General features: G+C 38.5%; 4 protein-coding genes and 1 long non-coding RNA gene across 5 annotated transcripts in view; 2 read left to right on the top strand and 3 right to left on the bottom strand.

Moving 5' to 3' along the window:
* LOC140242696 (uncharacterized) overlaps positions 1–10,549 on the top strand; it is a 17,227-nt gene extending 6,678 nt beyond the window's left edge. Inside the window, exons 3-8 of the mRNA XM_072322458.1 lie at positions 697–749; positions 1,460–1,585; positions 2,908–3,104; positions 5,654–5,731; positions 6,347–6,560; positions 9,271–10,549. Coding sequence (XP_072178559.1) covers positions 697–749; positions 1,460–1,585; positions 2,908–3,104; positions 5,654–5,731; positions 6,347–6,560; positions 9,271–9,311 — 709 coding nt within the window. The 3' untranslated portion in view covers positions 9,312–10,549. The remainder of the gene's footprint in view (positions 1–696; positions 750–1,459; positions 1,586–2,907; positions 3,105–5,653; positions 5,732–6,346; positions 6,561–9,270) is intronic.
* A 2,859-nt stretch (positions 10,550–13,408) lies between these two features.
* Positions 13,409–15,285, bottom strand: LOC140243054 (uncharacterized). Its single transcript, XR_011902164.1, has 2 exons — positions 15,055–15,285; positions 13,409–14,061 (listed from the first exon to the last, which is right to left on the bottom strand). It is a non-coding gene; the product is annotated as an uncharacterized lncRNA (long non-coding RNA).
* A 1,921-nt stretch (positions 15,286–17,206) lies between these two features.
* Positions 17,207–29,587, bottom strand: LOC140242980 (uncharacterized). Its single transcript, XM_072322722.1, has 13 exons — positions 29,530–29,587; positions 28,746–28,881; positions 28,075–28,182; positions 27,287–27,351; positions 26,481–26,656; positions 25,809–25,870; positions 23,759–24,779; positions 22,830–22,940; positions 20,861–20,959; positions 19,971–20,157; positions 19,296–19,568; positions 18,075–18,203; positions 17,207–17,350 (listed from the first exon to the last, which is right to left on the bottom strand). The coding sequence occupies exons 1-13, from the start codon at positions 29,585–29,587 to the stop codon at positions 17,253–17,255; spliced, it is 2,523 nt and encodes an 840-aa protein (XP_072178823.1). The 3' UTR covers positions 17,207–17,252.
* A 385-nt stretch (positions 29,588–29,972) lies between these two features.
* Positions 29,973–45,112, top strand: LOC140243158 (acetyl-CoA acetyltransferase, mitochondrial-like). The gene is made up of 13 exons (XM_072322888.1): positions 29,973–30,125; positions 31,440–31,487; positions 32,368–32,485; positions 33,284–33,379; positions 34,079–34,179; positions 35,340–35,432; positions 35,959–36,111; positions 37,568–37,619; positions 38,079–38,171; positions 39,788–39,901; positions 40,643–40,707; positions 41,349–41,506; positions 42,340–45,112. The coding sequence occupies exons 1-13, from the start codon at positions 30,087–30,089 to the stop codon at positions 42,458–42,460; spliced, it is 1,251 nt and encodes a 416-aa protein (XP_072178989.1). The 5' UTR covers positions 29,973–30,086; the 3' UTR covers positions 42,461–45,112.
* A 4,108-nt stretch (positions 45,113–49,220) lies between these two features.
* LOC140242979 (centrosomal protein of 85 kDa-like) lies at positions 49,221–67,054 on the bottom strand. The gene is given in 12 exon segments (XM_072322721.1): positions 49,221–49,556; positions 50,996–51,215; positions 52,007–52,177; positions 52,821–52,971; positions 53,635–53,789; positions 54,646–54,798; positions 55,623–55,670; positions 56,642–56,746; positions 58,047–58,164; positions 58,849–59,587; positions 61,102–61,227; positions 66,768–67,054. Coding segments are annotated over 12 exon segments (2,448 nt in total). The 5' UTR covers position 67,054; the 3' UTR covers positions 49,221–49,380.
* Between the last annotated feature and the right edge of the window lie 5,035 nt (positions 67,055–72,089).

The raw sequence follows: 72,089 nt of genomic DNA, 5'->3' as shown, positions 1-72,089 counted from the left end.
AGGCCAATATACAATATTTGTCGGACTTCAATTCTACAAACCGATGAAGAACTATACAATAACTCTTATCGCTCTATCGCACATGCAGGTCTGTCATGATAACATGCGACCGTTATGACCCTTGACCCATTATATCACTGAGTTTTGTACCAGGAAAAAAAAAACGGACGCATACTCTTTGTCACACGGAATTTGATCGTAAGACCAGAAAGAGCGATTCTGTGTTTAATGACGTCAAAGGCATGCACTTGACCAAGAGGGCTCGGTCATTGTGTTAACGGAGTTCCATAGCAGCTAAGATAAAAAATGTAGACATTTTGTCTCTTGCTTTGACATGATTATGAAGAGCATTTAAATACATCATTTTTATCATTATTATTGCCGCTCCCTCTTTAATACTGCTCAAAATTCCACTAAGCTGTTCGTTCTTTTCATTACATTGCACTCGAGACATTTGAATCATCCTTAGAATTGGCGTAGATCTATAATTATTCCCTTCTTAACACGGATTCAAAAAAAAAAAAAAAATCTCGACCCTGGCGAGAAGTATAAACCTCGTGTGAGCATGGTCTGAGCGACTACTGTAGACAAAACGATAACGAAACGCAACGTATACACTCTGTCCATGTTCAATAAAACTTTTACAAAGTTTGATTTGGTACTTCGGCTTTGTTTATCTTTTGTTTGTACAAAAAGGGACGAGGCAAGTGGAACCATTAAGGGCTACAACATTGATATTGTGAATGCAGGTAAGAATATCCCTTCATACTTAAAACAATACAGTAGACTCCCGTTATAACGAAGTCTCGGGACCGGCAGATTTCTTTCGTTGCATCAAAATTTCGTCATAACCGAACAAATAAACAATAAAAACACATATAGAATGGATAATGTTGCGGCCTAGATTTCAAATTCGTTGTAAGTGGTATTTCGTTATAACCGTGTTCGTTATAACGGGAGTGCACTGTACCATATATTGCCGATATTGTTGCTCACCGAGACTCCCACTTTATGTTGCAGACAGGTTTCGAATCGTAATCAGCTATATACTTTGTTCTACCAAGTGAGCCTTTTTCTATGTGATCGACAAGCAGAGCAAAGAATTAAAATACGCTAGCTATATTCATTTAATAGCTTTTAATCTCAATTCAGTACAGTGTACTTATAGCTTGCTTTCACTGTGGTTATTTAGCTTCTTTTGTTTGTTATCAAGTTACACATTTGCCGTTAAATACATTGTTGTTCACTAGGACTCCCACTTTAAGGTTACAGCCAGGTTTCGAATCGAAATCGGCCACTTTGTTCTATACGAACTGAGCATTTTCCTATGTGATCGACAAGCAGAGCAAAGAATTGAAATATTGTACGCTATATTTAATCAATCTCTATTTAGTACAGTTTACTACGCGTCAGTCACCCTATTATTTAATAGCATTATTGATTGCCATTGTCTCCCCAGTGTGCAAAATAGCCAACAAGAACTGCGTTATAATTGAAGATTCAAGTCGCTGTGTGTCCACGAAGTCGGACGGGACAACACTAGGCGGAGAGGGCCTGCTCGGAAGGTGGTACGACGCATGCGCAGGTACGGTGCGCAATCTTGATTTTATTAGAAGGATCCTGTGGCACAATAACTTGGAAATTATTCATCCTCCTAGCAGCGATGTGTTTTTCGAATCATTAAAGTGATAGCGGGAAAGCGCTAAACACAAAAATGCAGATAACTGGCAAAAAAAGTGCAGGATGTTAATTATTTAGCAACATGAGCAATATCATCATCGGGTGCTGTTCGTTATTCCGAAGGTTTGTTATTCTAAAGGTTCGTTAATCCGAAACACACAAATTCGTTATGTATACCTAGAGGTTCGTTATTCCGAAGGCTCGTTTATCCGAAAATGAAATAGGGTTCGTTATTCCGAAGGTTCGTTAATCCGAACATGAAATAGGGTTCGTTATTCCGAAGGTTCGTTGATCCGAAATGAAATAGGGTCCGTAACGAACCTTCGGAGTAACGAGCTTTGTTTCATTTTCGGACTATTAACTAACCTTCGGAATAACGAACCTTATTTCATTTTCGAATTAATGAACCTTCGGAATAACAAACCTTATCACATTTCCGGATTAACGAACCTTCGGAATAACGAACCTTCGGACCAAAGAACCTTCGGAATAACGAACTGTAATCATCATCATAGCCTGACCTGCATAATCGATGGCTTGTCAATGTATCACGAGAAGAAAAAAAAATCATCATTTGCAAGTTAATCACAACCTACTTCACTCTATTTGTCTGATATTTCTGTGCAAAAGAGCATAAAATTGCTCTCCCAACATAAAGATGGAAGTTTCATCGACATAAGAGCAAAAAAAGAGTTTTTTTTAAAGCTCTGCGTTTCCTGTGTTTTCCCAAATTAGTGACATAGGTCAAAATCAAATGAACCAATCCATGAGATCGTCAAAATTTGTCATCACGTCATAAATTATAGTCTCTGTAGCTTGTGGGTCATCTTGTGCAGGAGTGACAATGAATTACACCATCTCATATTGCGCATGACAAAATGCGTTAATCACAACCATTATCTTTGCTCTCTGAAAATCATTTTTTTTTTTAGTCTATGTAACTTTCTTGTTTCAGAATTAATTATCATAAAAGAAAAAAGTACCTCAAAGCCGAAAGCAGCAACACTTTGTACATTACTTTTACTGTTATTCCAAAGTGATGCCTCTCTCCGGAAAAGAATGCATGTGTTATTTACGCCGTTACCTTGCATGGAGATATTGAGAAAACAAAAAGAGGAAAGAAAGTACACTTAACGATGTCACCATGATTGTACAGTCATGTCCTTCGTTTTTGTGTTTTTGTTACTTTGTTTCTGTTGTTTTCGTTTCGTTTTGGTATTGTTTTAGGATGGGGCATCACGAAAACTCGGTCGAGGGTGTTTGGATTCACCAAGCCTTACAGCAAGCTCTCTAGGGTGGGGATCTACGTGGCAAACACCACCACGAATTTTGATTGGCGAGATCTTCGTGACGTCACAGTAGGATTCGTCTCTGCTTTCTCGAGCGACGCTCGGTGTCTCGCCAATTACGATGACATCATTCAGGTACACCGTACTATAGTATAGAACCTTGTGCATCAGGACAAAGGAAATTATTTTTACCGAATGCTTCATATCGGTCATATTGGTCATTCAAAAACTTGTTGTTTATGAAAATGACAACAATAAATTGGGCCCTATTGAGAAATAGTTCCCCCCAGGCAATGCTAAGATCAAATCAGGCAGTACTATTACAAACACCTCAAACGTTGTTATTATTATTGTATGCAGGCCTACAGTATTATAATAATGAAACGTCTGCACGAGGGAGCTCAGATCATAATAATACTAATCAAATGATAGTCAGCGATTGGATAGACGTGGTCACGTAATGGGGGAATGTTTGGTTTCACTATAATTTTTTTTTTCAATACAATTCCAAATTTCACTTAAATTGAATTGAAAAAAAAAAATGTTTATGATCGCCTATGGGATGACTGTTTAGTAAAAAAACTCTAACCAACGATTAAAAAAAAAATGGGTGACTTTTGGGGGTTTTTTTTAGTTTCGAGCATAAATCTTAAATTCTTTCTAGTGCTACCAGATCGCTCAAAAAATAGTTACATGCAAAATTTTGACGACTATCAATTTATGCGAGAATAATTTTCTTTTCTGAGTTTTATGTGTTTTTTGAACTTCGTACATCTTCGGAGTGCCTGAAAACAATCTATTTTTCATTTTAACAAAGTTCTCGTGACAAATTGATTGAAGGTATGCTGTTTCAGAGTAGGACCCCAAACCACTATACGTGACCCTTACAATGAAAGACGTGGTGATTTTTTATTCTCGAGAATAAAAAATGCGAGCTGCATCATCAGAATTCGGAATCCGATTTTGGCAATTTTGTTAGTCCATTGACTTTAACTCGGAGCTCGTAACTGAACTTTCAACAGCTTTCCAAAACTCTTCGGAAGAAAAATTCATTCATCCATTTTTTAACGAGATACTGTAATAATTTGACTTTCTCCAGTATGATATTTTGTTTTCTGCGTGTATTTTATCTTATTTCATTTTTTTTTGGTAAAATGAGCAATAGGCCATATAATTTGTCAACATATTTGGTTGACAATATTCACAGCGAGGAAACGAGAAAGAGTTCTTCACTTTTGTTAACTTATCATATACACCCCACAAATGATTTATTATTCGAGTATTCCTCTTTAAAGCAATTACAGATTAAAAGTATATTGCTCCACCACTATCATTATAGAAAATCTCCTGTATTGTAGTCATAAACAGCACCCCCAACACACGCGCACACTCATTATACCCTATATTCCACTTTTAAAGGACAAGTTCACCTTCATATACATGTGGATTGAGTGAATGCAACGATATTAGTAGAACACATCAGTGAAAATTTGGGGAAAATCGGACAATCCGTTCAAAAGTTATGAATTTTTAAAGCATCTGCGCAGTTACTGCTGGATGAGAAGACTACTACGGTGTATGATATCACATGCGTACAACGATATAAGGAAAATAAAAAGAGAATTTCACAAAACTTTACTTTTTGAATAATGTGCACATTGACTTGTTACTGACTTATGTTAAGGGTAATATTATTCCCCCTGCCTTCTGAAAGAGAGAAGACGAGTATTCTTTTGTTATGCGAGAAAAGTGAAAATATGTTGATTTTTCTTTATTGTTTCTTTATATCGTTGTACACATGTGACATCACAAGCTATAGTAGTCTTCTCATCCAGCCATGACTGGGCAGAAACTTCAAGAATTCATAACTTTTGAACAGATTGTCCGATTTTCCTCAAACTCTCACTGATGTGTTCTACAAATATTGCTGCATTCACTCAATCCACATATCTGTGAAGGTGAACTTGTCCTTTAACAGGATGTAGCGGTATTGTGCAGACTTGTTTGTTACAACACTGTGTTTCCAGGAAGGACGTCTGCTTTTTAAATCGAAACTAAGGGTGTGAATTAAAAGTCGGCATTTTCTTTTTTCTTTTCTTTTTTTTTCGGGGGGGGGGGTGAGGGGTAAACTTGATAATGATTCTCAGGCATTTAACATGCACAACATAATGCTATGCCACATATGGCTGAAAAAGCTTAAATATGTCTTTCTGATCCTATGCCTTTAAATGTAAGTTCAAAATCTTCAGTAAATGTTTTCAGTCTTCATTTGTTGACTTTTACGTCAAGAGTTTGTAAGTTCTGACCAGCAATATCTTTTCTTTATATGTTTGTTTTGTTTTGCTTTGTTTTGCTGTATAGTTGATAAAGCCTACGGTATTTTCCTCATTAATTATCTCAGACCCATTTCACTAGGATGCCTGCAGTTCCTAACAGCAGTGAAAACTAGCTATCATCGAGAAAAAAAACCTCAAACACTCAGGGCTGGTTGATTATGTCTTGGAAGTTGTCATAGAAACCGTATTCATGATTGATCACATTTGCAAACCTCCAAATGAAATAGACCCGTGCACAAGCAAAAATTCAAAGAAACCAAAATCTTGACAAATTCTACCATAGTTATGTTTATGTCATAATGGCAGCAACTTACTCTTCGATGTCCTGTTCGATGTCCTATTCGACAGGGCGCCGGGCTGAGTGACAGCCAAACAAGGTACTTCCCGTCTCTAGACGACCTAGTGGCAGCCGTCATTGACGGAACTGTGAGTGATACTACAGATGCCTTTATAGAGGACTTGAAATTGTGCATAAGTTTTTTATATCTTCAACAAGTACTGCGTAAACCGCAGCATGTTTGTCTGTTGATTGTTTGTTTGTTTTTGTTTTTTTCAGACTGTCTGTGTTTTCCGGTATTATTTCATCTCCCCACTTCACACCAAACATTTAATTGTGCTTGGTGGAAAATTACAAGCATGTATCAAACTCAGTGAGTTCCAAGAAACCTTTCAGAAAGATATGCTTTTGTGATACTACCATCTCAACAGGAGAAACGGAATCCCAAATCAGGGAGAATTTTATATTCTTTTGTCAAAGTGGAAAGATTTTGTAGCTCTGAAATCATATGGTACATGAAATTGCTCTCTCTCTCCCTCTCCCTCTCCCTCTCTCTCTCTCTCTCTCTCTCTCGCAATCTTTCTGTATATTATTTCTTTACCCCTGGTAGGTCGAACAACTAATGTCTTCAAAAGCCGCGGTGGTCATATTAAGAACCAAAAATAAATGAATATTTAATTTTTGATCTCAATAGGATATTGTATTGATCATTTCTTGGTATTCAAGGAGAAATGCATTCAATGTTAGTCTGTATATGACTATAGGTCAAAGCAGCATTTTGCTACGACGAACCCCAGCTGGCCAAACTGAGGAGGGTGACCGCGGATAACTTCGAGAATCGTTGCGCCCTCGGTGGGTACGGGATGATGGCAAGAAAGGACAGTACTGATTTCTTCGAGTGGTGGAACGCGGCGTTTGACAAGCTCGTCACTACCACGGAGTACAGGCTCATCTGCGAGGATCTCAAGAACGCTCACGGTAAGCACAATTTATCAGTTTAATTCCTAATTTCTGTACAAGTTCCTTTTGATTTTCCGCCTTCTGTTTCCTTCTGTTTTCATTATATTCTCGTGCTATCCTTCCTCACGTCTTCTTCCTTTTCCCCCCTTTGCCCCTGATTACCTTTATTCTTTCTTCACCACTGATTCCGCTTTCGAATTCCGCGTGGCGTGTCTTTCTGGTTGACTTTTATCCCGTTGTAGTTTATGCCATTTATACTGCTGCTGCACCCCTTGGTCATTATCACCCCAATACTCAACGGAGAAAAATTGAAGAGAAAAACACAGACAGATAGAACCGCCCTGAAGATGTAATAGTAATGATCAGTGGCGTATCTAGGGAAAACGGCGCCCGGGGCAAGCACGAAAATTGCGCCCCTAATTTCTGAAAAAAGTGTTCAACCCCTACCCCATAAAGTCCACATGATGCTTTTTCAAGCACTTAAAAGGGATCTTTTTGAGGGTGATTTAAATGTAATGAATTTTGATAGATTTTGGCGAGAGAGCGCAGCGAGCGAGCCGAAAATTTTTGTATTTCAGCTTACAAAACATGGAATTTTTGTCATTTTTGTGCTTACCAAATCTTACAATTCTAATCAAGATATAGTGACAGCCTTATAGATATCGATTTATACCAAAAAAAAACTGAGGACTTAAAAAAAATACTCTAAATTAGTGCGCGCGAGTGAGCTGAAATTTGTAAATGTCCTCGTCATCATCACGTATTGTTCTTATATTTTTTTTTTAATATAAATTTTGGCGAGCGAGCGCAGCGAGCGAGCCGAATATTTTTTTATTTCAGCTTACAAAACATGGAATTCTTGTCTTGCTTATTAAATCTCACAATTATAGTGACGACCTTATAGATAACGATTTATACCAACAAACTGAGGACTTGAAAAAATACTCTAAATTAGTACGAGCGAGTGAGCCGAAATTTGTATATTTCTGCGTCATCATTACGTTTTTTTCTTATCTTGTTTGATTTTTTTCTTGCGCCCCCCTTCCCCGTATGTTCGAAACCGTTGGCGTCCTCTTTTGATCCAATCGGCGATCGCTTCAGAACGAATAAAATTGCAGTCGCTGCTCCGTGTAACATTTTTCCTGCTAAATATAAAATGACATGAGTGAACACAATAGACATTATCATTTTGTCCGCGTCATCGTCACGTTTTGTTCTTATCTTCTTCTCTTTTTTATACAAATTTTGGCGAGCGAGCGCAGCGAGCGAGCCGAAAATTTTTGTATTTCAGCTTACAAATCATGAAACTCTTGTCATTTTTTGCTTATTAAATCTTACAATTCTAATCAAAATATAGCGACGGCCTTATAGATAACAATTTATACCAACAAACTGAAAACTTGAAAAAAATACTCTAAATTAGTACGAGCGAGTGAGCCGAAATTTGTATATTTCCGCGTCATCATTACGTTTTGTTCTTATCTTGTTTGATTTGTTATTGTTTTTTTGCGCCCCCCCCCCCCGTATGTTCGAAACCGTTGACGCCCTCTCTTGATCCAATGGGCGATTGCTTCAGAACGAATGAAATTGCAGCCGCTGCTCCGTGAAACATTTTGCCTGCTAAATATAAAATGACATGTGTGAACACAATAGACACTGCCATTTTGTCATCATCACGTTTTGTTCTTCCTTCTTTTTTATAAATATTTTGGCGAGCGAGCGCAGCGAGCGAGCCGAAAATTTTTGTATTTCAGCTCACAGAACATAGAATTTTTGTGTGAACACAATAAACATTGTCATTTTGTCCGCGTCATCATGTTTTGTTTTTATCTTGTTTGATTTGGTTTTCTGCCCCCCACCATTCTCCCTCCCCCTTCCGGGCGAGTTTTTTTTTTTTTTTCTTCTTCTTCTTCTTCTTCTTCTTCTTTTTCTTCTTCTTTTCTTTTTTTTCTTCTTCTTCTTCGTTTTTTTTTTTTTCGTTTTTTTGCGCCCCCAAGGAGTGGCGCCCGGGGCACATGCCCCCCTTGCCCCCCCCCCTAGATACGCCACTGGTAATGATATGGGTAGGCCTACTTGCAGCTGCGATCGAGAAAAGACCATTGAAAAGTAGATATTGAAGAGGCCAATTAGTGGACCTGTTCGACAACTATGCCAAGCAGAATATATCAATCTTACAATCCGTAAAGTGTTCATCGAATGTTGTCTCAGATAGAGTACATATACTGTGAAAGAAGTTTGTGTTTAAGGTATACTGTAAGAACTTTTTGAACCATCAACTGGATCCAGCGAACTTGGGTAATTGTAATATAAGTATCGTGAGTACAATGATGCTCTAAGGGAAGCATTCCATCAAAACCTCTCCACCCCCCCCCCCCCCCCCTTCCCCCGATCAGTATTTTTGATTTGGGCTTCCCAATGTATATTCCTCTGTTCTACGAAAAAAATTATTGCAAAATGAGCTAATCGCCATTCTTAAACATTTCAAAGTAAGTCCACCATCAGATATAGAGCAATGTGAAACTTTCCAGTAATATCTCACTTGTGACATAACAAGGAATATTCTAGAAGTTGTGATAAAAAATATCCTGTATTTTCTTCTCATTTTCTTTGATTTTAGCAGCTTTAATCTCAAATATCTCAACTTAACAAGAATGGAGTTAGCTCGTTTTGGGATAAAACTCTTATCATTACAAGTGTATGTCTCTAATTCTCATCATCGGTTCTACAGGTCATAAGCCAGGCCGCGGCCCAGACGAAGTGTGCTTGTAAACCGCCTCCTACGGCCATTTCATGACAAGACAAGGAATCCAGTGGGATCAGTTACAACTTTGACGCCTGCCTGTGTGTGGCCTTAATTTTTCAAGCTTTTCAGTCCAAAGATCTTACTATTTTTGTAATACAAATCATCTTTTTATGACTGCATCTATGTGTGTGTGTTTGTGTGCACACGTGGGTGCATTTGTGTGAATCATACAGGAAAACAGTTTGTATCAAATGAAATATTGTAATAAACGAAAAGGGAAACTGACCAGAAAATGAATATACTCTACTGTGATCTATTAGTGGAAAAGTTAATTGCTCATTTTCCACTAACAAACTGAATTATTGCTATGAAAACTGTTGATATGCATCACATTAGTGACCTCTGTCTATCATTCAGTGTATTTCATTTAATTTTAGTATTTTCTTACATAAAACAAAAGTATGGGTGAGAGTTTAACAGCCTTTTTGTCTTCAATCCATATAATGTACTCTTTGTTGCATTACATTTTTTTAAGTGTTCCCATGGTTTCATAATCGTACAACCCATGAGCCTGTACTTGAGTTTTGACTTTGTATCTTTGTTTTGTACGACTACAGGGTTCTTTTTTAAAGCATGCCCTTGGGCTCTGAAAAGACTATCTTGTTTTCATAGTGAATAAATGGATGAAATGAATAACAGCTTCTTGACATGGGCCTCATGAATGATAGTATCATGTACTCTATGTCAACAATCAATGATATATTCAAGTGTATTTTTTATCAAACTATCATTATCCCAATGAATTCATTTTTGTCATACCATCTGTGCAACAGAATAACACTACTTTCTTGTAAGCAAAGTTTGTCATTTCTTGTGTTAGATGTCTCAGTATTCTTACAGAGAAAAGAATGTGGTGTGACATTATATGAGCTGGATCATAAAAAGTGAGACATGGTTTGAAATAAAAAGACAGATATTTATGCATAGACACTGACACTAAGCAATGCAAGCATACAACCATTAACACACACACAGAAATAAACACAGAGCACACATTCGAACACGATCACACCAACACACCCAAGAAGAGTCCTTTAATTTTTTTGTTTGTTGAGAATTACAAAGAAACTGGCAACAATAACTGTGGGAGTAAGAGCATCAAAACAAAGCAAATTATTACAACCAGATAAGACTGCAATTCAGCACATACATCTCTTATCACTAGTCATCCATCAGCCACTTGAATAAAACAACAAAGAACAAAGAACAACAAAGAAAAAAAGACAACTGCACATATTAGTGTGTGATATCCACAATTTAAATCATGCCATTTTTTTTTTTTATTGCATTACAAAATCGATCAAATTTTCTCTTGACTTCACCTCTTTCTTTTTCTTTTCTTTTTTTCCAATTTACTCAACACACACAGATTTGGTAAAATACATCTTCTGAAGTCATATGTGCCAGTGACTCTGTAAAGAGAACACAGCTTTTGAAGCACCATGATTACACCTCCTAATAAAGTCCGCATGCTGGCAATGAGTAGGCAATAAGATCAGAGAAAGACAGCAGATACGTGTAGTAGATTTCACTAAATTACATCATGTACCCTGCAGGGTCCATGATTACATCGATATCCAAACTAGGCCATGGGGTGAAGCTGAAAAAGAGGCTTAGAAAATGGGTTTCGTTCCAGCAACACTGGCACTACTTTCTGAATGCGGAAATGTGATGTTTTGTACATCCTAAATATACAGTAAAAAGTTCTCCTCGAAATATCCTGCAGTTTTTGCGAAAATCCATATTTTATAAACTACGACCAGCAGCCCAATACACATATCGTAATGGGGCTGCGGATTGTAGCATTTAGGATCATGACAGGGTAGTATCGCGGACAAACGTCAACCTTAAATCGAACAAAAAATTTTCAATTTGAAGACTTACAAGTAAGGTTGAAGTATTGACAACAGGGTTCGTGCAAGGTTTGGTTCTACAAATAGTCATTTTATGTTCGAATTGATGACTTAATATGACTAGGTCGAGAGGAATCTGGGAGAGCTACGCTGAATTGACGGTCAGCGCAGGCGCACACATCACTGCGCACAAATTTCGAATCCATCAGATACTGGATATGATGTCTGTGTGCGCATGCGCTGGCCGTCAATTCAGTGTAGCTCTCCCAGTTTCCTCTCGACCGAGTCACATTTAGTCATCAATTTGAACAGAAAGGAACTATTTGCAGGAGCAAACCTTGCACGAACTCTGTTATCAATACTTCAAATTTATTAATAAGTCTTCAAATTGAAGATTTTACCCGTTTTTAAGTTGATATTTGTCCGCAATACAATATCCGTCATGATCCTGTATGCTACAGTTCAAAGCCCCATGACGCTATGCGTATGGGGCTGCTGGCCGCAGTTATGCGTATGGGGCTGCTCGCCGCAGTATAGTTCCCATAGTGTTTCTAAGCTGAAATACATATACACATTTGTAAAGCACTGCTTTTAGCCATATACCTAGAAAAAAAAAATGAAGTTTTGGTTTAAAGGGATGGTACAGTATTGGTGGAGATGAGAATTGGGCTTTTAACTTTTTGCAAGATACCAAGAAAACACTTATGATATAGTACAGAGCATACAATTTTAAGAGGAATTCAAAGTTTATTTGATGGAAATCAGGTTTGGAATGACTGACACATCCAAAAACAAAGTAAAACAAAGCGATCATAATAACGTGTGGGTCCCACATTTTATTTGAATCTCTCTTTTTTGGATATATCAGTCATTTCAAAACCAATTTTCATCAAATACACATTGAATTCCTCATAGAATTACATGCTCTTTTGTATTTCATAAGAGGTTTCTCATTATCTCACCAAGAAATGTTAGAAACCTGAAATTAGGTCTCAACCAAAACTGTACGTTTCCTTTAATAGTTGCATTATATCTCATGTTTCAGCTTTTCCTGATGCTGGCTATGCAAAGGAGGACAAGAACAAGGTGGTTCGAGACCATAATGAGAGAGAGCACTGACTGACCGTCAGAGGTCAAGGCAAATGCCTTATATTCTGTTCAAAGACATGTTATTAATCAAATGACTAATCATTCAAGGCAAAAAAAAAAAAAATTAAGAGCGTTTGTTTGTGTGTGTGTCCGCGTGCATGTGGGAGAATCTTATTGTACACACACACACACACACACACCCTCACATGCACACACACATACACACACACATAGTTCTGAAGATACCCAAGTGTATTACAATATTATTCTACATGCCTCGGCCATTTATCACATCAGCATCATAAAAAAAGATTATCATAAACATGAACACACACAATGATATAATACATGTATTGATCAGTGCATTACACATACACAGGTGCATAAAAACGCTGACATATTATATACACTCACACGCACACATACTAACTCATTTACACACGAGACATTACTATTAAACAGTTCATATTGTTTATCAGTAAACATGTTTTTATTTTCTTCTTCTTCTTCTTCTTAAGAAGAAGCTTTAATATATTTAGATCACATAGCAATCACGTTGTTCATGAAATATTACAGTACTTTAGAAAATTTAATCTTCATAAAATTTCCTGAAGTTTTCATCGCTATCATTAGGTTGGTGGGACACTACCTCCTTTCATGTAAGATAGCTCAAAATGATAATCAGTCAAATTTTCTAGTTTTAATAAATTTCCTGGAACATTCCATGGTCCAAATATCCTTGAAAGGGTGTAAAGGTTTTGAAGAATGCCAATATATAAAATAAAGGCAATATTATAGTTTACCCATTCATGAGTGAAAACTGTTGGATTCTGTATTGGAGGCAATGTGTACCTGAAAATCTTGGAGAGAATAAAACAGGTTTGGCATTAAAAATTATGATAATATTGCAATTAACTTCCAATATCAGAGAATCTGTGCAAACCTGACTCAACTTATGCACAATCTTCATTTGGCTGGTATTAGTTTTAGCAAACTGATTTTGTACTCACACCTACATTGTACTGACCTTTCTACATGAACATTCTGTTTCAGTATTAATAATAGTTACATATCTTTTTCCCCCAGAGTGGGAGAAACAAATTTTAATTGTAGTCATTCAGTTTTATGAAAAAAAAAAACACACTTAGGAAAACATCTTTGTTCTTAGAATAATTCAACCCTAATCAAATCATAATAGTGGGCAGAAATGTTTGCTAAAGGGCGAACAATCACATACTGAGGCAAGGAGTCAAAACATGTTGCATAAACATTGGCATTCAAAATACAGGAAGCAATCTGTATTACAAAGACATTTTATCATGCACAACTTTGGTAAGATGTCAATTCTTGAACATTAATCACATTGACCAAAGCATTTGTGCATATACAGTACATTCTGTTGTTTCTGAACTTTGCACTGAAGTTCTTTGTGTATGTGTGTGAATGTTTCAGTGGTGGATATATATTGCTCCATTTTATCAAGGACAACTTATAGTAACATGACAATGTGTTCATTCTTCAATATCAATCATATTGACCTATTTCCCTTGGCAAGTAATGAGCAGGTTGACTCTGTTGCAAATGATGCATTTTACAGGCAACACAGCTGAACCTGAAGAGCTTCCAGAAGAAAATCTTGATCTTGATGTGAGCGTCTTAGGGGAGGAAACAGATGCTCCTGCTGACGGACCAGGCTCCTCCTTCAGCTTTCGTTTCCTAGCGAGATTCAGGCGTTTGCTATCTATAAACCTCTTGTAGCATGTTTCATGGAATCCTATTTAATACAATGGAGAAATGAACAGCAATGATTAGGCATTGGATTTTGTTAGGGGGAAAAAAAGGCTAAACGCTAGGGGGAGGGGTTGAACGTTACACTCAATATATCATTAAATGTACGGTAGACTATTGACTGCCAATATTGAATCTTGTACTTACCAATAGGCCCTAGTACTATGCCAGGTAATCATTAACACTTCATAATCATTGTCATCAACTACTTCAACTTGTACTTGCAGTGCAATTACTGATTTTAAATTACTATACAGCTTTCAGCACCTGATCACATGCAATATCAATTATCATAATTATGAATACAACTGCCTTATCATCATTAATACTAGTAATCTTTGGCCTTTCACCACCACCACCCACTGCTTTATAATTTGGCTCAACATAATGGTAATCATATGTTTTAGGGAGTTTAATTGTTGAAATTATGTTATTGTCATTGTTGGTTTTTTAGACCTATTTATATCAAATATTGATAAGTTAATTTAATGAGATGCTAAATGTGTGTTTTGAGGGGGGATTCACCAATTTCGGGGTGAGAGAGACAGGATGGATTTTTAATATTAATACTCCATGGCCATGATATGAAAATATAAATTTACATGCACTTTAGAACTTTTTCAATCCAGTCCTGTGTGTCAAGATTTTTACAAAACAATATCACCGATCAGCTACATATCAACCTAACCTGGGCTGTACATAGAACAACATGTATCAGTTCATGCATCTAGGCTACATTATAACGGCGCTATGCCATGCCAAGGTGAAATTCAAGATAATTTATCTAAAATGTAACAGACACGCTATCAAACGGCTAAGCTACTGCATTGGCGTCCATTATAACATATATAAGCAACGTTCATAACATAGCTAACGTTGTACTTGTACTACCGTAGTCATCATGCATGGTCATTAACATTACGCATATAAAGACTGCACTGCAGTGTCGACTGCTACGACTGTATGCACGTAAACTAACCTGTAAATTATCCTATGTAGGTTGCAGTCAGTCCCCCTGAGCAGCTGAGTCACTTCGTTCTGGTCTGCGATTCCACGGTCTCCCCCACTCAATTTGATCCACTCTTTGGCACACAAAATAGGTTTCGTCTATCTTAGGTTTGTCATAGCCGTGAAATTTCCAAACTTCATCGCTGTTACATGCATAATAACGTATCTTAAAAGTTTCGGCAGAGCAGACGACGTAGACGCGTTGACAGGCTCACAGGGGGCGGCCATTTTGACTCGTAAACAAAAATTCTCGATTCGGATTGGATAACATACATCACATGATCGTTCGCGAATGAATATCGTACACGGCAAAGTGTTCATATTCAGCTCCTCAGTGACAAAAAAGTTCACTGTTTCCCCGTAAATTACCAAAATACTGCAGGAGGGTTTGTGTCGAACTTTTTCCTGTAGCCTTTTTGGTTATTTGTTTACACGTAGCTGTGGAGACATTTTAGTGCCGCAGTTGTCGGAACGAAACAAGCGAAAAAACCAGCTCACCCCATGGCCTAAACCCAGAACAAAGTACCATCACAATAGTTTCAAATATGATATTGTTTTGAGAGTGACATGCTTACAATCTGCAACGTTTAGTGTTTCACAGGCAAGGTTAAACACCAAGTTTTGTTTTTGAGTTTTTTTTTTTTAGATGTATTTTGCTCCAAATCACTAAAATGTATAAATGGAATACATTTTGTCTGAGAAAATGCATCAATGACAATTCACCCGTTGTACAGGTTAGTTTTATGATGGCATCATTACACTGCACATGGTGTGCTGTGTTGAAAGAAATTTCGATTGTAATGATTTGGTATTGAAGGAAATAAATATGGCTTTAAATTTATACATTGCATTGAATGGAATTGTTATTGTTTTCTTGAAGCATGTTATCATAGCACTTTGAATTGACTGTGTTAAAACACAATGTATCCCAATCCCCAAAATGTCTGACTAGATCCCGACTTCACAGCCCCCCCCCCCCCCACTCTTCTTTTTTTCTCGTAAAGTAAAAATTCAGGCCACAACTGTGCCACTTCAGTGCGTGGCCAATTGCAGGATTTTGTAATCACAGTGGAACAAATCACATAGAGTGCACTCACACTGTAACAAACATGGTTATAATGAAATTACCACCACAAAGGAGTAAGTTGTCTGGTCCCCAATAAATATCTATCTCCACAAGTGAACCCCCATTATAACGATTAAAGATTAAAACGAAATTCTTGTTACAACAAAGTAACAATTCAGGCCACAACATTATCCACTCTATGTTTTTCATTGTTTATGTGTTTAATTACGATGAAATTTCGATATAACGAAAGAAAATTGCCGGTCCCGAGGAATTTGTTATAATGGGAGTCCACTGTTGTGAGAAATCGCACAACAAGGTAATTGCCACAGTTTTTAAGTTCTCATTATGGAGTTTATCGGTTTGCAAGCAAGGGGCACAGGAACTGTTGGCGCCATCTCTTGCCGAAGGTGAGGCCCAAAAGCTTGATAAATCAGAGAATAGCAGTTACAGCTGAGGCTGTCAAATAGGCACAGTGATTAAGTAATATACAGACTGTAGTTGAAACAGTAACTTGAAGATTTTAGTCTTCAAAAATACATGTATTTTCAACTCTGACAGAAAAGAACAAAGCTGAGAAATGGTCATTCCACAAATTGTAGAAATGATCATAATCATATTGTATTGTCCTATTGAAAAGACTTTGTAAAATCTTTCCTCTTTTCCTTTTTTTTTTTAACCAAAGCAAATATATTTTAGGACAGCTGAAAAAAATTATGATACTTATGTCTTTCTTTGAGTGTGGTCAATGTTTTGGCATTACAGGTGTTATTATTCCCAGATGGGAGGTAATAATCTTCAAGCTTGAAGGACCTAGGACTGCCAGAAAAAAGCAGAAGAAGAAAAATGTCACAATAGCAAAAATGACCTTGTTTGACCTTTCATACATAAGCTAATCATGAAATCATGTTTTCAAACTGCCCGAATTGGGATAAAAAAAAAAAAATTGCACAATTTTTAACAATCACTTGCAATGGCTTGCAAACTTGGACTACAGCACACACAACAGATGCAATATCATGGATTTCCTTCTTTTTTTGCTCTCTCTCTCTCTCTCTCTCTCTCTCTCTCTCTCTCCTTTGCTGAAATATGTGATGGTGGTGCTAAATTGTTGCCTCCTGGACCCGGTACACTGATCCACCGTCGAAGGACAGCGGGACGAAGCCATCTTTGTCCTGAGTGAGGACAATCCAGTGATCACCTGGAGACAAAAGGACAGACAAACTGGCTGATGAAAACTTCTGACCAGCGGAAATATACTTTGTATTTGTAAATTTTGTGCAACATGAAACTAGTGTGAAAACAAAAATGGGGAAATTGTTTGTTTGCTATTTGTAATATCACTAATTCATATCTTTAATTTCAAAGTATGCATGTAAGGGTATTAGGCTGCTGTTATGTTATTTGTAATTTCTTTCATGTCCACTAGTCCTGTAGCGTGAATAAATTTGCTGTTACAATGCAAATCAGTTACCTTTTACCATAGGATGAGCTGCCATAGATCATTCCTAAAAAAAAAAAAAGAAGAAAGATTTGAAACTTATACCATTCCATTTGGTTTCTCAAATGAAGAGTTTGTTTGCAAAAACCGATAAGTCCATATTTGTCAAATGGAGATATTTGCGATTAAAGATCAAGAAAAATAAAGAGAATAAAACGAACATTTTTGATTCTTTTGACCATAACTTCAAAAATATACCTTTATATGTAGTGACCAATATATCATTTAAAAGGTATTATTTTGTACTTTATGACAGAGACCGTACTTCAAAATCTTCAAAAATGGACTTATCGGTTATTGCAAACAAACTCTTCAAACGCTTGTCATCGCACTCGATAAAAAAATGAGGACCGGGCTACAGAGCATTGACTTTGTCAATCCCATCCCTGCAAAACTCACTGCAGGCGACCAAGACCCCACTCACCAATTTGGATCTCGGCATGGTAGAGGCGGAAGACATCTTTGACCGTCTGCAGTCGCAGGAGGCCATCTTGCAAGAGAAACGACCTCTCTACGACATCTCCCATGCGCATACACTGAAGCCGTACCACACCTGTGGCAAGAGTGAAGACACGCAACAGCATTAGTAACAGCACTTAACTCTCCAATACTGAAATGATATTGACAGCTACAAATCTTTTGTATACCAGGTGGTTAAAAAGTTGAAAGTGGTGAGGAAATCAAAGCACAGAGATTTTTCTGGCACTAGGCAAGAACCTTATGTCAACTTGGCTGCCATGAGTTCAATTCCTAGGTGTCATAGTTTTGGATGTAAGGCTTACAGAATTGGCCAGTCAGAGTATCTATAACTTTGCTGTGAGAAAAATTGACACAAATTTGCAGATCATGCTTTTTAGCATCTTGACTGAGAGGGAGAATCGCAAAAATAGGACCGATTACAACCCCTTTGCAACAATAGGGCTATAGAAACAGAAGAACTTTGTATCCTACATGATGGAGTAGTAAAAGAATTGCTGCTAAACTTGCTTGAAAACAAAAAATGCACATTATAAAATGTCTAATCATATTCACAAGATAGTAGCGGTATATGCAGGCCAGTAAAACTACATTACAGCTGCCTTCTCCCTAAAAGTCTTTTTTTTTTGTGCCAAATTAGATACTTCTGCATTCGCTCAGTTCACATTCAGGGATTGTATAGTTTTGGTTGAGACCTAATTTCAGGTTTCTAACATTTTTTTGGTGAGATAATGAGAAACCTCTTGTGAAATATGAAAGAGCATGTAGTTCTATGAGGAATTCAACGTTTATTTGATGAAAATTGGTTTTGAAATGGCTGAGATATCCGAAAAAGAGCGATTTTAATAAAGTGTGGGACCCACACTTTATTACGATCGCTTTGTTTTACTTTGTTTTTGGATGGTTCAGTCATTCCAAACCCGATTTTCATCAAATAAACTTTGAATTCCTCTTAAAATGGTAAGTTCTGTACTATATCGTAAGTGTTTTCTTGGTATCTCGCAAAAAAGTTAAAAGCCCAATTCTCATCTCCACCAATACTGTACCATCCCTTTAATGTTATGGGTTCTTTCCCTTTTAAAGTTTTCAAGGCATGGTACTACAGCAATCAAAAAGGTAAACCTTGAACAACTGTCAGCCACACACACAAGGCAAGAGTCACTCCTACCTGCTGTTTGTGGTGATGGATACTGCGATTGGCTGGATGTCACCATCGCCACGGCGCTGTGGGCCCCACCTCCTGGCCTTGCCCCCTTGGGAGCGTGGGTCCAGGGCTTCTCATCTCCTATCACTTCGATGCCTGCCTTCTTTCCTTCAGATGTTGGCTTGGCATCTATGGCTCTGCCATCAGGGAGAAGTAGTGTCTGCAGGCTGCTACTTCCATCATTTCCTGGGGGCGAGGTTGTCGGCTGAGGGTCAAGTGGCTGAATCCTGTTTCTCTCTGAGAAGGAAAGTGTGTACACAACTGCTGGCCTTTAAGTACTCAATGGTCACAACAAAAGTGGCACCAGGCTGTAAATAAAACATCTTTATTACCGCCTTTACTATTTACTGCAATAATATTTACCATAACAAGACATTTCTATAACTGGTCTCTCATTCTCTGTACACTATCAAACAAAAAATTGTCTCCTGGCTAAATCTTTAGATTTCATGTCTGACAAGAAATAAGAGATCAGTGAAAAATTGTAAGCAAAGAAAATGGGATCTGTGTTTAAGAAATGATAGAATTACAATATAACAGGCTAGGTGTGCTATCATAAAACAGACGGTATCAAAATAGTGATGCCCAGCATAGAACTCGAGAAGAAGAAAAAAAAAAGACAGAAAGCAGTACTCTTACCCTTCACCTGTTCCAGAGCAGTTGCCATGGAAACACATTTCAGCATCAATCTCCTGCTGCTCTGACCCGAGGGTGGTAGGACAGCCCCAAGCCCCGCACCAGGAGACGAGGGCTTGGTGACGGCTACGAGGACCCGGTCGTCGGGCAGGCTGAGGAGTCCAGCTGGCCGCTCCATCTCCTCCAACTCCTGATGGATGGCAGAGCAAGTCTTACATAAAAGTGAACATTGATACCAGTCTAGCAATACTAAGCAAGATTCATCCCACAGGGTTGAAAGCAGTGAAGTCCTGTTAAGCACCTCTGAAGTTCTACTGTAAACACCATATATTCAGGGATTCTGATTTCTTACGAATCAGAATTTTGCAACAATATCGCGAGTGGGTAAATTCATAATTGTGGAGTACAGTACTGAACAGTAAAATGTATGCTTGCACATGATATTCATGTGCGGATCAAATTTAATAGTTCATGTGTTTTTGAATTCGTGAATAGCACTTGACTCGCAAAATTCGTGAAAATAAAAACCTCACAAAATATTCAGCTTATACAGTATTTCAATTTCACAGGTATATTTGACAATTGTTTTAACCTGTTGAGGACGAGTCCCAAGTATACTCGGGCTGGTGTCTATGGGAAATGCTTCTTGTAGCAAAAATCAGTCCGTCTTCAATGGGTTAAAAGCAGTGAGTTGGGTTGTTTGTTTGTTTGTTTGTTTGTTTGTTTGTTTGTTTGTTTGTTTGTTTGTCTGTTTTTATAAAGGAAAGTGGCATGGTCATGTAAACTAGCAAAATGTGTACTTGCATTCGACATAGTTATAATTAATAAGCAATATGCAAGTTTGTAAATTTTGTGCACTCATATTCAACAGCGCACATTATGCAAACACTTACCATGGAAAATGGCTGGAGCAAAGCATCACGCTCTGAACAAGGAAAGACAGACAGCGCCCTCGTACTGCCGCTGCCAACAACAATGCATTTTGGCCGCTCCTTGGAAAAGGGTCCAAAATGAGAGGGGGACATGAATGTAAACATTGTGAATCTCACACATGACACCTCGCATGGAAAATAGAAAGGATGGCCTTTTATATAGACAGATGACACAGACAGGTTGAGGCCACACTTGATCATACAAAGTATTTTGACAATATTTTTCCCTCTGCCCTGTTTGTAAATAGGAAAATATAATTTTTGAAAAAAAAAAAAATATAACTCCCATGGAGATGTTGGTTGTTATACTACTCCTCTGAAAAGGCAATATCTGTCTAAAATTACACCTCTGACAAGGCAATATTTGTCTAAACCTACACCTCTAAAAAGGCATATCTGTATAAATCTACACCTCTGAAAAGGCATATCTGTATAAAACTACATTTCTGAAAAGGCCTATCTGTACAAATCTACACCTCTGAAGTGGCGTATCTGTATAAAACTATGAGCCTGTGGGAGAGAAATCATATTGTTGCTGGATGTCTTAACCCATTGCCCAGGAACCTATTGGGTTTTGTGCAAAATTTCTGACGATTTTAAAACCTCAGTGGGAATGGTTTAACAAATATACACTTTTACATGGCACAGTGACCTCTGACCCCACTTTGACCTTTTTACCATTATAACTTGACATATACTATGTTCTTCATTCAGACAGGATTGCTAACATTCAAATATCAGAATGTGGAAGGTCTTATAGAGTGAATTAGAAAGAAAATTGAATGGCTAAATGCATCTATGTGGGGCAAGAATTATTCAAAAATATGGAAATACTCTCGTTATTCTTTTGTCATGGCATAAAGAAATGTCAAACTTTTTATAGAGCCTCCTGTAGAATCAGGGAGAGATGGTAGTTCTATTTGTGACCCTGCATCACAAAACAAACAGAAAGTCGCCAGACATGAATCAAACCAAATGGACTCTCCTAACCTATCTAAATATTGGAAAGAAGGCACACACTCAGGAAAAGTGTGAACTGAGAAAAGAGGCTCTGAAGTACAGTGTCTATTCAAGCGTTCAATCTTTACCGAGCCGTGCTGGCTATGTGATGAATGGGACAAAAAAAAACCAGGATGTTAACCACTGTAGTAAAAACAATGAAGGGATTATAAGATTAAACTGAAATTGAGCATGCCTTTTTAACACATTCTGTCCTTAATTAATGCCAACTTTCAAAGCAGTAACATCATCCTTTCAAAAGTTATAGGAGTTGAAAGTGAAGAGCGTGTACAAAGTTTTTTAAGAAATAAAAAGGGGACTCTATTAAGACACACTTAATCACACTATTCTGCCAAAAAATGTTTGAGATAAACTGCTAAAAAACACACTTTCCTGCCCGTTTTATGATCCCAAATTTAAGCATAGTGTACAAGAAGATTTGCTCTTTCAGAAAATATGAAAAAGTCAAGATGGGCTCGATTGACCCATTTCACCTATTTTCAGTCCTCACACAAAATCAGTGTGTGCGACTTTTTGTTCGTTTTGTGATGCACGGTCACATTTATACTCTTCCTAGCAACTACTATTAGAAATTCCCAGATGAACATACTGCTGAAACTAGTGAAAATACCATTTTGTAGTCAAAGTCCCATGACCTTTGAACTCTCTCAAGGAATTTTGTCCAAATTCTAATTAGCACATCTATACGTCATGTTGCATACCTGAGCACAGTAGGCCTACTAAAAAAAAGAATAAAAGGGCCACTTTTTTTTTTCATAAATGACAATAAAACCTTGGTGAGGGGGAAAGACAGACAGACAGACAGAAAAACCCAAACTAATTGTGCCTCCAACACCCTTTCGGTGGGGGCAAAAAAAAAAAATAAACAAAGCAAAAGCAAAGAATGAAGAATACAGGAGTTTTGGCAAACCTTATAAATCAGCAGTGAGGGTGAGATGATGCCTTCCACTGAATGACGGCTCACTATTTCAGCCAATGCTGTATCAAAGAGAAACAGCTCGGCAGTGCTACCAGCTCCTGGCTTGAAAAAACATGGGAAGAAAAATCAAACAAACACACTGAGCAGCCACATTACTTCAAAGGACAACTAGACAAGGAAACAGAATAGGCAAAATCTGTCACCCTACTACAATTGATATAAGAGGCAGCAACCATCAAAGGGAACACATTTTCAGAGTGTGGCATGTGGGAATGATGGATATCAAATCTCAGCATGGATGCTACTTACAAACTTTAATTATTTTGTTCTCATTTTTCCCATTTATTGCAGTTGATATCATAATTCATGCTGTTTATGCCATACTTACTGAAATGACAAAATGTCTACAATCTATCTAGAGCAATATACTCTGATAGCTGCACATTCAACACATTCTAAGTCCACATCCTCATAGAAGTCACCAATTCAAAGAGATTGCCCCACACCTCAACGCTAGCTGGGCAAATTGAGAATAGTGAACTGAGCCTGTGCCACAGCCATTATCATCTGTCATATTACTATTAAATATTCACACCTCTGGATTTCACTACGTATCTTTTATTGGAGAAAGGTTATAACTGGAGCTGGTTAGTTCATTACATCTGCACCCAGTCAGAATGTTTTTGTTGTTCTTGATGATGTTGCAAATTTGAGTCTGTTATAGATTTAGTACCAAGGTTTTAAATCAACACACTTTTGAAAATTCTGCCATTGAAACAATCATATTTGAACAACAAAGGATTCAAGCGAAATATTCATTTTTAGTCTACTTCATGAGACACTAACCATGAAGAGTAAAACTTATAATAAAAAGATAAGGCTAAATAACCACAGAAATAGTAGTGTCAAACACCACTTACCATGGTTGCGTGCTTGAAGTGGGGAACAGTTGTTGTTTCCACAGATTTTAGTGAAGTTAGATCGACTGGATTATCAGTGTGGAGAAAATCCTCTTTACCACAGACAGGACTCTCTGCCTCATCGAGATGAAGCAATAGCTGTGCATCTCCTGGTTGGCTCATTTGAACATGCCGCAGTTCATCGATGTACGAATCGGCATCCTCCCCTCTCACGAACATTCCGCCATCTCCAGAGCCCAAAGTGTTTCCTGGAGATGTCGTCCCATCCTTCTCCGGGTTCAGATTGGCTTCCACTCCATCCGCACACTTTCTCTCGCTCCCAAAGTCGCTGGGAAGCAAAGTACTGCCACTTTGGGGGCTCTTTAGCTGGGATAACAGCTGTGTCAGGTCTACGGGTCCCTTCGTGTCTTTCAAGGCAGCCTCCAACACTTGTTTGGATGGGCGATCGGAGATGTCGCGGCACTTGGTGTCAATTATATTTTCCTGTGCAGTGACACAAGTGTCTGCCACGAGTGATGTAGTTCTACTTGTGTCACCTTCATAAACCTCAGGGGTGTCTTCGAAGTCGGAATTTCCAGCTTGCGGTGCTACGCGATGCATTGGTAAGACGTCTGCACCAGCTGCAGCTGGCATGGTGGCTCCGTCATCACACTCTGCCTGTGTTTCATCGAGAATCGATTGTTCGATGTCGTGGTCCAGTTTGGCAGAAGCCGATCCAAGCATGCAATCGACACCTTTGCCCTCAGACGTACTGGACAGAAGGATGCCCTCTTGAGTTCCTGTCCTATGAATACAGCTCTCATCACCACCATGAGATTGAACAGGAATTTGTTCATTGGACTGAGTCCCCATTTCGCAGTTTGTTCTCCGCACCTCAGTGCTGCTCCCTGCAAAGTCTACGTGCTCTGCTGTAAAGAGGTCAGCTGATATCTCAGTGATGATCTTCTGTAGGGGGAGCTCAGTTGTCACGGCAACCAACCTCTCGGTTATCCGTGTCATTGAGCAAATGGAACCTGGGATCCTATTAAATCAAAGACGAGAAACACCTTTCAGAACACACAGACACTTTGAAGGAAAAACAAATAACTACAATTCAAATCTTAAAAAAATATATACATGAATGTAACTCTGTCCATTCAAAATCACTCTTTAACCCATTGAGGATGAACTACAACACACAATTTCCCTTTAGATACCTGCAAGAGTATACTTGAGACTAGTTCAGTCTTCAACGAGTTAAAGGACAAGTTCACCTTCATAAACATAAGGATTGAAAGAATGCAGCAATATTGGTAGAGCACATCAGTGAAAGTTTGAGGAAAATTAGACAATCGATGTAATAATTTTTAAAATTTTTGTGTTGGAACTGCTGGATGAGGAGACTACTACAGCTTGTGATGTCATATGCGTACAACAGTATAAAGAAAATGTAAAGAAAATTCAACATATTTTCACTTTTTTTGCATAATAAAAGAGCACTTGACTTGTCTCTTTCTAAAGGCAGGGGGAATAATATTACCCATAACATATGTCAGTAACGAGTCAAGGGAATGTGTACTTTTTTCAAAAGATGAAATTTTGTGAAATTCTCTTTATTTTTTCCTTATATTGTTGTACTCATGTGTCATCATACGCTGCAGTAGTCTTCTCATCCAGCGGTTACTGCACAAAAACTTCAAAAATTCATAATTTTTGAACGCATTGTCTGATTTTCCTCAAACTTTCAATGATGTGTTCTACTAATATTGCTACATTCTCTCAATCCTTATGTTTATGAAGGTGAAGTTGTCCTTTAAAGCCAACATTCATTTGCACAACATCTTTGCAAACTTCTGTTTTAGGCATATTTCCTCTCTCTCACTGGTTGTTGCTTGATCATTCATTAACTCCCGCTATGTTTGAATAAAACATTTTATTCAGTAGTCTGTTTGCATCTTGTATTCTTATATGTGAAAAAAATAGTATTTCAACAAGCGCCACATATATTCCATCATCCTCTAAAAAACAAATGAAGAACATACAGAGTCATGAGAGCAGCTTTGACACTCACCCTTGTTTTGTCATGTCAGTTTCCGATATCTTCACTGGAATATTATCATCCACATCATAGATCTACAAGTGGGAACAAAGAGAAAGATAGAAGAACAGAAGAAATAAGAACTAAAAACACATCATTTCAACCAATCTGCACATAGAGTAGAAATGCTCTTTGCATATTAACAGAAGTACAGCAGTCTCAAGTGTCACAAAGTTTGAACAAATCCACCTCATAGTGCTGAAAGTTGGGTATGAAACAGGAGACAAAAAAGAAAAAAAAAAAACCTACCCAGGGTTCTCCTGACAACCAGAAATGAATGATCAAGGGGTCACCCTTTGTAGCCTACAGCCATGCTACAAGCCTACCTTCTGAGCGAATGGGTGTGATGTACAACCTACATCAGGCATAATAATTAGTATGCTCCATTCAAAAGACACATGTATTGTCATGCTCCCTAAGGCCACAGAAGCTTTATGACCACTATGAAGAATCTAGTACATGATTCTTCATGAAGGGAAATAGTATAAATCATACCAAGAGCTGATTCTACAGTGGAGGATATGGGGGGGGGGGGGTGGGGGGCAAAGGACATTGAAGATGGCAAATCTTATTCAGAGATGAAAAAGTCGAACTTGTGTTCATATACATTCAGTTCAATCATGTAAACATGCTGCCCACAGTTACCACTAACTGCTGTCCATCTGCCACCATGAGCCTCTGTCCATCAAATGTCCAGCAAGCTGCAGTGATGTCCACGCCGCGGTGGACGATGCTGACCATCCCGCTGTTGGCATCGCATAGTGCCACCTCTGACCCAGAAAGGGTGAGCAGAGTCGGCCTGCTGGGATGCCATGCACAGCCTTAGGGAACATAAAGAGGAGGGAAGGAGAAACATAAATTGGTCAGGTATGCGATTGTTTGGACCAAATGTTGGTGACAACAATTTTTTAGTCTTTGAAAAAACTTTACATCTATGTATGAAGTTGAAGCCCAACAGCCCTCATATATCACATTACGCTAAATGTTGACTTTGATTCGATTATAATATATTCCTATCATCTTTCAAAATCGACAACACAGAACAATCTGGACAATGCATCTAGAGAAAATATAAATACACATTTTTGATAACTGATGGATTAAAGACGTGCCAAAGTAACTCGTGTTTGCCCCGACACCTTACAAAGTAGTAAAAAGATACTTGGACATGTCATGTGACCCATTTCTCCTTCTTATTTCATACTGATGCAGAAAGACATTGCTTGCTTACCTCTGAAAGTATTTGTGAAAACACACTCTTCGGAAGGAATCACCTATTAAAGTTGCAAAAACTTTGGGGTCATTTGTCATACATGGCTGAGTCTGACCATGTCATTGGAAGTGATGACTGAATGATAACTCTGTTTTACCTGGTTTTCTATTTAAATCTCACCATTTTGAAATCTATTTATACTGCGATAGATAAAAAGAAAGACTGCCTGGGGACACACCTTTCCTTGGAGATGAAAACTGGAATGTGTGAGCCTTCTGACAATCCAGACCAAGGGCATTTTCTCTGTTGAAAATGAGGAAATTTTAAACATATTTTGAAACAAGTGCAAGCCCCATTTAAGTAAAATACAAATCCATCCACATTGGAGGATATAGCCTACAAGTTGATTTTGTGCAATATGATTTTTAACACAATTTGAAGAGACAACCCACCCATGTTCAAATAGAGTAGGTTAAATCAAATTAAACAATAATGTAGATATTTCAATCAAAGTGTCATATAGAATAAGAAAAATATAGCTATTCAACTTGAACTTTACAAACATTTTCACAAAACAATGATATATCGACCACCTCAACAATAATGCAAATTACATGAGGTGATGAAGTTATTGTCAAGCAACTCAAATACAGTTGTATGTATGGGGGTATAAAGCATTATATGAAAATCGTGTAGCTTACTTGGGGACCTTTCAATAAATTGACATGGAGGATAAAATGAGTTCTTCTGATGTGATCATGTTCAAAATAAGTATTCAGCGACAATTTGTGGACAAATGCATTAGTTGACCTATACACAGCTGTAACATGATATCTATATTGTTTCATAAAAGTATTTCTATTGCTTGTCCCGATATTTTTTTTTTTTTTTCAGACAGTGATAATGACTGAGAGATGGGTAGGAGCTAAATACCATATATGGCCCATGCAGTCACACCTTCAAAAAGAGTGTCATGGACAGGAAAGGGCAAATATACAGTATTATGTGCATGGAGAATGTCCTCACCTCTGTGGTTGCACTTCCCAAATGACTGCACAAAACTTCTGCTGTACAGCTAGAAAATTCTCCACAGCACAATGCAGTTTGGGGCCCCAAACACAGCTCAAGACATCACTGTGTGATCAAAATACAAAACAAAATCAAGAAATAAAAACCTAGGCATACATGTACTTTCCACTCATAAGGATATAATGACCAGAATAAGAGTTAGGTAATGAACATGATAATTATGACGACAACAATATAAAATGATCAATGATAATGTAATCACTATCGATCATCATCACGATAATGACAATGATAATAATAACAACAATAAAAATCATGATGAGTAATCTCTACAGAGTCAACACAGTTCTCCATGAGGACTGGCCCTATCCCACCATTGCAAATTTGTAATGATACCCATTTAAACCTTGTTTAAGAGAGATGGTACATTTACAGGATTAAAATGTATTCTTTTCCAAAGACGTACATGACATGCAGCAATCAAGATTTGAAGGCAGGACCTTCTAGTTCAGTGTCTGCAGCCTCATCAAACACATAATGCACAACTCACTGTCCACTATCATATTGAATTTATGATATTACAGCTGTAAGTGTATTATTCAAGTTTGTCTGAGGGACAGCTACGACATCTACTATACTCTGGTCTGAGGTACTGGCCTGCTTCTCACCTGAATTCTCCGAGCACTTTTGTTGCCTCAAGGGCTGGTATTCCTGGGGCTACGTCACCGTCACCACCATCAGGAATAGGACTGAGGAAGACCGCTCTGCCGTCTGTCCATACGAATCCAAATTCTGCATGTACAGCTGTCAGTTGAATGAGACCAAGAAGGAGATGGAGATCCAAGGAGGGGGAGGAGGAGGAGGAGGAGGAGGAGGAGAGGGAGAAGAAGATGAGAAGAAGAAACAGAAGAAGAAGAAGACATATAAAATGAAAAAGAAAAGAAAAGAAAAAGGGAACTTAAAATACAACCTGTTATGTTGCGTTGCTGTAGCCTAGGTCAAACTCTAGTGGTACTCTAGGAATAGGATCATCCTAGAGCAGTAAGTTGTTGGTTACCTAGAATCTAGTTCTGTGAATTTAATTATCTGATCTACGTTATGTCGTATAGATCTAGACCACGGTGGCACGACACCTTTTTTGAACAACAGGCCTAAATAAATTTAGCAATGTTTAGCGCATTGTGATTGTCTAAATCAAAATGTTAATCCTGAAATGGTGTCTATTGAAAGACAAAGTAAACAATAAAAAAGGGACAATGCTGACAGGTTCAAAACAGGTAATTCAACATATTGACAATAAAAAAAAGTTGTGCCCAATTCCATAGATGATAGAGTCCATGTCAATAAAGCCACAATTACCGTTAAAAAAAGAAAGAAAAAGAAAAAAAAATCAGTTAAACCAAGAACAAGAGTCACACTCATTCGCAATATGTGGGACTACTGTCGACTCACCTCCGTCCAAAATATTTTGTTTCGAGTTGAACGTTGAAATGATGGGTTCCCTTTCCATCTTGTATTTCACAGTTTTTTCTCGTTGGAAAACGTCTAACTCGGTGTTGGGTAAATGACACAATAAAGACATGCAAAATCCATGCATCTATCAACGCCGACAGTGCTGTAATCGTATCAGGCGACACAGACAGGATTTCAAGTTTGCCGCGGCGCCACGTAATCTCTTCAAGTCGGAGGAGCGGAGCTCGCTACCTCCGCCCCGACAGCACAGGCAGGGACCTTTGGGAAATTTCGCTCCTTCTCGCTGGTGCTGCAGCATCCTCCGCGGCCGACGACCTACCCGAACGTTACCGTTCTCTTTCGTACGTGTGGTCTCCGTCTCCGTGTAGCCCCACACTTCGTTACACAGCGGGTACAGCTAGCGGAGTCTTGCCCGTGTGTTCGTCCGATCCGCGAGGACACGGCCAAGCGAGCGTCTATAGTAGGGTTGGAAAGGCAAACTTCTCGTCGTATTTGCGGAAACTTGACATCACTCCACTGAAAACTCTGCTCCTAAAATGGCATCGCAGATAATACGAGCAGTACCAAAGAAACTGGTAAGCAAATGAAATCCATGACTTCTCGCAAATACGAAAATATCTTTCTTTCTTTGTTCCCTGCTTGCGTCAAAGTGGATGTCCGGTCCCACAACGCTGGTAAGCTTCATTCCTCATTTGTAGCAAACATCAATAAACCACGTGAGAGTGAACTGTCGATCAAAACTAGTACAGTACCATTATGCAATACCAATAGATTGGGCGATGGGCCTAATTTATGCAGTCTACGCGATCACGACACAGGAGTTTAATGTCCTTGACGCCATTTCAATTCCTCTCAGAAAGTTATGATGACACAATACACTACAGTACTACACATACTGATTCATGTTGTTCCAATTATTTCAGAATATTTCTTTCTGCAGGATCAACATGATCAAAACAGCGCGCAGTGGAAGTCCTGGTCAAAATGGCTGGAAAGTGGTCTTTCATGTTGCTAGATCCGGCTACTAGAAAATATTTGTGATCTTCCCTGCCTGCAGTGCATGTTCAGAAAAGAACTGATGGCCTTCCGTAGCACAATACACTTCCAATTCTAGGTTGTTGTACTATTGCAGCGTTTTTGTTTATGTGCTTGTGCAACGCAGCTGGTCTGGGCTTTGTGTTGGCTTTACAGAGAGCAGTTCTACAGAGTAGCTGTGACAGGAAGCCGGCGTAATGATCCCAGTTACTACCAGGATAGCTAGCGAGCAAACGGTGTAATTTTTGTCATCCTGTTTGGCTGTGGATTTACTTAGTGTATAACGTCACTCTCACTTGCCCACCTCAGCTCAGTTGGCAAGGGCCAGCTAGTTATGCTTGCCTATATGGAAAATCAAATTAACAAACTTCTGCCTAGCTGTTGAAGCGCCACAACCACAAGATTGTAATCGGCACTTACAAATGCACCGCATGCACAAACAATGACAGAATGTACCATATGTTTGAACGGAGAAAACCAATCATTAAAACTTTGCTTCACTATGAACTTACCGAAGTGTTCTTTGTTAAAGGTTTCTGCATGAATTTTTGTAAATACAGCTGTACTCATAATTGGTATTATGCCCAGTGGATTGTGAAAATGAACAACTTGCTTAGCAACTTCAAGAGGACATATAGGTATACTATGAGACTGCATAGTTGATAAGCTTGATAAACATGTTCAGTGTTGGCCACCACAGATATCAAGTTTACAAGAAATTTATCAGTTTTTAGGATCTTAGAATTTATCCACCCTTTCAATGTACCTGGTACATGTAATTGCAGATGATATGACAATAAACAATATTCTCATTCTTAATACCACATTGCAATGTTATTTTCACTGGTTTTCAGGTATGGACCCCTTCCAGTAGACAATTTTCAACTGTCAAAGGGCTTAATGTGAGTATTATTTTTCAGAACCTACTAACAAACCACAGCTCTGATGAATCATACACAGCAACTAGCAATGTCAAGCTTAGTATGCATTTTACTGACACTGCTAGAAATCAAACCAGTGGTTTGTGTTGATCACTGTAGCAAAAAGTACCTTAGCACTTACAAAAGTAGTGCATCTTTTTTGTCTTCAATCAGGACTGACAAATCATGTCAACACAGGTAATTTGTCCTGTTCATGTTGCAAGTTCAAAAATTAGAGAAATAACAAAATACACAGTTCTAAACACTGTCATAAGAAGATCTTTCAGTGTATCAACTCAGACAGTTTTTTTACTTCTGCAAGGATTTCCAAGTCTCAAGTGAGGTCTAATCAGGAAATGGAGTTTTGCTTTGTTTTGTGTGTTTTGTGTGTTTTTGGTTTTTGGTTTTTGTTTTTGTTTTTGTTTTTTTTTTTTTTGGGGGGGGGGGTTTCCAACATTTATGTTTCATGAATGCAAGAGAATATTAAGTAGAGGGGTGAAGGTTGAGATTTGTTAGAGGGAGACAAATTGAAGAAAATTCAAACTTCATATCTTTCATTAACTGTAAGAATCTTGAATTTTCACCACTTTGTGCTGTATGATTTTACCTACCATTTTGTTTTCTTGCAATGGAATAAAGTGTGAAAGAATTTACGAAGTATTTAAGATTCCAGGAGATTTGCTATTGAAGTCAGCATATTGCAATGCTCAGCTTTCATGCTACTAAAACAAAATAAAAAGTGATAGAAATTATATTGTGTGATCCATATGTTTGAGGTTTAGTGCATTTGATAGCCATGAGTAACATTGTCAAGCCAAAAAAAAAAAAAAAAGTTTTCTTTTGCTATTTTTCCAATCATTAGGATGTTGTAATTGTAAGTGCTGTGCGGACTCCAATAGGTTCCTTCAGAAGTTCCTTAGCCTCACTTCCAGCCACAAGAATGGGGTCTGTAGCCATCCAAGCAGCAATAGAGAAAGCAGGTAACAAGAAACAGCATATTTCTATAGATCTTTTCCCTTTAAGATATTCTTTAATATGTGTGATTGTTCAAATAGTGCTCTTCTGGAATGTGAGTTATGGTGATGTAAAGATACATTTTTTGTCATGTCCTTAAAAATTGTGTTTTACTGATCTGGAGAAAAAAATAGTAATGTAAAAATAATGATATTTTCAGAATTGTTCTACTTCTTTGACACCTTCTCTTGGTAAGCTAGCCCCAGATCCAAAGATAATGTGTTGTAGTCATTTTCAATTTTATGAATGATATGACAAGTCTTCTGGTATGAGCTCTAGCCTATAACTTTCATAGTTGTCCGGCCATTAAAAAAGCAAACAAACAAACAAACAAAATGGAAAATGCAAGTAATATCTAACATTCTGTAGCCTGTAATATGATAATGATACACTGTCAACATTGGATACTTTGTGGAATACAACATGAACATTTTCCTCCATTAATTTTATGCTCCACTGAAGTGGCCCAAAACTAAAAACACATTTTATAGTTTCGAGGTGTAGACGTAAAAGAGCAATAATTGTCTCATCTGCAAATTTATGACAGGAAATTTTCACTAGAATTGGCATATTGTAAAAAGTAAATAGATAGTGTACAGTTCCCACTTTTGTGTCAAGGTATTTGACATACTTGCACAAATTGCACAATTTGCCTTTAATCTTAATAGCATGATGCTAGTAATTTTGTATCAAAGAATTTTGAGAATAAGTAGTTGTTTGTTTATTTGTTTGTTTGTTTGTTTTCATGTCGATGTTGATTGTAGGCATTGCTCCTGAAGAGGTGGATGAGGTTTACATGGGCAATGTCCTCCAAGCTGGTCAAGGTCAAGCACCAACAAGGCAGGCTGCTCTTGGAGCAGGTAAGCTCTCTGCCCCGCCTCTCTGTCCCCCCCCCCCCCCCCTCTTCCCATCCCATTCCATTGCCCCTCCCTCATTGTCCTACCCCCAATACTCCATCCATACTGTCCCAACCCACTGTCCCACCCCACTGCCCCACCCCCACTGCCCCACCCCCTACTGTCCCACCTCTACTGCCCCATCCTAGTGCTGTACCCCTAGTGCCCCACCCCCATTGTCCTTACCCACTGCTCCACCCCAATACCCCACCCTCATTGCTCTACCCCTATAGAAGTTGAATACCCCCTCCCTCCCCCCCCCCCCCATCCCACCACATTGCTCTAACACCACTGACCCACTTCCAGTGCTCTTCTCTAACAGATACTGTTGTATCAATTTATATGTTTTTGTAACATGCTTTTGATTATTGGCACACTCGTTCAACAGACCCGTCTTCCTAACCTACACTATAGCGTGTTCAATGTGTTTTGCATAGTTTTTTTTTTCTTTCTTTTTTTTTTTTGGCAACATAAAGCAATCTAGCACTATTAAGACAAGCAACACATATGCACATGATATATAAATGAGTACACACATTAGAATGTAGATGAATTAATTTACTGTGGAAGCTGTACACTCTTTAATTTGGAAGAAGTTTCAAATTAATGCTGGTGATAAAGTCATTCCTTGATCAAATCACTGTTGTTTGTCTTTGATGCCAGGTTTACCCCTCGGCACACCCTGTACCACCGTCAACAAGGTCTGTGCCTCTGGAATGAAGAGCATCATGATGGCTGCCCAGAGCCTCATGTGTGGCCACCAGGTCAGTGACCCTGCCTTTGATTTTGATTTGATTTGATTTGATTTGATTTCTGCATTCCTTTTTCGCACAAGAGTATAACACAAAGCCAATTGAACAAAGTTCCCGGGCAATATTTTAACTGTGAATTACAAAGACATTGGTTGGTGAATAAAGTGAAGGTTAACATGAATGAATAGAACACTTTTCTTCATAATACAAAAGGATTTCGAGCAGGTGTCTTTACGCATTAAATGAAAATAATTTCACCTACCAGCTTATCAAAAGACAAATTAAACAAATCTAGGAGTAACAGGAATGTAGGAGACCATTATCGTATGCACATGCTTGACAAGCATAATGGCCTCACATATACATAACAATATTACAATAAAAGATAATCCGGTCACCACTCATCGAGCAGATTTACCTCGAGTAGATATGCCAACTTGATTTTTTTTTTTTTTTTTTTTTTTTGCAGTATTTTGTACTTTTGGGTTTGGCAAAAATACTGCAGGTTTCATGCAAAATACTGTTTTTACTAAACTGTAATCCTACATTCTTACCTCTGTTCGATGAAAGGTACAAAAAAAAAAAATCTGCCAGATGTATGCCTTTTCAGCCCTTAGAATACTGTAATACTGTTTACAATGTTGGCATCCCTGTTCCGTGGTCTCTTAGGCGAGGACACACTGCATTATCTCTATGAGGCATGCTTTACATACTCTGAGATTGGTTAGGGTATGGCATGATGAGATGATATTTCATGATTAGAAAGTGTTTCAGCACATTTTGTAGGCAATGGAGCTGGTGACAATGGTATGTGAACATTTCTATATTCTTGAAGTATTATTGCTGTTGTTGTGTATATAATACTCAGACCTGATTCAAACTGACAACCTCCTGATGATTTGGTGGTTCAAATCCAGCCCAAGTATGCATGCCCATGATTTTTTGTTTTTTTTTTTTAATTATGCTTTCTACTAAAACAATGAATCTTCAACTCAATGTACGGCAGTTTGTCAATCAGTTGCAATAAAAACAACTTGATGCAAGAATTTAATTAATTTGAATAGATTTACAGTTATTTGAACACGGGGAGATTCGCAGTAACTTCCATGATTATGTCATTGATTTGTGTGTGTGATGTTTTATTCATTTGTTGTTCTTTTTTTTTCTACAAGGATGTGATGGTTGCTGGGGGTATGGAGAGCATGTCTAATGTTCCTCTTTTGATGGCCAGGGGTGACCCAGGCTACGGAGGAGCAAAGTTGGAGGTGAGTCAGGCCACGCCCTTTATCTTTGTCCCCAAGAAGGGTGGGAGCTTATACCTCGGTCATCTCTCTCTTTTACCTTTTTTAGCTATCTTTTGATGCCATTCTGTGTCAGAGTGTGAGGAACTTTGGTTTAGGGAACAAGCCCTTGAGCCTTAAACAAGAGATTTAGGGTTCAAATCCTATTCATTGTCTGTGTCCCTGCACTTGTAAGATGTTCTACCTGGTTTGCCCCTCCTAACCAAGGTTTCAAATGGATACTTGGCTATGATAGGATAATAATGGTAGTAGCAGGACATTTTGTTCGGACAGTGTTTGAATAATCAATCAATTCAATGAATCAATAACATCAATGAATAATGAAAATACATATTAAATAGAATGTCAAAAATTAGATGTTCAGCAACTACTCGTGGCCAAATGCTTGTGACACAAACGCGTCCATGATTTTGGCTTCGACTGCCTCCTGGGGTAGTCTGTTTCAGTCTTTGATGGGTTCTTGTATCTGATCTGATCTTTCCCTTTCCAGGATGCCATAGTGAAGGACGGCTTGACAGACGTATACAACAAGATTCACATGGGCAACTGTGGGGAGGACACGGCCAGGAAGCTGGGCATCTCCCGGGAGCAGCAGGACGACTTCGCCATCGGCTCCTACCAGAAGAGCCAGGCGGCAGGGGCGGTAAGTGATCGTTCCCGCAGTGATGGCTAGAGTGATTAGATGGGGAAGTGGCAGTGATGATGATATGGAGAAAAAAGATGATGATGATGATGATGATGATGATGATGATGGTGGTGGTGGTGATGATAATGATGATGAAGTCGATGATGATGGGTATGATGATTATGGTGATGGTGATGATGATGATGATCATAATAATGATGATTGAAACGATGGGTGTGGTCATGATAAAGAGGACAAGGAGGATAAAGATGATGATGATGATGAAGTTGATGATGATGGGTGTGATGATTATGATGATGGTGATGATGATCATAATAATGATGATTGAAATGATGGGTTTATTCATGATAAAGAGGACAAGGAGGATAAAGATGATGATGATGATGATGATGATGATGTGATGATGATGATGATGAAGTCGATGATGATGTGTATGATGATTATGATGGTGATGATGATCATAATAATGGCGATTGAAATGATGGGTGTGGTCATGATAAAGAGGACAAGGAGGATAAAGCTGATGATGATGACGATGATGATGATGGTGATGATGATGACTGAAGTGGTAGGTGGGGTCATGATGAAGAAGAAGAGGAGGAGGAGGATGGTAATAATGATGACGATTTAAGTGATGGGAGTGGTAGTGACGGAGAAGAGAAGGAAGAGGAGAAAGAAGATGATGGTAATGGTGATGACTCAAGTGATGGGTGTGGTTATGACAAAGAGGAGGAGGAAGATGATAATTATGATGATGATGTTGATGTTAATGATTGAAGTGACTTAAATGAGGAGGAAAGGAAAGAAAAACAGGATGGACATGTATGCTAAGGAGGGTAGGGTCCATAATTGAAATGTCGAATGTAAACTTGTGTTCAGGTTTATTGTAATGATTAGATGCGTTGATCATCATCATTGTCATGATGACCATAATAACTGATAAGATACATGGAAGAAAACAAAAGAACATGATAACATTGATACCAAGAGATGCATCAGCTGTATCGAATATAGGTTGATTGTTGATTTCATTAACACTCAGTTTCATAATTGTAGTAATGTTCATTATGAAGAGAACAATAATGCTTAATATACATTGTTCAGAAGAGGATTAAAAAATACAGTTAACTATTGATCAATGAATAGAACGGATACAACCATTAACAAAAGCAATATCATGAAGCCTTATTTGGAATATTGTAATGAGAATTATTTCAAATGGATTGGATGGTGGTACAATTGTAGCAAAAGTGATTACAGGGGCCATTTACATGGCAGTGACACTGATGAAAAATGAAATGGGGAATTTTTATTTTTTATTTTTGTATCTTTTTTTTTTTTTTTTTTTTGCAGCACATGAAAAATATACATTGGGGTAATCATTCATCTTTGTGTCATGCAGAATAGAAATTTTATGATCTTTACCTCGCTGCTCGTCTCTTCTCCTTCCCAGAACAACGTATTCGACAAGGAGATCATCCCCATCGGCGTCCCACAGAAGAGGGGTGAGTGTGTGTATCCTCGCTGCTTGTAAGAATACAACAAACACTTGCAGTGGGAGCAAGCTCTGTGTCGGGGTAGAGGGGAACCCTGTGAAATGATGAGGACCTTACATTCATGGCAATTACCTACTAATCAGGTTTCTCACTATTCCAGGGCGTGTAAGGAAAGAAATATAAAAGAGTCGAGACCTGCAAAAGCACCTGGTTGTAAGAGGGTTTTGTTACGATTGTACATCCGACCTGTTTATAACAATTTTCCACTGTACGTGTATATGAAAAATGTCGAAGAACCTATCTTGTAGCGGCCACCTGTCTGTAGCAGCCACTCTTTTCGTCTCCCTTGGGTGGCTGTCACAGACTGCTTTGATTGCATGTGTGTATGAGAGATAAGGAACAAGGGGTGTATATGAGTACTGAGTACTTTCTGTTCATTGTGTATCGCCCGCACTCATTCAATTTCAGGAAAGCCAGATGTGGCGGTTTCAGAGGATGAAGAGTACAGCAAAGTCAACTTTGACAAAGTCAGAGGTCTGAAGGCAGTCTTCGAGAAAGATGGTGAGTGCTGTAAATTGATCCCACCCAAAGTGCATCTCCGATGGTTTATTCCAGAATGTTTGCTATGTGTACAAAAAAACTGTTTTGTTTTTTATGCCTCCGCCACGAAGTGGTGCCGGAGGCATTATGTTTTCGGGTTGTCCGTCCGTCCGTCCGTCCGTCCTTCCGTCCGTCCGTCCGTCCTTCCGTCCGTCCGTCCGTCCGTCCGTCCTTCCGTCCGTCCGTAATGAATTTTGTGGACAAGGTAACTATCAAAACCTGTTGAGGTATCCTAATGAAACTTGGCATGTATGTGTATTAGGGGGTGAAGTTGTGCCTATCAACTTTTGGGTGCACATGCTCAAGGTCAAAGGTCAAAAGGTCAAGGTCAAATACATAAAATTTCACTTTTTCCACCATATCTATTGAATGCCTGAAGATATTTTCTTGAAACTTAGTGTATACATGTATTACCCAATTAAGATTCTCTGGTGAAAGTTTGCGTCATGAGGTCAAAGGTCAAAGGTCAAAAGGTCAGGGTCAAATACATGAAATTTCACTATTTTCGCCATATCTATTGAATGCCTGAAGATATTTTCTTGAAACTTAGTGTATACATGTATTACCCAATTAAGATTCTCTGGTGAAATTTTGGGTCATGAGGTCAAAGGTAAAAAGGTCAAGTAAAAATATCAAAACGTCTTTTTTTTCTCCGTGCCTTGGAAAATTGTTCAAGGTATCTTCATGGAACATAGTATATACATGTACTGACTGGAAGTGATTATCTAGAGAATGTAGGGTTCATTGGGTCAAAGGTCAGGGGTCAAAGGTCAAGTGCAACACTTCAAAATTTTACTATTTCCCTCATATTTATGCAATGCCAGCAGGGTTATTATTTTTTTACACTTGGTGTATGCATGTGTAACCTAATAGAAATTCTCTGGAAAGTTTTTTTTTTTCTTCTTTTTTTTTGCCTCAAAGGTCAAAAGGTCAAAGATCAAGTGAAAGTGCTGAACTAACTTTTTCCTCCATATCTCGAAGTGGCTCAAGTTATCTTGAAACTTAGTACATATTATGCATGTTCTACCTGAAAGTGATTATCTTATGAATTTTAGGGTCAAGGGCCAGATGAAAATGGTAACAATTTACTATTCAATTCAGAAATTGCACTTTTTCTCCACACCTGTACCTTGAAAATTACTCAATGCCTAAATGTATGAATGGGTCAAAGTCAAGTTAAAGTCCTTAAATCCCTAGATGCATGCTCTCCTATTCATCCAATTAAACCTAGGTCAAGGAAGGTGAACATTCAACACATTTGTGACAAACTTGTCATTTCAATATTTTGCCAATTTTGTGAAAATGTAATCAAACATTGTCCACATGTACTATCTAGACCTATTGGGAAAATCATGCATTATGGCGGAGGCATACCAGTCGCCAAAGCGACATTTCTAGTTAGTTTCTTGTACAGTGTTTATTCCAGAATGTTTGCTACGTGTACAAAAAAAACTGTTTTGTTTTTTAGTTTATTGTACAGTGTTTATTCCAGAATGTTTGCTATGTGTACAAAAAAACTGTTTTGTTTTTTAGTTTATTTATAATAATAAGAAGTTTGATTTATTATTTTTCTCCAGGCACGGTGACTGCTGCTAATGCCAGCACACTGAACGACGGAGCAGCAGCCATGGTTCTCATGACAGCACAGGAGGCGGCAAAGCGTAACATCAAACCACTTGCAAGGATACTCGGTAGGCAGTCACTATGCCCCTAACTGAAGCATTTCCTCAAGTTTTGGCACAAAGTTGGTAGCGCTTATATGCTGAGGCATTGTGAAATACATGTGTCCTGCACAGTTGCGTGTATCATTTCACCATAAAATATGAATCAATAAGTGGAGATATTGCAATAATTTATTTGATGGCATAGTATGTCCCCATGTCATTTTGCTGAAGAATCACTAACAATGTATCACTGGCACACTGTTACAGCTTGTTGTAACATTTTGTACTCCTTAAATGTTTTTGTTTGCACTTTTAAAGCGAGTTATCAGATATAGCATGGAAAATTGCAGGGTCCTAATATCCTTGTCATGTCAAGCTTTTCACATACTTCGGAAAGTTTCTTTTCTTTCCAGGCCATTGAAAGTCATCCGGTCAGAAACTTCATGCCAGTGTCAAAAATGCATTTTATTTGTAGCAACATTTGCACTTTGTGAGAGGCACAGTGATTTTGATTACAATAATGTTGAAGATGCTGGCACACATACAATTGGTTTTTGTTCAGCTGTTAACTGTGTTAACTTGCATTTGTAGGCATCAGTTGAAAGTCCTCAGACCATGTCCACGTCTTTGTCCTATTTCACTTTGCCAAGAACTTTTTCACAGCAGGGTTCAAGGATGATGATGATTATGATAGTGACGCTGTTAATTTTGATGTTACACTTTCTTTTATACATTGTCAAGTATATAATTTTTTTATTTTCTGAACAGGATTTGCTGATGCAGCTGTTGCACCCATTGAATTTCCAATCGCTCCAGCCTATGCCATGCCAAAGGTAAAAACCATGTCTATTTTTCCCTGAATATTTTTAAAATATCTGTAACACCAAGTACTTGAATTCTTTACTAGGCTTAGAAGTGTTGCTTGCAACCACCTGGATAAGATGTAGAATTTGTGACCTTTGTGTGATTGCCATGTGAGGCTATGGTAGCACCTGCTTCAAATGTGTCACTGCCAACCTGGATATCCATTTTTTTTCAACCTTTCAATGGAGTAGAACATTGTTTCCTACTTCAGATATCATGGATGGATGGATGGATGGATGGATGGATGGATGGATGGATGGATGGATGGATGAATGAATGAATGAATGAATGAATGAATGAATGAATGAATGAATGAATGAATGAGTGAAACGAAACGAAACATATCGAGTACTGCCATCCATGCCCATTGCAGGGTCGATGACCAATGGTCATAATTCAGAGATCTGTTTTTGGAGGTGATAGTAGTGTGCCCCCAACATAAAATGTAACAATGCCACTTTGCTGCTCGGTACGAGTCATACCCCCTTGCAGACCACTGCACAGTGTCCAGGAGTTTGCCATCGTTCTGTCATTCTCATTCTTGGGCTTGACGTCCAGTATTGGTGTCAAGTGGTGATGAGTTTTTCGGTCTCGTTCCTACCTCTCACAGGTGCTGGAGCAGACCGGGGTGCACAAGGACGACGTCAGCATGTTCGAGATCAATGAGGCCTTCAGCGTTGTCGTCCTCGCCAACATCAAGATGCTGGACCTCGACCCAGCGAAGGTCAACATCAACGGCGGTGCCGTCAGCATCGGTCATCCCATCGGGTGTGTAGACTTCCAACAATTCCTCACACCTGCCCCACTTGCTTCCGAGAAATGTGAAGCAACCACGCAAAAAGTGGAACCCATCAGAGCCAGGAAAAAATGGTTCTGAAGGGGAGCAGTTGTTGAATATCAGTTCAAAGAGTGTGTGAAGCGCATAATTTTAATGATGTGACTGAGTAAGCATTTCCAACATGGAGACACACCGCACACAGTCATATTTGGCTCAGTAAGTTCCGCCATATAAAGAGTATTTCTGAGTGCACTTTGTGAAAACGCATACTGTCAACCTCGCGTGACTCATGATGAAAACCTGTCTTGGGAGTGCCTTCCAATAAATTTTCCAACACAAAAGTCAAATAAAAAGTAAATTCATGCAGAAGTCAGCTCCCATCAATCAATAAGCACTCAATAAGCACCAATTTCTCTGATATTAGTTTTGACATGTGTATGTACTCTCCACTTGCCTTACCTGTCATAGTCTATAAAAGTGAAGCCAGTGAGAAAGGTCAACATGTGTTCATTTTCAGACTTTGCTTGTAGGTTACAAAGGAATGATTGAACATTATGTAGCATCAATATCTGTGTGCATCCCATTACACAAAAAAAAAAAGTAGGAAAACTCAAGTAAAGTGGAACCTTGTTATGAAGAGGTTGGGTATAGCGAAACCCTCTTGTAACAAGGTGATTTTGTGGGTCCCCACTCTTGATCTATCTTTGTTTTCTTTTGTACCCTGATATGCTGAGAAAATTGATGTAACAAGGTATTAAGTGTCATGGTTTGTACGACTTTGTTGTAAAGAGTTTCCCCTGTGCACTCTCTTTTTCCATTTCAGAATGTCTGGTACACGAATCACAGGCCACATGGCGCACAACCTCCAGCCAGGGGAAAAGGGGCTGGCAGGAATCTGCAACGGGGGTGGCGGCGCGTCGGCGATACTCATCGAGAAGTTATAACTGCGACGACCTCTCCTCAAAATTCTCCAAATCCACAATGGAGACAGTGGAGCGAGCGCGTGTGATGCTTGTCGAGAAGGTACAACTGTGGTGACCTCTCCTTGGCTGTCTCTGGATCTACAGTCGAGGCAGTGCAGCATTTTGAACTCTTACCCGGATGTTGTAACCATGGTTACATGTACCTCCACTCTTATTGGATCAGCTGGTGTATTTCACGTATTGTTGGTGATTTTAATGGCTTTAGTTTGAAATCATTCGGTATGATTGTTACTGAAATCATTCAGTATTGTTATCATTTAAATTATTCAGTAGGAATATTTCTCCTTTTTTTTTATGATTTTATTGTGTATGATTGGTATTTTTGGGATGGGAATAAAAATGCAGGAGCATTGTTTGGTATGAAATCAATTCTATCATGTATGTGCAACATATGAGAATACTAGTATCTTGTTATATAGTATCTGCCATCCGTGGTATGAAGCGATTCTTGTTCAGTTGCATATTAATTGTGGGTTAGAAGGGTAGCTGATCAAATGACTCTACGTTCAAAGTGAATGAAGTGAATCACCTTCAGGGGGATATTGAACAATCATTAAGGCAAACTTGAAAGTTTAATTTGAATAGAATTGAAATGGAATTGAAATGGTATTGAAATTCTTAAGTTTGTACAAAAACACAAGTTTGAGTGCGTGGTAAGCATCTACGAAAAAAACCCCAAAACAAGTAAGTTTGTTCTTGCAATGTTGAGCCCTAGTCCCCAGTTCAAGAGTCTATTTTAGCAAGGTCTGTATTGTTGTTGCTTTTGTTAATTCTTATTTGTGTTGTTTTTATGCCTCCGCCACGAAGTGGTGCCGGAGGCATTATGTTTTAAAAATGCAATGTGTGCTGTGTGTTGATGATGCATACAATGGTATCACCAAGAAGCAAAAGAAAAGAAAAATGTTGGCAAACTGCACGTAATGTTTTGACCCCTTGTAAATGCTTCACGTGTATAGACAAATAGCTGCAGTTGTGTGTATAAAGGGCAGAACATTGAGAGAGATTTCTTTGGCATGATGTATGCTTTAAAGCATAAACAATAAATTGCTCCTCAATTTTTGTTTGCTCAGTATGAATTACTGTAAAAGTGGAAATTCTTAGTGATGTGGAAATTTTTGCGCGACCAAAAACCAGTGCGAAAATAAAAACACACAAACATTTTTTTACATGTCATATGTTCCTCTAATAATTGTTTTGATTCTGCAGAATTAAAAACACCCAGCCAAGCGGAAAAAAAAAGAAAAAAAAACACACATGCAAAAATAGCCACTTTTACAGTATGGCGAATTTGCTCACTCCATAAGGCCTTCCTTTCATAGAAAGAGTGATCATTTGATTACCTTGTTAGTGCATTGAAATATGGCTCCTGCACTGTAAGTTAAACTTGCATATACTTTGTTTTATTTTTTGCAAACCTGTCCATGTGACTTGCACATTAATTGCAGTACATGCCTATTGTCACTTAATGTGTCCAAGTAATAAATTTTTCAAAAATGTTCAATCATGTTAGTGATTTGCAAGAAGGTTTTTCCCATGTGCAACACCTCCCCCCCCCCCCCCCATCTTTTATTTCAGTCAGTTTTGCGAGGATGTCTGATACAGCATAGTATCTGTGATGTTTGCTTTCCATAGTGTATGTTTGTGGTACATGTACATGTACTATTTCTGATACATTTGCTTTGTAACGTTGTTCACACTTTGTGACCGATTGTGATAAGGAAAAATTGGTTGGGGAAATGTGCTCTCGTTAAAAGTCAACTTGTGTACCCAGGCAATATTCTCAGATGTGGCACATATGATGTGTGTATTTCAATTCCATCTCCAGATGGCAGCAGCTGTATTACAGTGCACTCCCGTTACAACGAACACGGTTATAACGAAATTTCGTTATAAGAAAGTAAATCTTCTGGTCCCAAAATAATCACCATTAAAGTCTATGGAGCAAAATTCGCTTATAACGAACACGGTTATAACGAAATTTCCGTTATAACGAAGTCTTTTCCGAGCGCCACAGACAAAGAAAAACAAAAGAAATGTGCTCCGTTATAACGAAATGCGAATTGCTTTCGAAAATACGTAGCGGAACAAGCATATTTTATAGCGTCTCTGCATGGGTGAACGCTTCACACCACTGTGTGTTCGCTCCTTGTGTCATGCACAGTTTCTGAGCGGAACTTGCGTTTATTATTGTATTACAGTTATCCCATCACATTTCACATAGCTTTCCAGTGTATGATTAGTATTAAGCAAACAGAATATGATATAATACATGGTTTCCTTGTTTTCGTTGTATATTGTATTTGTTCGGTTATAACGAAATTTCGTTATAACGAAAGAAAACTGCCGGTCCCGAGCATTTCGTTATAACGGGAGTGCACTGTACTTAAAGAAGAGTCATTTGACTTTAAATTTTCCCCATAAGATTTGTACCAAGATCTCTGCTTGGTATGATTTGGGGTCAGAAAATGTTATTTTCAAAGAGGACATACATTGTAGAGACTTTGCAGAGTCCATATTCTGTGTCATTTTATTGTGGTCATTTTTCATTAGTGTCTTGACACATTTGTATCATTGAAGAAAATAATAAAACAAAATTATCATTATTTTTGTGGTCATGGACCCTACAAGCATTTTGTCCATTTATTTGTCAGTTTTGTCTCATTGTAGTCTACAACAGATGAGGTAGTGTTTTTTAAGGAGTACAGAGTTGATTGTGTGTGAGACAAATGCAATAAAGATTTGATGTCCCCAAGTTTCACAGATCACGATCAGCACATGGTTTGCCATTTCATCAAGAAATTGAGATACATATACATGTACATACAATCCAAGAATATTGGAGATAGTACGTATGACATCCACAAACTGCAATGTATACAAATATGAACAGCTGAGCTTTTTAGTAGCAAACTTCTCTTTTATTGCTGTAGCATAACTTTATATAAATAAATAGAACTCTTTGGCACTATAATTACACATGTTCTAGATATATCATTCATGGAATTTTCTGTCGCATACAAAGCAAAAATCAACAGTAACACAGTCAACCCATATAAATACATAGGAATAACCACAACCATAAATAATGTTTTGAGTTCAAGTGAATCCACATATGTACAGCATAGAGCAGAACAGTGGTGTACATGTCCTGACTTGATAAATTATTGTGAAAAACCTGCAGTCTTTTTTTTTTCATATCATGAATTCACACCAGTGATAATGTGACATTAAGGAGATGGATTATGTAAAACTGAAGGTCTGCTTTTGAAGTTTACAGCACATTGGGAAAACGAAGTCATAGGCCATACCTTGTTTTCAAGCTCCAAGGAGTATTGGTTACAATATTAACCAGCCTGAGGATGAATTCAAATACACTGCACTCCTGTTATAATGAACATGGTTATAATGAATTTCTGGATTACAACAAAGTAAAAATTCAGGCCGCAACATTATCCGCTCTATGTTTATCTGTCGAGTTATAACGAAATTTTGATACACATGTACATGTACAATGAAAGAAAACGGCTGGTACCGAGGACTTCGTTATAACAGGAGTACACTGTATTATCAGCTTCTGTTCTCGATGGTTGACTTCTCACAAGTGGATCAGCAAAATGTCAACAAACAGTGACACAGATATCGGTGTGTGGGACAGTGAGATCTATAGTTGGTATGCTAGAACATAAAGTTGGTACAATTTGAAATTTGGTTGCTGATGATTCAATCTCATGGAGATTTCATCTTAACAGTGCCATATTTTGTTACTTCTACTACATTATATAATCTGGAAAAGTTTTCTGCGCATTGGCGACACCAAGAATTGAATATTTACTAGGCATAAGTGTTGCCTCATCTGCAAGTAATTGTAATGATATAATATCCTACACTAAGAAAATGGGTACCCTGACACAAAAGCAGTTACTGTTATTTTCAGTACAGATTGCATATATATGCATGTGTGTAATCATCATTAAGACAGAATCACATGCTTCTATATCAACTGGCAGATGCCTCAATATTCATTTTAGAAAATGTAATATCAAATATTCACAGTTTTTGACTACTCACGGAAAAAAAAGAACCTTGATTTAATGTTCATCCCTTACCAAACTCTGCAGCGATTATCATCAGTGTCAGAAATAAATGCCTAAGCAACTTTCATAGGAATTACAAGTGAGGGTGGCTTCTTTTCGAGCCAACAATCATCAACTTTAACCTTGGAGTACAGTGGTATACTGCACAAACCAGCAAATGGATATATCTTTCATTATCATCATACATCCACCAGCATGAAAAATTGACCCATTCACATTAGGAAAAAATGCACATACAGGGAGAAAAGATGACAACAAAAATGAAACATATCTTGTATAAAGATAACATTTGAACAAAAATGTGAAGATATAATCAATGTCCTCATAACTTTTTCCCCATGGAAAAGAAGCTTGACGCTATCAACTACAAAACATTCTAGAGTGTCAACAGCTACCTTCATCAAAATATGATTGGCCCATTACCATCTTTATGATTACAAAACAATGCTCTCTAGTCCCACAGTCAACAAATTGCTGTAGAGTTAACACAAGACAAATTAGTTCATTACTCACATACACTCTAACATGACATAAAGGAAACGGGTTATCTGACCCTCACATTTTTCAAAAACCAAGTCTCAATGGGCTCCTAATTCACTGTAAAACATAACTTAAAAAAAAAAAAAACTAAATTCATTGAACAATCAAACTGAATGCTGTCCCTTATAATTGGAATCCAAGGAACACATAAAATAGCATCAATGTTAAGACTGTTCTGGTAAGGTACCATTATGGAGCAGGAATGAATTTGAAATCAATGAATATGAATCCATACACACTTGTGCTTTAATAGCTTTTTTTTGCATATGGTACATTGTACATAGTTCAGCTTCAAAAGACAGAACCTATGCTGGCATACAAATTACAAGCAGAACAAATGCTTACACTTTCATCATCTCCACAACTCCAAAAAAAAAAGTAAATCAGTTCTTGTAATGCTGGACACAAGGCATGAAAAAGCAATGATATCAAAAAGGAAATCTCTCTTCCAAGAACTAACTTCGTCATCTGAGTTCATTTCACTCCTTGGAATTTTCACACACAAGTTTTTCATTCACAGTGTATACTGATATTGAATACATCGTGGCTGGAATACTACACTCCTTCCATATAGTACTGGACTTTATGACTAAAGGTGTGAGTCCATATCTAAACTCTGGAATGTGTTGCTTTGGTGGTCTCATGAAAACATCTTCAAAGTTTTCAATGTCTTCAGCGTCCTCAAAGTCTCTCGGTATTGAAACTGAAAGCTACTTTTAAAGTGAAATTTTTTGCTGTGTAGAAATTTGACACAAGAAAAATGAAGCTAGCATGAAAATAAAAGCACACTCTTTTTTTGACTTGTTCTATGAACAGTACTTTATATCTTATTTCTGCAGAATTACAAAACATGCAAAATTTATCATTCATACCTGGCTGAGTGCAAAAAAAAAAAAAAAAAATGAATAAAAATGTTCACTTTTACAATATGTTTACAAAAAAAAAAAAAAAAGCTGTATCAAAAGCCTGATTTACTAATAAATCTAAATTTATAGATTTTCTTTTCTCCCCGAGGACCTAACAGTGAGCTCTTTGATCCATTGGTTGACATGTGATGCATTTCAGACATTTTAACACTTGGAATCTAGTTTTTATACAATTGTCATTGATACACAGGGCATACATTGGTCAGGCTTTCTGGTTGTCACAAACAATGCCTGTCACAAAAAGGACACAAAAAGCATGAAAATATCAGTAAAGTTTTCTTTTACTCATTCTTGCCTACATGCGACAAGAGTTAAGTTTTACATATGCAGCCTCTAAAAGGTCCTGAGAAGTAACACATGCCTTCTTCGGAATGCGAAAGATTAATTCTACATTGGCTTGAAAAACAAACAAAACAAAAATATCACGCAGTTTGTTCTGCTTTCCCATTGTCAAGTTGAAAGAAACAATGCGTATGGAACAAAATAATGACAATAATATTCACACATCTATACCAATTGCGAATTGCGCAGCTCTGAAAGCATCTCCATGGCAACTCCCTAGACTCCCTTGTTTGTTTCCTCAACTTCCAGTGCAGACGGGGCAGATCCAGGAATTCCGTAAAGAGGAGGCGCCTTTACAAAAATTAAAGGGGGATGCACACACCCCTTCCCCATTTTTTTTTTCTTATTATTTCTTGTGTTCTAACGAAAAAAAAAAAAGGGGGGGGCGTGCACCTGGTGCACTCCTCCCTGGATCCGCCACTGAAGTGTGTGTATTTATAGAAGAAAGGGGTACAATCACAACATCCCCACTCAGTCTAAATCTTGCATAGAAACATCTGCAAAATAAATATAATTTTTTGTTTGTTTGTTTATTTTTTTTTGCTGGATGTGTTCACTTAACAAGATTTCCCTGCACCTCTTGATATCGAGTTCCGTACATTACCACGACAGGAGTTGTATAGAAAGCATGGGAGTTGATGCATCAGATTCCAATACACGACCCTGCATACATGTTGAAACATCATAGAGTGTCACAAATCGAGAGGCACCAAGCAGCGAGATTTGTTGGCTAGGATGGACAGTGGTGTGGGGTTTCCAGAGCTCCCCTATCACCCAGCGTAAGTTTCTGCATCCTAACACTTTTGCAAACGTCCTGCATCTCGACGATGCCACTATGGTAGTACTTCTCGACACAAGACGCTCCGAAAGCTGCAAATTCGACATCATCCAACATCTGCACTGCAGGCAAGGAGATGCGCCCTCAAATGACTACTGGACGGAGAGAGGGAACAAAAATCTCAAACAAGCTCTTCCACCTCTACTGGGTGATGCAACTGGACCCCACGTCCTCGGCGTACTTGTCCGAGATCAGGCTGCGGAGGAGGTCGATGTCCTCCCGAAGCTTCTGGACCTGCGACAGCCTGGCCTTGATGACGGTCTCGCTGGTCGGGGTGTCATCATCATCTCCAGGCTCGTACGACATCGCGGAAGAAGCTGTGTTTGGTAAGAAATGATGCACAGCCTCTGTTAATCCTATGTGTGCTTTGGGTCCAGACTGGCACAGAAAACTTCATAGCCTTGTACACACTGGCCAAAATCTTTGACACAGAGTTAAAGCTCCAGGCATTAGAATTCATGGGAGCCTCTCAAACTAATAGGCATAAATAATGCATTTAAAAAAAATACTCTTTCAGAAACTGAGAGAACACACTGCTCGAAATGATATCAAGGCTTTAACCCTAACTAGGCCGGGGGGGGGGGGCCTCCGAGGCCCCCCCCCCTCAACGTTTCGCGCGATGTATCGCTATCGCGAGAAGCTATCGCCGCGACGTTTCATGACTTTTTTCTTTCGAGTCTCCCGCATCTTTTGACACCAAATTTGCGATGCCCGGGTGCGCGGTTCCGAAGTTGCGCATAAATATGCACGTGCATGTCAGACCAAAAATTGCTCAAAAACGTGAATTTGTGTACAATTTCAATGCAAACTGTGTTTACAGACAAATTTCATAAATGCATGATTATTTTGGGGTTATATTGATTAAAATCAATTAATAACGCATTTTCTTGTTCGGAACAATGTCACGGACAAATTTCATCGAAAAAACAATGAAAAACATAAAGTCGAAAAAACAGAGAAATACATAAGAAATTCAAAAAACAATAAAATACTTAGAAAATTTTTTCTGATTGCGCAATTTTTTTCTCTTACATTTGCTAAGGACACTGAAAAGAATATTTACACAAAAAATGTGCCTGTTTTGAGCTTTATTTAGTGATTTATACCAAATTTTCTGATTTCACGCATCATTATGCATAAATTAGCATAATTTAGTGTAAATGATAATTTTTGAAAAAATTAACTTCATGGTACTTTAGATTACATCATAGGCAATGCGCGTGCCAATTTTCGTCGCGATCGCGCAGTCGACGGCCGAGATCCGGAGGGGGGGGGGCCTGGGAGGCCCCCCCCCGGCTCTATCATCTACCTGAATAGCCCGGCCTAGTTAGGGTTAAAATGAGATAATATCCATGTCTCTGATATGCCTAGCAGCATCTACAGGAAATATGACTTGCAAAAGTTAAATGCAGGGTTTAAAACACTTTTTTTGGACTAGTCATGAGAAACAAAACACACCTCCATGCTTTACAAGACCCAAGAGCATGAGCTCACTGAAAGTCTTGATTGGGTATTCCTTGGGAGTTTTAGCTGTTCAACTACAGAGGAACTTTGTTATCAAAAGGACCTATAAACTAAATTCCTTTTTTCAAATCAGGTTTCTCACTATGTTGGGGTACAAAGACAGGGAAATAGAAAGAGTTGCAACCTGCAAGATCACCTTGTTATGAGAGGGTTTTGCCTTACATGACCTCTTTATGAGGTTCTCCTGTATTACAGCGAAGTCAAATGAGGGAGGCGGGGGTTCAAGACTCACGTCTGAAGCCAAGTAGGAGGGAGACGTTGGGCTCCTGGCCCTCTGCCCTCTGGCTACACAGCTCCACCAGTTGCTGCAGGTCCTGCACGCACCGGGTCAGCTCCTTGACCAGCTGACCAGTCAGCCGGGCCTTGTCGGAGGAAGCCTTCAGCTCCAGGGTGCGCACGCTCTCCTGCAGGCTCAGGTTGTGGTCGTACAGCTCCTGGCTCTGGGATGCCAGCTGCTCGCAAAAACAATCAACAAATAATCTTGCAATTACACATACACGCTCTTTATAACATGCACTAGATGCCTATCGGTCATTCAGCTGTACATCAAGACAGTGAGAGAGGCTTCAGCAATACAGTATTCTTAGGATCAAAGGACTTTTGATTGTAGAATTGTAGAATTTGTAGACTTTTATTGACTCTTTCGACCCCCTCTTAAAGGTATGAGAGTAGAAACAACCATAGAATACAACAGAGAAAGCAAACAAACAAAATATAATAAAATGATGTATGCAATCAAGATTTGTAACAGAATACCCGTTTTCCAATTTCACAAGGTCCAATGGGGACAAGAAAGAGACGGAAACCTTGACAATATTATTCATCCTATTACCAATACATCGTTTTAGGTAGGGTTATAGCAAGAATAAATTGTGAGGAGAAAGTTGAAGTAGCAAAAACTTGACTTCATCCTGGCTTTCTATTTCTAATCTAATAAGATCCAACAGGGGAACAAAACAGATGAAGCCCTTGATGATGCCATTCATCCCATTAATAATACATACTACAAGGTAACATTATGGCAAGAATGAATTAAAGGGGTCAAGAAAAGTACACTGACCTCCATCACAGCTTTTCATTTCTAATTTCACAAGATCCACTGGGGTAAACACATAGATGAAGTCATACATAATACCATTAACCCTATCACCACAACATCCTTCTAGGTAGCTTATGGCAAGAAAGAATTGATATGGGGGGGGGGGGGTGAGGGGGGAAAGGGGGCAAAGAAAAGTACACTGACCTCCTTCATAGATCGACTCATCTCCTCCATAGAGCGCTCCTTGTCCTTGACCTCCAGCCTGAGGGCGGTGATGACCCCTTCCTCCTGGAGGAGGCGAGACTCCGCCTCCTGCAGGGCCCTCTGGTGCTCCCCCTTCACCTTCTGCAGGTGCTTGTGCTTGCTCTCTATCACCTGGGGTATGGAGGGTGGGGGAGAGGGGAGGGGTTAGGGCAAGAGCAGAGATGATGGACACTGAGATTCAGTGGTTGTTGCTGTAGTAGTTGTGGTTGTACTTTTACTTTGCATTTGTAGTTGTACACCTGTAGTTGAAGTTGCAGTAGTAGTAGTAGTAGTAGTAGTAGTAGTAGTAGTAGTAGTAGTAGTAGTAGTAGTAGTAGTAGTAGTAGTAGTAGTAGTAGTTGTAAAACTGTAGTTGTGGTCGTAGTTGTTGTTGTTGTTGTTGTAGAAGTACTTGCAATTCAAGTTGCAGTTTTTGCTGTATTTGTAATTGTAAATGTAGTTGCAATACAAGTAGCAGTTGTGGTTGGTATGACTGCTGCTGCTGCTGTTGTTGCATTCAAATCTAATATGTTTTCTTCTTCTTCACAACTTTTTAAATGCTTTTGATTCCAAGGTAGCATATACTGTACAATACATTTAAGGTTTCTTGTCTTCATTTACCACTCTTGATAAATGTGTAAAATGTATAATAGCACAAAAATAGACTGTGAATCTCAAACTCCTGACTTAACTGGTCAAATCGGAAAACAAGTCCTCACGAGAAAGAAAAAAAAAACATCGACAACAACTTCTATCTCACTAGGGGTCTACAAACCTTCTTCAAGTGCTCCACACTACTGGAATGTTTCTCATTCTCTTCCCTCAGCTGTACAAGCTGGTCCCTGCTGCAAAGCTCAAGATCGGTTGGGTCACCCGTCTCTTTGGAGCCCAGTGCTGACTGTAGCTTGCCCATCTCGCGTTTCATCCTGAAAGGTTTCAGATAATTTCAAGACCACATTCATGATGGAATCTCAGTACATTTACAGGGGAACCTTGTTACAGCTAGGATCTAAAAACCATGATGATTTCTTTGTTTTATGTTAAAGGTTTCTCACTATATTAAGGTACAAAAGCAAAAAACTATAAAAATTGCGGGAGGGAAAGTAATCTTCAGAGCTTTGACTGAGACTGAGGCTTTGCCTTTGCACGCAGCTTTCCCGTGGCCTGCCGTAATCTCGGCTGAAGCTTAAATATCCCTTCCCCCGGCATTGCAGGCCACTCGTGATGCTGGTACCCGCTTTACGAGCCAGCTTCTCCTGCGGAAATTTTGACGCCGTACAATTTTCTGAAATCGCTTCCATGGCTCACAGAAGACAAACTCAAATGATTGGAGACGTAAAGAAACCTATGAAAACCACAATTTTGCGAATGTGGCTTGATCGATAAATGGTGGGAAAAGGGTGAAATATCTCGATCAAAATGGTGACTAACTGCTTAGGAGCACATGCTACAAATGAATTGATGGCACATGTGTACGAGTTGGATCTCACATTAATGAACTACAGATATTAAGAAAAATAATAATATAGTGCTAAGAATATCCATGAATACCACACAGCACTTGTTCAGTAACGAGAACTGCTGCCTACCTCTCAATCTGCAGCTGAAGTTCGTTCTTCTGTTCCTCGAGCGAGGAGGCCTCCATCTTGCTCTTGAGGGCCTTCTGTTTGGCCTTGGTCAGGGCAGACTCCAGGCTCGCCACCCTCTCCTCCATCACTGCCTCTTTCTGGTGCAGACTCCTGATGTGATGAGGGGTCGTCAAGGAAACCCCTCCAACAACTCAAGATTTACAGCCTCTGCATGGTTAATATACATAAGCCTCTACTGGGATCTCTACCCCCATCAATGATTCCATTCCAAATCTCGATAAATTACAGACAAATTGATCAAAACCACTTTTACGATACCCTACACCCCCATCCCCTTACTGTGCTAAACATTGAGCCCACATTCACACAGGAAACCAGCAATAAGGTCGTCATTCAATGAGGTATAAACCAGCATTAGGCTTATTGTCTACTTCCTAAAAAATACAAAAACAAATAAAAAACAAAAAACAAAAAACCTGGTAGTAATAAACTAGCAACTGAAATCTAATTATGAGCTGGACTCCAGATCTAGCCAATTGTTTAGATCTTTAAAGGGGATGGCTAGTAACTGATCAGTAGGAATCAGTGAGAATGCTGGGGGATGATTGTTCCAATTCTTGTGGGATTCATTTAAGAGTACATTATATATCTATTGTTGCGTGAAAATTATTTGCTTCAGAATGGTCTCATATTCAAGTAATGTGCAGTTTAATGGTTCCAGGCTAGTATGCCTGTACAGTGACGGGTGATTAAACAGCAAATTACTTGAATATGAGACCGTTCTGAAGCAAATAATTTTCACACAACAATAGATATATAATGTACTCTTTAACGAATCCCACAAGAATTGGAACAATCATTCCCCAGCATTCCCACTGATTCCCACTGATCAGTTACTAGCCATCCCCTTTAAACCACAATTTGTGTTTTTGTTTGTTTTGTTTTTTACACAATGCAAATATCAAAACAAAAATATCAATGCTGTCAAAATCAGGTTGAAGAAGAGGATATGGTTTCAGTGCTCTCTCGATACTCGTCTGCCGTCGGGAGGTCGTGCATGTATCTCTCCATCTTGCCGATCTTCTTCTTCAGCTTCTCGTAATCTCTCTTGCTCGTCTCCGCCTGAGCCCTGGAGCTCTCTACCTCGGACTCCCGATGCCTCAACTGGGGTAAGGTAGAATAGAGGAGAGATTTGTAAACTGTCTGCTGCCCTCTTGTGTCAGAGAGAGAATTAATTTATCACTCCTCACATTCCTGTATACAACCAGATTTCAAATAATTATATCTGAAGGCTACTTAGTTTGTAATTTTTCCTGGAAGTTCTCATATATAATGAGAATATTTCCCCCACATTTCTTTGTCCATGTTGTATAGAATTTGCCCTGGAGCACTTTGTTGTGTATCATCAGTATACATCAAAGTTTTGAACGCGTAACAGACAATGCAAAGGCCACAAAAAGGCAGTATAAAGGTGGTTTGTTTTTTTACATGTTAAATCATTTACCTCTGCCACAGAGGTTACGTGTCTGACAGCATTAACTTGTCTGTTTGTTCGTCCATTTGTCTATCTGTTAGGAACATGACTCAAAATGTTATAAACATATTTTTGAGAAATCTTTTAGATATGTCCAGCATGGTAAAAGAAGAAGAAAAAAAAAACCTTCATTGTGTAAACTTGCAAGCCCTGGTAATATCAATACTCCCAGTCAGTTAAATGCTTTGGCTATCTCATCGGTTTTGAATCCCCACTGCAAAATGAAACATTGGAGGCCCTTGCAATAATAGAGATAGGGGAAATAAAGCTGCATACTAATAGTTAACCCGTTGAAGACGAGTCTCCAGTATACTCGGGCAGGTTTCTACAGGAAATCTGTGTTATAGCGAAAATCAGCTCGTCCTCAACGGGTTAAGGAAAAAGGACAGGAGTTTTGATTGTTCACTGAAAGTTCAAGTAATTAAGCAGTACGTGTCCTTAGTCCCACACATACCTGTTTCTTGAGGTCTGCAATGGTCTTTTCATTGGTGTGCTGAGAGGCCTTCATTGCCTCCTGAGCCTGTCTCATCTCGTACTCCACTTCCCTGATATAAGAAACAGAAACAAACCAGGGGCCGTTTCATTAAGAGTTATAGAAATCCAATCAAGTTGAATCACCACTTCATTATATTTTTTTTTCCTTTTCTTCAAACTTGGGACCGTGTGTCACTTCACCGCATTGGAATAAATGAAAGATACTAGATCAGAGAAGACCAGGAAATGAGCATCATAAAATGAGATGAGATGACCACATAACAATTTCTGAGAATTCTGAGTATTCCTCAGAATTTCTTTGAATTCCTTGGTAATCTGTGCTTGTCCCAATAGCACTCAAGAAACATATCAATAGCAGCTTTTTCAATTACATATCGTTTTATTTCAGTTAATTTCATTCGCTGTCATTTCCAACAAGAATGCGATTACGGCAAAATATTTACTTACATAGTTATGCAGATGAATACAACATTCTAATATTACAAGGAAATACTGTGAACAGAGAAGCTGCATCAACCCAAAACTTGATTCTGATGACATTTCTGTGTATGAATTAGCCCGTTAACGGGCTGTTTTTGCTGCAAGACGCATTCCCCATAGACTTCTGCCCGAGTATACTCGAGACTTGTCCTCAACAGGTTAATATGAGTGTTGTGAGGTATAATATCATAGCCTCTTCCAGGTTACACGAGGTCAATGAAAACCTGTGAAAGTTTAAAGTCACACAAAATTGTTCATGATATGTCCAGTTTTGATGAATGTTCTATCATTCTCGGACCTGTTACATAAAATTGTAATCAATCATAAGTCAGATAATCAAACATAAGTCAGGCATCAGCCAATCAGAACTGAGTATTCAGAGACATATGCTTGATTTCTGACTTGCGTTTGGTCTCAACTTTTATGCAATTGAGTACTGGTTGTATAGTTTTACTCCGTCTGATGTAGTTAATCTAAGCGTGATGTGGATTACACTACCCTCACTCACCCAAGCTTGCGGTTGAGCTGGTCTCCTTCAGCTATTCGTGCTGTGGACACTTCAGCCAGCTGGGCCTTCAGCGAGGCAATCTCATACTGATATTCCTGTAATCAAACAATGGACAGATAGATAAATAAATTAATAGATAGCTAGATCTAATACTGGTATTCCTGTAATCAAACAATAGACAGACACATAAACAAATTTAATAATAGATAGCTAGATCTAATACTGGTATTCCTGTAATCAAACAATGAACAGACAGATGGATAGATAGATAGATAGATCTCATACTGGTATTCCTGTAATCAAACAATGGACAGACAGACAGACAGATAGAGAGATAGATAGGTAGATAGATAAATAGAGGGATAGAGAGATAAAAAAACAGATAGATAAATAGATATAGACCGATATATGTATAGATAGATAGATAGATAGATAGATTAATAGACGGAGACATTACCAAATAAGTCAATAAATACATAGCTTAATAAAATACCTACACGATTGTACATGTATTGATAAATAAATGCAGCAAATAAATAGTTAGATTATAATAATATTACATAAATAAATGAATGAATAGGGTCATAATAATAGCCAAGAAAATAAATGAAGAACTACTGTGTTATCATTTCATAATAGTTTCAGGGAGTTGCAGAAAGGGACTGCCTTTAAACATGATTCCATGTCCAAGTCCTGACATCGCAATACCACAAGATTTGATATCATGACAGTGTGGTCACATAGCTCAACAATCCAGGAAACACAACAATATCACACCATGGAATGTGATAGTATTCTCTGATATCCATGGAAACATGTCACTTGATATTGTGCCAGTGTGGGAGTATTACTTTAATGGTATGCCGAGAAAATACAGAAACGTTACAGACTGGAACTCATATTAAATTCCTGGAAACACACCCTTTGATATCTAATTTTGATATACTATTTCATATTGCAAGACTGTGGTAGTAGCAGCTAATTATCCTTTAAAAATACAAACATTTCATATTGTGACAGAGTGGAATTGCTACTTTATTTCTGGAAAGAAAGCATTTGACATTTTACTTCATAAAGATATGTAACATATATTTCATTTATTATTTCACTTTTGATGTATCATTTAACGTTGTGGCATAGTATGATGCAATTTTCCTGGAAACCATGTCATATCATTTTGTGAAAGCATGGTAGTGAAATTATTAAATTATCAATTTCTGTTAACACACCAATATTTGAAAGTCTCAAGCACGGTGGCAAATTGAAACAAAATGCTGCAAGTCAACATGACTTGCAGCATTTTGAATTATAGGATTATGAACAGTGGGACAAAATATTTCTGTACACGGAATGTCGATCTTATTTAAAAAGAACAAAAAAAAAAAAGAAGCTTGCCTGCATCTTTAAGAAAAGCATGTCACCATCTTCTCGAGAGCGTGCAAACATCCGTTGCCTAGCGATGGCCTCCTGCTCCTCATTCTGTTTCTGTAGATGGGCAATCTCCAGCTTTTGTCTGGCAATTGAAGTGGGGAGGGAGAAGAATGAAAAGCTTGACTGTGCATATTTTGATACAATGCAAATGCACATGAAATGTAATATATTTCCTGTCTGCTTCCTGTTGTTGTTGTTGTTGTTGGTTTTTTTTTACAAATTTGAAAGAAGAAAAAAAAAAGAGATTTGAACATCTGTATTAAGTCACAGGGAAAGCTACTTAAAATCTTCTGGAATTTAACAGTGTTAAACTTCAACAATAACATCAATGCATGGAAGGTTTAAAAACAGAAAAAATCTCTTCCCTATACATTTTGCTGAAGAATGACTACTGACATGTCTGGTTTCAAAATGCAAGATAAGTTATGAGTAATTCACACTTTTTGTATTGGTTCTCTGTTATAATGACAGTCTTGGGCAAATGTCATACAATGCAAATCTGATTTTGTCCAAAAATTTAGCGGTCCACAGGAAGATGAATGTATGGAAATTCAAAGTATGAGTTATTTGGATAAAGCTTTAACCAGTTTCTCTTTGAATAAATTTGTGTGAACAGAGAATACCGACATTTCAATGACAGGTTAAAAATGTTGTAGTAGTATCATCCAACTAATCAATTATGCCACCTCAATGAAACCTAATTTGGTTGAAATACATTGCTGTAAAATCAAGAGGGAAAGATCCAGAATTTGTAACACCTGCTCACCTTTCAATTATGATATTCCTTTCATGTAACATGTTTTCCTTCGCTCTTATCAGTCCCTCCATGTTGGTGGTGTCGGTGCTCACCACCCCTAGTCCAACATTAGGATCTCCCAATGTATATGTAGCTCCTGTTGCGTGTCTGTGCAGGCCATGGCCTCCTCCACAGATTGAGGAGGGGTGGCCGGCGGGATTGAGCTGGAGGTGTTGCATCTGCTGCTGGAGTTTCAGCTGCGAGTCCAGGTTGTGCTGCCACTGGGACAGGTTCATCTTGGTGTGATGCGGGACTGGGTAGCCTGTTGTCCTGGCAACCGGATCCATGGCGGGATAGTCTGGGTACTGCGGGTAATCGTGGAGGTTTGACTGGAATGGCTGGGTGCGTTGGGTGGCATCATAAGCCGTGGAATACTGCGGATGCCGCCGTAAGTGCACAGGACTCTTCCGCAGTTGATACGCAGACTGGGAGTGGTGGACAGGGATGGGAGAATGCTGGGTGGGATCCTCCTTGCCCGCCAGTATCCGGGGGTCTTTCACCTCCATCAGCGTGGCATTGGGGATAAAGTCCGTCTGGTTGAGGGTGTACTCCAGGTCCAGAGCCTCAAACTGGTCCTCCGCACCATGGTTGAGGATCTTTGGTCCGTCGTCGTGGGGACCGTCGTGGAACGCGACCACATCTTCGCGTCCATCTCCGCTCCGCCCCCTGGGACTCAACCTCTCTTTGGTGGCGGGCCCTCCTCCAATGTCTGGGGAGAAGAATGATTTTGAAAGCATGACAAAACTTTGATAGTTCCTGCTGTCACTGATCGCTGTCTGCATAGTGTGGGTCATACAACACAATCAAACCAACTCCAGTATTCATCTCATCCATGCTGATAGGATGCATGCACTTCAGTGCATACCACTCAAAGATGATCCCATAGACTTTACAGACAACTTTGTCCCATGCAGACATCTCTGCATGTTTGCCTGTTACACCAATGCAGAGCAGGCGAAATTCACTCTAACGTCAAAGTCATATCACAAAATTTATGCAAAGTGCAAGTAATATAAGAAGCACAAAGTACCTGTCCCATATCCACTGGTCCAGGGCATAAATCTGTGTGATGCAAAAAAAAAAAAGTTTAAAACCTCTTGTTCGCTGTCACCAAATTTTGATGTGGGAGCTCTACCACATGCTGTGGTGCTTCGTAGCAACTGAACATTTATTAATTGAATGATGCGGAAGAATTTTTCTGGCAGAGATGTTACACACCATCACATTCCAATTATTATCTAAAGATCTCTGAAATATGCTAGCACTGTGACGTACCTGTGGCTCCACACTACCATGCAGCAAACTCTGCTGGTACAGAGAATGCTTTCTCTTCTTTCATGAAAACAAACAAAAGAAAACACCACACTTAAAACGCTCTACCTCGTGACAATGTTATCGGTGGTATTGTTTCACATACAGTTTAATGGTCTTTGATACACTGGCATACTGGTACTCGCACTGTGTAACATATTGTAAGTGAACCGGCAATATTCAACTCCTCCAGCTTTGCCCATTGACTGCTTAGGACATCCTATGCACTATAGTAACAGTGCTATTATACCAATGTCTTGAAGGTCCTGTTTCCCTCTAAGTTCATGTTTATATTTCCTATGTTTCTTGCAATCTTGAACAATTGATATATATATCTTTTACATGATAAAGAATGGATGAGTAGATGTATTCTCTCAGTGGAAACAACAGACATTCTAAGTAGGTACAAAGTAAATTTCCCATTCATACATCATCATTCTTTTTGCCTTTTTCTGTAAGTCTTGGCTTTCAAACCTATTGCTCATGTACAGTGTCAAATGCAACATGCAATACATGTAAATCTATTGGAAATATCAATATTTATGGAGATGATCTTTTTTCCCCGATCTTCTTTGATCTACTTCTCTGATTGTTATATATGTGTGTGTGTGTGTGTGTGTGTGTGTGTGTGTGTGTGTGTGTGTGTGTGTGTGTGTGTGTGTGTGTGTGTGTGTTTGTGTGTTTAACACAAAGCAACAGAACATTGGAATGTAATTTCCCTTTAAGGTAAATATTATATCAGGCAGACATTACAAAATGAAGGCATGTACCAGTCAGAATTTTGTGTGTTTGTTTGTCTGTTTTTGCTTCTGGGTCTGATGAGGTCTTTGGAATTTATCTCACTACATAGATACAGATATCTAAACCATGTTGGCATCCAAATGAGGTGGAGCATAGAAATTGCTTCAATACCAATGATGTTGGGTGATCCGCCCAGCCTAACAGGGTCCAATTGGTCGAACTGGTCATCCGCTAGGTCTCCATCCAGCTGGTTGTTGTTTGGCAGGACCTGGGCCACGGGAGGTTGGTAGCGAGTCTCTGCAGAACAGACCAAGACAAGACACCAAAAAAATAAGATTGCTTTACCCTGATACAGACAAGACTAATCCACACAAGACTCATAAGGTGCATTCACATTGGAGTTACTGTGGTACATTTGTAGTAAATACCACTGTAATACATTCCATGGTATTTCAGTTGGTACATTTCCCATTCATGAAATGTCGTGGTCTTTTTGGCCAGAAAGTACACCTCTCAGAGGTAAGCACTGCTCATATGCATGCCTCCTGTCAAAATGTCCATGGGCCAGTAATAAAACAGGGCAACAGTCATGCATCATTAACAAGTGAACAATCACATCTAGGTATGGAAATTTAGCCTCATGTCATATTCATGGCAATTTTATTTACAATGTGAAAAAAACAAACAAACAAAGACTCTTGTGTGTCACATCAATCTGAGTATCCTGTTTATAATAGTGAGAAAAGGAGAAACTCATACATAGCCCAAGATGATTTTTGGTACTTGGCTATCAGCTGTTTTCTACATTTCTGTTTAAGTTTATTCATGGATCACTATATGCAGATTGTAATCTGAGCATAAAACGAAGCAAAAAATGTGACACTGTCAAAATGAATCAATCATGCCAGCACAGCAACACACATTAGACAATTGATGCCATAGATATATATCTGCAGGCACTTTGCAGTTCTCTGTTTTTACTTATACACCTCATGAAAAAAAAAATTACATTACCGAGACTTGAGATTGTTAAACATTAACTGAAGTAACCATCATGGAAGTACACTATGCCCTGCCCCTAGAATATAATAATGATAATAATGATAAATAAATGGATTATTCAAGTAAATAAATAAAGGACTAAACAAAAAGTCAACTAGATTTAAAATTCTGAACTTGACTGCTTCAGAAAGAAACCTCTCAAGTGTGATTTTTATTTAAATTCCCCGTCCATATTCGCTGCATTAATTTCAGTGAATCAGGAAAGTAGAATGGCGCCTGCCTGGGATTACAATCCAGTAAACCCCAGACTAATCCTTGGATTGATCTCTCTCCTCTCATCAAGCAGAAGTAATCCCTTTCACTGACAGTTACAATGCCTGCCTCTAATGATAATGCTCTCTTTTCACAGCATATCTTTGTAAATAACTGTGTCAGGTGATATCTTACCGTTTATACAAACTGATTTTTCTTGTTAAAGCTATTCCAAATTCCAGCTCTTGGAATATCACTGAAAAACAGGATTTAGTGTTTTGTCTGAAAACTGCACAAAGGAGGAAAGACAGATTAGGCAGTTTCGTAACGAAGTGTATGTGTGTGTGTGTGTGTGTGTGTGTGTGTGTGTGTAGTGGTTTTTTTATATCATTTCTATAAATACTTCCCGAAGAATATTTCGGTCTCCATTGTCAGTTAGGAACTTGAAACAATAAAGCTAATTGTTCATGATGTGATATATTGAATTCTACTTGTAGTGCGGAGCTGTAGTAAGAATGCAAGTACTTCAAGATGCTGATTGCCTTTGAGAACAAGTTCCTTGCTACCATATTGTTTGCATCCTTCATTATTTTGTGTATTCACTATCACCACAATGATTAGAATCTAACCCTCAACTTTTGCTATCAAGTACACTGTGTATCTGCTGAGTCAAGTACAAGTACTTTTAATACTTTTATGAATACACACCATCACCACATGACAAAAAAAAAATAATGATAAATAAATAACAACAAACAAATGCATTCTACAGCCAATCAAGTGTATCCAATTAAAGTCTCAAATTTCAACTTCATATCTGCTGGTCACTTAATGCATTTTATAAGCTGTCTGTGCCGGAGGCTATTTCATGTATGTTCACTAAACTGTGCCGTCTCAAATTCAAGGTGATGTCACTGACACTTACGAGTCTATCTAGAAAACTATGGAAAACTATATCAATGAAAGAGAAAGTAATGGCCTTTCATACTTAAAAGATGTAAATCAGTGTCATGTCATGAATTATGTGACATCATATGATCTTAATATCTAAATATGATTTACAATTTATGAATAATCATATTGCTTATTCAAAAGAAACCACTAATGAAAAATATCCATAGCCTTTAAAAAATACAGGAAAACAATTATCAATTTTGAAATCTTCATAATAAGCTTTCCAATGGTATATAACTCATAGGGTATAATGCTTACAAATATGAAGAAATATTGAATAAAACCTGATAGCTGCGGACTAGTTTGGTCTTAAAACTCATAAACAGTAAAGTATGTACATTTTCCACGCATACAGCAGTGTTCCATCTATACATAGATGTAAACCTATTCTGTCAGCAGCCTGCTGTAGACCTCAAAAGTGAACATCATTACCAATCCAAATATCAGTGACAGGAAGTGAAGCAAAGGACTGTGGGATATCAGGTCAGAGTTCACAAGCTATAATATGCTCTTTGAATGACATCATCATGCAGAGGTTTTTGAATACTGTGTACCCATTGAGATTCTTGCTACAGATTATCCCGGCTTTTGCAGCATTTGCTTAAACTACGGGACATCCCGTAGATCGACAGATATGGATTAAGTTCATTTATCTTGAGATCACTACGGCTTGTGATCTAAAAAAAGAGTGTCTTTTTCCCATTTAAGATTATGTTTACAAGTGCCATTTTCCCATTTAAGATTATGTTTACAAGTGCAAATTATTATGGCAGAGAGTTTTTCACTGGACAGTATACAGTAGTTAAATCTTGATATATTGTTCATAGAATTACATTCACATATCAAACATCAACAGTCCACTGCAAAGGAGCAGAAATAAACCATTTCATTTAAACTACAGAAAACACTCAATTTCGTATCCTCAGACAATGAAAGAAGAGATATGAACAGGACTTGATATTTCCTTGCTACATTTGAACCGATTCACTATTAGAAATCAGGATGATATTCTAATAAAAATCAATACATTTGTATTTTTTCAAACATTATAAAAATGTGTTTCAAGAATTGCAGAAAGTCTCATGAAACCCTTCTTGATAAACAGTCCAAAAGAATGACAAACATACTCCAACAACATACAGTATTCTCATGCATGAATATAGATTACTGATCATTGTATTCCTTTTTAAAGCAATTTCAGTTTTTTATCAGCACACACAATGGCCTTGCAATGCACCACACCTAACCAGTATCAATCATCACCTGGAGGCCTGCTCAAACTACCAGATGTTACTTCCAGTGACAATTGATACATCATGAATATTCATAAGGGCAGCCTCAAGGATGGAGCCATGAATATACAGAGAGGAATAAAGTGCGATGGCTGCCGTACCATATGGCTCTACTGCAGTAGGAGACCTCTACAACGGCGGTGGTAAATTATTGATTTCCCCGCTTCACACTGGACTACTTTTAATAATGCAGATCATCCAAATGCATAGCTCACACAGCTGTCATTACGGTGTGTAGATACACAGCACATGATATCCAGTATGAGAACCAGTCAATTTGCAACAGTTTTGGTGCAATCGCTGGTGCAATCGCTGGTGCAACCTACACATATAATGTTGATGTGATCCAGGAACTACATATCATCCCTTGGGTGACAAAACCTTGTACATGTGCACCTACAAAAATCATCGGTTTTCAGGAGAGCAATTTTTTAATTCATTTCTGCAAAATTTTTGTAAAATAACATCAATGTTAAAGTCAAATGATGTAGAAATACTGTTTTGAGTTCATTAATGCTTGGACATAATGTTTTACAACTCGCATTAGTAGTTTTTATATTCAAAATTGAATTAAGAGGTTTTTAAAGACAGTATTGTGTACCTGTTGAAATACGCAATACCAGGTCTAGTTACCCCAGAAATGTTATGATGCATGTTGGATCAGGATATCATGATGGAAAAAAAAGTATTGTGTGAAATGTACAATAATACAAGTATTATTGTGCACTAATAAGTCTACTGTAAGCTGCATCTGTCACAGCACTGTACATTGGCAATGAAAATTAGACCTGGAACATATGAATGAAGTACCCAGGGAATACTCTCCTATGATGCATAAATTCTGTCAGATCAAGCAAAATTCAACATGCTTGAAACATGGCTTACTGAGATACACTCTAGTTTAATAACTATCACTCTTTCATTACATACTTGCCAACTTTACCGCATTTGGCGGTAGACTACCGCTTTTGACAAATTTCATTAGCATTCAAGCTAGCGCTGCTCGCATAGGCATCTTGGATTCTACCGCTTTCTCAAATGAAAATGTTGGCAAGTATGTCATTATGGCTAGTAAAGAAAGAATAAGTGTTTACATAAGATTTGTATATATTTGGTGTCCCAAAGTATAGAATGTTATAATATGTGGTCTCATCACAGACTAAAAAACAGAAAGAAGATAATGACAACAGAACGGCACAAAATGCTATGCACAGTATGACAGGAAGACAATGATGTAATCTCATCTAGGTGTGGGTAAAGTTACACCTAAAATGTGTGGGTGGGTATTCAAATGATATGGTGGGTATTCAAATGATATGATGGGTATTCAAATGATATGGTGGTAGTGGTGGTGGGATGGGGGAACCTATGGGGGTGGCAGATGACTGGCAATGCATGTATCTGATGACTTGCTAAGCCAATATTGACATTCCACACACACATGGTACATCATGCAAGCAAAGAACCCAAACTCCCCATAGTGTTTACTCACGACAAAAATGTAAACTTCAAAGGTTTTGAGATAATGACATTCTATTCTGACTAACTGAACTGCACTGTGACCTTCATGTGCTGTCACATGGTGTGATCGCCATGGAGACGTTTGTCCGCTTATCAGCGACTGTAAGCAGTGGGAGCTACAAAGTACACATTACACACTACTAGATAAAACAATCAATGTTCCTAGTGATAATACCCTTCTTCTATATCACATGCAATATATTCTTTCTCCTTGGAAAGAGTAAAGACTGACTGATCTGAATAAGGAGGAAGAACTGAATAAATGTAAATAGTATGTGAAACCAGTAACTCTGATAGATTTTGAAAAAGGAATATCAATATTCTGAAGGTGAAAACCTGGTGTTTTACAACTTAAAAGTAGGAGTAAAACTACATTAAATATGTATGATGGAAAGACAATATTAAAGACACACTTTCAGAAAACATGAAATAGCCAATTTGATCATTTTGTTTGTTTGTTTGTTTTTTAGGCGAAACTTTATTTTGTGAACACTATTATTCATGAGTGATGAAGTCCAAGGGAGCATGTTGAATATCACTCAATTCTGTGTAAGACCTATATTAAAAAAAGAATTCTCAAAATAACTTTAAATAACATTATATGCTCCTTTCTTTTATACTCAGTACTTTTTGTGTTAAATTTGCTATTTCATGACAGCTGCAAAAACCTGAACATTGAAAGTGAACTGATCATTTCATAGACCTTACATTGTGTTTTTGAAATTTACTGCATTGCATTTAAAGAGAAATGAAATCAAAAGGAAAAACTCCTTATTGATGAGCAATCCTGCTGAACCATTTACCATGTCTATTTACCTGAAAAATCATGATCATAATCACTTTGCTCATTGTCGGTTATTGTTGTTGCGGTGAGCGGGAGGGACGTGACAGACCCATCATCGAGGTCAACGTCGCCATCGTCGTCGAGGGCGTAAAGTTCGTCAAGGTTCTGGAGAGAGCGGCTGAGGTACTTTTGGAGAAAGCCCTCACTTTCATCCTGTTTGTGGTAGACCTTGTGGCGGTCCTCTCCCAATGCGAGGTCCAAATCGTCGTGGTGTTTCCTCCGCGCCACTTTACGCTTCACGGTCCTCACGGAACTCATATTGCACTAGCTGAAGCAGCAGAATCTCCTTGAATCTCAAATCCTCGCGATGCGGTCATATTCCATGGTAATCCAATGTAAAGGAGTCGTCAAAACTCTGATTCCACATTAGTGAAGAATGATTGACCAAAATACTGCAGGCACATTCCCACTCTCGAGTCGTGTAGGAGAGTGCTCAGTGCCATGTCGCCATTCTTGCTGGCAGACTTAGAAGAAAGCAGCTGGTATCTGCCCGAAGTTTTAACTTTAACACTAGTCAAAGCAATTAAGCAGCTGGAATTTAACCACCTCAGGACCAACTTGTGAGATAACTACTGACAGTGCATGCACAAGACAGCCAGTGGTAACAACAGGACCAATCTTATTGATAGCACTAAAATCTGATAGCGCTACATTAAACTCACAGGTACCCAGAATGAATGGTGCCTTTATAGGAGACTTCAAAGTTCAGTGATGTCATAAAAATGCATCGCACAACAAGCTCCGAGGTCCAATCAGCCCCCTGCAAAGAATGACATCATGGTGATTAATTGCTAGTACAACCCAACTCACACACCTACACACTCCTCGTTGGAAGGGAACTCCCAGACGGTGTCGTGATCAATACACTAATCAAACATTCTTCAATGCAAACATTGTCGACAAAGCTTACAGTGTGAACAGGTCTATTTCTGAAGGCAATTTACACATTGACACAGAATGAATATAAAGTGAAAATACGACAACCATGACTAGGACAGCAAGTTACTAGATGAGATACAGAGGAAGAGAATTTCCACCGCAAGTGCCTAATTACCATTTAGGAGTTTGAAAACAATCAGTCGAATCACAGATTTTTCTTCTCTTACCCCCCCCCCCCCCCATGAAAATGTAGAGATTGACAAGTTTACACAACCAAAGAGCAAACTGAATAATACGCTGTTTTTCCACAGTGAGACTGATTACAATAAATCCATTGAGAGAATCCAGTCAGACTGTCAGATGAACACAGAGAAACTTGAAAGAAAATCATTCGAAGTGAACCATCCAATTCCAGAGGTACCATTCTCCTGAAGCACTTCTTGATACACTACTACAATGTACCTAGCATCTGCAGATCATACGATGATTGTTCCCAACAGTGGGAACGAACCAGAACTGATGTGTACATGATAGGTAACACAAACACACACACATACAACACACACACACACACACACACACACACACATCATACTCACACATGTCCTTCTTGCCATTGACCGTGAAACCCAAGAAGGACAATATTTGTGAAACGAATCCAAACAAAAACTCCTGCCAGACACCTTCCCAAGGTCCCAGAATGGAATGCCGGTGGTCATTTTTCACTTCCAACTGAATCACCAGACTGAAAGCATCATTCACTCAGAAAAAAAAATCTTGGTTTGGTTTTATCATTTCATAGAAAGTTTCCGTTTCATTTTGTCTATTCCCTGCATCTCAATAATAAATTCATATTACAAGATAACATCCCACATGGGAAATGCATCATCTGTGCCATTCACAAAAAAATTGAGCTACAAATATGTAACTACAAGACTGAGTTCCGGAAGAATCTGAAAAACACAGCAGGCCCACTCACACAGTACACACAAGTTATCAATTGATTTTTTGGATCGGGATGTAAGAATCAGCACTATCACAAGGTTTTTAAAAAAAAAGAAAAAAAGAGAGGAATAAATGAAACCAAGATAAACTGATTTTTGCATTGCAATGAGCATCGCAATAGTTACTAATTTCCGTGCTCACAAACAATAATCATCAGTTTTTGCATCACTGTGCAATAATTGGGTTTATAAAATGGGTTCAAGAATGTAGCCAAGAGGAAGCGCTGAAATGAGTCACGTGTGCTTTGGTTATTCTAGTCCCATCGCACTGCGTGTTAAATCCTATTGCCGATCGTCTGTGTGCGCGGCGGCTCCTTTGAATTGCATGCATACAGTAGGCCCTACGCGCTGTCAATCCTGTAAACAACTTCTAGTTCGGGCTGCCAGCCGGCCGGCCTTTCTTCCCTTGTGCATAACATGTATGGCGTACGTATGGGGCCTACTCTTACGTACACTTCGTACAGTAGACTAAGCGTTGTGGGACCGGACGCGTACATGAAGTCACTTTGAAGGGTAAATCCAACGATTTAGCAGGTTAATTCTCACGCCGTTTTCAGAGTATGTTGTCTAGTAGGCCTTTATGAGGAGTCTATATCAAGTCTTTAAGGTAAAGGGTGCATATTCTATGTAAAATAAGTAAGTTTTCATGCGGGAACTTAAGTGTCCGGAAACCCAACCCCCAATCATACTTATACTGTATGTGCGGGACTTCCGCGAGTGCGACGTGCGTAAATGTTTGGGACGAACATCTTCGGACGTCTTGACCCACAAAGGTACGTGAAAAACGCTGAAAAATGATGTTAGTTTTCGAATTTTCGACCCATTTTATAAAACAAATGATGCACAGGATTATTTCATGGCGTTAGTGGAGGCGTAGCTCACTCTCGGGTATTTACAATGTAGTGCAACATGCACTCGGCTTCGCCTCGTGCATGTTTCACAATTGTAAATACCATCGAGTGCACTATACGCCTCCACTAACGCACTCTATCCTGTGCATCATTTGTATATTAAAAACCCCCAACAACAACATTTTTGTGTGTGTGTGAACGAGCCCATCTTGACACTGTTGTAGGATCAAGTTGTGTTTTAATAGCAATTTGATGCCTTTCATGTTTGCCTACAGAGTCTTAATTAAAAAGTAGAGGTGATCATGTTTCGGACTGGCAGTACTTCACGTTCCTTTTATCCATGATATATTACAGAATTTTCTCCCGTGCATACCAGCCCTGGAACTATGTCAAAATTGTAAGGATAGGAACGTTGAAGTTCAATTAACATTCCCAAGATCACTGAGAAGAAACAGTTTGAGCTGACAACTACCCATCCAACTGGATCTAAATGGTACGTAGGTTTGGCATATCAAGTGAAGTTAATCATACTCTATAAGTACCGTATTCTGTCTCAAGACTTTGAAGACTGAAACCAGTCAAGCTCATTTTGAAGGAGAACTTTAGTAGATCAGGAGCAGCAACTGCCGTCTTTCACCACAGTTCTACAAAAAGTGAAACACAAAGTAACATTAATTTACTATTCACAATGTTTGACTACCTATCTGGTACAGAAGAGGTACTTGCCTCCCCTATTTTCGTATTATATCCTCACCTTTATCTAATTCAGCCACAATGTACAGTCATTTTTCAAAGTCACTCTATATGCTCAGAAATGTTGTGTGTCTTGAATCAAAAAGGAAATGACAAAAGCTTTTTTAACTTCAAAAGGAAATGCGTCTCATAACAGCTGAAGTAAAAGTGTGACATATATTCATCTGTACTGCAGTGTACTGTACATTGGAGACAAAACAAGGTTTGTCCCAACTGTCAGATGTTGTTATGGCATAAAAACTTATCACACCTTATCAAGAATCCCTCTCCTGTCTTCATGTCAAGCATACAACTGTAGGTCTATTGAACTCTGTTTAATAAAAAGAATGGAACACACCTTGAACACTCTGATGATGAAAGTCCATAAAATAGAACAAACACATAACGCTTCCTCTTCTCTAATGCAGAGACTGAGTCACCAACAGGACAAAGGGTAGGGAACGCTCAATTCCCGAGACTGACAAAGTCACAATCGCAAACAAAAGTGTCAACCCCAAAACCATTCAAGCTGACAGCCTCTGCCAATAAAAACTCTTCTTCCAAAGCACTGTTCACATTTTTGCAAAAAGTGAGATTGAGAAGAAAATCCACTGCTAAAATTCAAATCCTTCATACCAAACCAGTCACATGGAAAAAAAAAAAAAAAAGGAGCTTGCCTTGTGGGTCAGTGCACTTTGCATCTAAAAGCAGTGATTTTACAGATTGTTTTTGTCTCCTTGTTGTTGTTGTTGTAAGTTTGGGGGGGGGGGGGGGGTTCCCATTTTTTCAGAATCACATGGCAGCCAAGATGAAAGTGTTAATTGCACCCAAAGCCACACTGATGTACCATTACAGCTTGTCACTACTGGTTAAATAAATTCAGTTAGCACAAAATAACAATTTTTTAAATCAATCTGGTTGTGTATTCGACCTTACTTTACTTAAAAAAAAAAGCTTTCAAGACTTCAGAATGTTTCTTGTATGCATAACATGATATCAATTCAAATACCTAAATACTTTAAATTCAAAGAGCTCTGTGATTGCTGAACATGATGCGGGATACTTGAAATTTTTGTTACAGATGCACATTATGATGCACATAACATATTTCTCCATTTCCTCCTCTTCCTCTTCCCCTTCTTCTTCTTCTTCTTCTTCTTCTTCTTCTTCTTCTTCTTCTTCTTCATATGGCACATTGGTTGATACCATTTGCTGACTTATGATAATAATGATAACAGGAGTAATTAGTATAAATGCACTACATATCATTGGTAATTAATTATGATAATAAGACCTGATGAATCAAAATACGAATGAATGCAAATTTCACAAATCAGTAATTGACATCTCCTCAGTCTGTAAATGTACAATGTAGTAGGAAATTTGAGGAGTTTACGAGTAATAAAGAAAGTATGGATACAGTAAGCATTCCCAAGAGTATGGAAACAAGCACTGAAATTTTCATTCAGTTACAAACCATTTAAATGTACAATGTATCATCTAATGCAACAGCTGTCTTTTTTTTTTTTTTTCAGTACAGATTTTCAGGACAGATCTGCCATTATATGGCTCATATTTTTCCCCCCAAGTTAACATTTAAATTACCACTCATTTGTACCCACAAGCACGGATGCAGGTGGTTAAAAAGCTGACATTTAACGTTGGAAAGTAATTGCCTTTTTCTCTGCCTCGCACACACGAATGCATCCGTCTGCTGTTGCTAGGCTACCAGGAAATACAGGACTCTACGCAGACAGAATTTCCACCTAGCTGCTGCTCTGGACAACGACTAAACTGCATAAATTCAGCTGCTACGAGATGCATAATA

The sequence above is a fragment of the Diadema setosum genome, chromosome 19 (genome assembly GCF_964275005.1).
Source record: "Diadema setosum chromosome 19, eeDiaSeto1, whole genome shotgun sequence".
Lineage (NCBI taxonomy): Eukaryota > Metazoa > Echinodermata > Echinoidea > Diadematoida > Diadematidae > Diadema > Diadema setosum.
Note: the sequence above shows the minus strand (reverse complement) of the source record. Positions and strands in the feature narration are given on the sequence as shown.

What these genes read in the sequence shown, in the direction of transcription:
- LOC140242980 (XM_072322722.1), bottom strand. Translation starts at nt 29,587, where the DNA reads ATGGAAAGGGAACCCATCATTTCAACGTTCAACTCGAAACAAAATATT. An exon ending in GTTTTCATCTCCAAGGAAAG is followed by an intron (nt 26,657 to 27,286) that starts GTGTGTCCCCAG and finishes ATGTTCCCTAAG; the next exon opens with GCTGTGCATGGCATCCCAGC. An exon ending in CCTCACTGCTGATTTATAAG is followed by an intron (nt 20,960 to 22,829) that starts GTTTGCCAAAAC and finishes CCCTTTTCCAAG; the next exon opens with GAGCGGCCAAAATGCATTGT.
- LOC140243158 (XM_072322888.1), top strand. Translation starts at nt 30,087, where the DNA reads ATGGCATCGCAGATAATACGAGCAGTACCAAAGAAACTG. An exon ending in CAACTGTCAAAGGGCTTAAT is followed by an intron (nt 31,488 to 32,367) that starts GTGAGTATTATT and finishes TCCAATCATTAG; the next exon opens with GATGTTGTAATTGTAAGTGC. An exon ending in CGGCGTCCCACAGAAGAGGG is followed by an intron (nt 37,620 to 38,078) that starts GTGAGTGTGTGT and finishes ATTCAATTTCAG; the next exon opens with GAAAGCCAGATGTGGCGGTT.